The following is a 72,089-nucleotide window of genomic DNA, read 5'->3' as shown; positions in this document are numbered from 1 at the left end:
ACAGAGTGAGCTTCAAAAAGAATTGTTGCTATATTTACAACAATAAGAATCAACTGGTTGGAGAAGCCATGCTTGTTGATGGTGTTTACAAATTAAAAATAGAAAATAAACACAATTGTTTGTATGCAACGACTGGTACAAGTAGTGACATTAAAAGTGAACTATGGCACAGAAGAATGGGCCACCTAAACAGCAATGACTTAAATAAAATGAAAGAAGGTGCTGTTACGGGGATAGATTTCCAGGATAAGGCTGTCATTGATAAAAGTGTGTGTGTTGTGTGTTGTCAAGGGAAGCAATCTCGATTACCATTTAACCATGTGGGCACAAGGAGCAGTGAGGTACTCAATATCATTCATGCAGATGTGTGCGGACCCATGGAGATGGCTTCGATTGGTGGTTGCAGGTATTTTCTCATTTTTGTCGATGATTACACACGCATGTCCTTTGTTTATTTTTTGAAGGCCAAGAATCAGGTGTTTAAATATTTTAAAGAATTTAAGGCCTTAGTGGAAAATCAACAGAATAAAAAGATCAAGATTCTTAGAACCGATAATGGTTTAGAATTCTGTAACAATGAATTTGACAGTTACTTAGCTGCATCTGGTATAGTCCATCAAAAGACTAATATATATACCCCGGAACAAAATGCTATTAGTGAACGTATGAACCGAACATTAGTAGAAAGGGCTCGTTGCATGTTGTTTGATGCAGGATTAGATAAGAAGTTTTGGGCTGAGGCTATAAACACGGCAGTGTACCTCAGGAACAGGTCGTTAGCAAAAGGACTGCATGACAAAACGTCTTTTGAGCTCTGGACAAATTCAAAACCAGACTTAAGTCACATTCGGATATTTGGGAGTCAGGTCATGGTGCATGTCCCAAAGGAAAAGCGACTTAAGTGCGATACTAAGTCTAAACAACACATTCTTGTTGGTTATGCAGAAAACATTAAAGGGTATAGGATATATGACCCAGATAAATGGTGTGTGTCTGTAAGCAGGGATGTCATAATCCAAGAAAACATAAAGAGTAACATTGTTAAAGATGATAGGATATCTGTTCCAGTGGGGGAAATCTCTAAAACGCAACAAGTTAAGAGTGAAATTGATGAGTCTGTCGATATAGCTATTAATCCGGATCTGGAAGATAATACTAATCAGACTGTTACAAACTCTATATTGCAGAATGTTGATGAGATCACACCCACTGAAGTAACAAAGAGGATAAGGAGGGCACCAAAGCGCTATGGCTACTCAAACTTATGCATGTCATCAAATGATGAAAATCAAGGTGATCCAGTTAGCATCCAACAGGCTGTACAAGGTCCTGACAAAGAAAAATGGATTGCTGCTATGGAAGAAGAGCTTAAGGCATTTGAGGAGAATGATGCTTGGACAGCGGTGGATCAAGTACCTCCAAGCAAGACATTAGTGCAGTGTAAATGGGTATACAAAAGAAAGTTAGATAGTGATAACAGTGTACGTTATCGTGCTCGTTTAGTGGCAAAGGGTTTCACCCAAAAACCAGGACAAGATTATATTGAGACATTTTCACCTGTTGTGCGTCACTGTACCTTAAGATTGTTATTTGCACTTTCTGTACAATTAAATTTGAGAGTCACTCATTTAGATGTAAAAACAGCCTTTTTAAATGGTGTTTTAAAAGAAGAAATTTATATGGTCCATCCAAATGTTGGTTTAGATGATAAAAATAATGGTAAAATTGTTAAATTAAACAAAGCAGTGTATGGTTTAAAGCAGTCATCTAGATTATGGTACGAAAAAGTTGATAAATGTTTAACTGAATTGGGTTTTAATAGAAGTCACATTGAACCATGTGTATTTACAAAATTTTATGATGATGTTAAGATTATTATAGCACTGTATGTAGATGATTTCTTTGTGTATTCTAATAGTAAATTAGAAACAGATAATTTAACATCCATACTAAGTTCCAAGTTTAATATAAAAGATCTTGGGCAAGTTAAACAATGCTTGGGAATGAGAGTAAAGTTTGATAATAATAATAATTCTTGTACTTTAGATCAGGAACAATATATAGACCAGTTGTTAATTAAATACAACATGGTAAATTGTAAAGAGGCTAATACTCCTATGGAATCTAAACTAAATATTGACAAAAATGACTATGTGTATGATGGTAATGTACCTTATCAACAATTAATAGATAGCCTTATGTATTTGTCTGTTTTGACAAGGCCGGATATAGCCTTTAGCGTTAGTTTCTTAAGCCAATTTAATACCTGTCATACTAGCACTCACTGGAATTATGCTAAACGCATTCTCAGGTACCTAAAAAGAACTAAAAATTATTGTATAAAGTATGTAAAAGGAACATCTGAGTTGTCAGTTGTCATATACAGGCTATTGTTTTATCATGTCGGGTAGTGTTATATCATGGGAAAGCAGAAAGCAGAGGACTGTTGCTCTTTCCAGCATGGAAGCCGAATACATGTCAATGGCAGAGGCTTGTAAAGAGTTAATGTATTTGAGAATTTTGCTGTCAGAAGTTACTAATCAAGATGTACAACCTGTTACCTTATACAATGATAGTCAGAGTGCACAAAATTTTGTTGTTAATAATATTTTACATAGGAGAAGTAAGCATATTGATATTCGTTATAATTTTTTAAAAGAAGCTGTGAGTAATAATGTAATAGATATTAAATATATGCCTTCTGACCAAATGCCAGCTGATGTTCTAACAAAGGCACTTGGTGTGATAAAGCATTATCAATTTATTGGGGTTATGGGACTTGTTAAATTATAAAAGTTATGTTATCATGGTTTCATGTGATGTAGTGGGGGTGTTGAAATTGATTTTATAACATCAAATGAAACATGCAATGCCATCTGTTGAAAACAATATTAGATAGTAATTGGAACGAAGTGCATAATTCATTCAATGTTTGGTTCCTTATGTCATCATTCGGAACGAATGTATGTTTCCTTTTTAATTGGTTGGTTTTTATAAAAATATAGTTCACTGTTCGCCGCCATGCTAAAAGCAACGCGTTTTATTAGATATTAAGAGCGATTGTGTTAATTAGCAAAATGTTAGCGTGCCACTAGAAGACTTTATGACAAATCAACACCATTATTACAAAATCATTGATTTTTAGCTATAAAATGGTATAACATATCGAGCTCGTTTCAATGCAATTATGTATGCAACGTACTCTAACATTTATTTTGGAAATCACGCGACGGGGCGAATTACCGCTGATGAAAATTGAAAGAACGAGGAGACAAAATAACAATAACATTGACACTTTTTTCGGTTCCTTTTAATTTCTGTTGGAAGCAGTGAATGCAATGTCCTCGCATCTTCCGCTAAAGAGTACTCGGAGATCTGAACGATCATCATAACGCTTGCAATTAAGGAGACATTTGTTAGTGTAGGTGCGGAAATCGCTGCCACACACTGGGTCGTAGTTGAGCGGGCAGTTGCACGGAGTCCGGGGTTCTGCCATCACAACTGACAAGGCCAGAGAACCTGTAAGAGATGCTTGGTGTTCAGCTAAGTCTTAACTACGAGATGGATTTCACTAGTGGTAGGTCTCTTAGTCCGCCTGGGTAGGTACCACCGCAATGTCTATTTCTGCCGCCAAGCAGTAGTGTGTAGTCACTGTTGTGTTGACATTGTAGCCAGTGTATTTCCTGAACATAATAACACTGAACATCTCATGTCTCAGCCCTCAGGATGGCGAGCGCAGTGGTATTCCACATATATTATATATTAAATATGAATGAAACTTATATTATTATCGCAAAAAATGTCGCTAAGTCAATTAGCCTTTTAACTGTCGATGTATAATTAATTACATTATGTACACAAAGAAATAAAACTACAACTAATTAAAATGCCTTTAGAAAATGGTCACATTAAAATATCATGAAACATAAAAATAGTAACACTTACATATCAAAACAATAAACTTCATTTTAGTGCTGTTTGTGAATAATACTTTTTATGCTAGTGGCTATTTATACAATAAGTATATGCACTTATTAACCCTCATGTCGCCAGTTGACGTATAAAATTCCTTTATTATTATTTTTTGGGTTGGCATTTTTGCTTGACTTGACGATAAACTCGTCCCTTAAAAATAGACAAAATAAATATTCCATATGAAACTATTTTATCTCGCGCGCACTGTATCAAAGTGAACAATTCACATCACATACACTATATCGTAGTTTTTGTGTTCCACGTCAGCCGCGGATCTATTGTAAGGGCTTTTTGGGCTTCACAATTTTTACCGTTGTACTATAGAGAGGCTGGAGGAGGCTTATCAAATAGAGGAACTTCGCCTCCCGCCTTCCCTCTATATCCCGATCAGTGAAACAAATAAACTCCCTTTTTGCTCACATGAAAAAAAAAACTGGAATTGGCCAGGGCCCACCCGAATCTCGGTCTGCTCCTACACTTTTATGTATATTTGTTAGGTCCAGGGTGTTTTATGAACATCTCTTATTGTTTTTCATAGTCATGGTGTGTTTTTAATTTTAAAATAGAATTTTGTCCACGATTGTTATGCTTTTTTATCCGTTGCAGCGTGTCGACATCATAGGAAGAGCGAAAAGGGTTTCGTTTCTGTCCAGTTGTCCAATGAATATCAGCAAAAAAGTTATAGAGGGTGCTGTGCCTAGGAAATGTTTTTAGAATCCCTACTTGCCTTCGTCGCAGGCTTGCAGAAGTCGTTTAAATTACAATATAATGTAAAAAAAATAAACATTATACAATTTAAAAGACTATTGCATAATTAATTAATAATTGCTGCTATAAAATTGTTGATTTCCTCGCTGACAACTTTACGGCTGAATAAATAATACTAATTACTTTTGACATGAAAATAATATTTAATAATTCCATTATTATAATATTATATTATAGAATTCATTTGCTAATAAGTAAATGTTATATGAAAGCAAACTTTTTATACCTAACTATTTTGTATGTAATGCCTTTGTCTCTTTGTGTATGTAAATAATTAGAAAGAAAGAGAAACGATTTATTAGTTACAATCAAGTAATTATGTACAATAAGGTCGATTTTTGTAGAAATAATTATAACGTTACCAACTATTGTACCAAAAATCACACAATAAAGATATTTGATTTCGGTGTCCGAATATATTTCACGCAAAAACAGAATGATTGTTGTGTAATAAAAATAAATAAAGCAACAAAACCTCGTATTCCCGCGAACATATAAGGCAAAACTATTATTATTGGTATTTCCAATCTCCATATTAAGAATATTGTCTTTTATGGTGGGTATGACCTAAATAATGCTTTATCACACACCAACCCTCGATGCGGCCCACGCGCCTCCGTAGGGTACCTACTCGGTACACCTAAGAGGCTAAGCGCGATGTATTCCAGCGGGGCGCGGGGGTGAAACTCACGCCATCACATCACGCCACCGCTGCGCGAACGCGCACTCCCCTCCCGTGCACGTACCGCGCTCCCCGGCATGCCCGGCGGGCCGCCAGTCCGAGCCACGCTACGGTACGGGAAGAGATTGTTTCGGAAACGACTTGACATTTTAACTTTAAGCTGGCCAATTATTTTAATTCTTATTTGTATAGTGCTCCTTGTTTGTTCTACCGATTGACTTTTAAATAAATACATATATACATACATAACATCACGCATTTTATCCCCGAAGGGGTATGCAGAGGCGCAACTAACTTTTAAATAAATAGTTAAATAAAAAGTGACTTTGCTATTTATCTCCGCCGAAAGCTTATTATATGAAGTTTTTTCATACGGGCACGGTAAAGTGCCATTGCACCTGATGGTAAGTGGAGTGGGGTCCAATAGAACGTCGACTGACGAGAGATGATTACACAATTATGCCAGCCTGTTGGAATCGGAAATCACAGACTGATCTCGGAACGCGACACACTTACGTGGGCCACTATGGCAGGTTTTAACACCTTGTCGCTATAGTGAAAATAGTTATTAAATTTGTTGCTGTAGTGAAAATAGTTATTAAATTTGTGGGGAATAAGCAGATTTTTGTCGCCAATTTGGAGTTTCACTAGGGTTTTTGACATTGGCAAACCTTAGTTATACTCAAAGAGTTCATCATCATCTTCATTTCAGCCGGGAATCGTCCACTGCTGGACATAGGCATCCCCCATTGAGCGTCATGGGGACCGGTTCTGGGCCGCCCTCATCCGTCGGACTCCGGCGACCCTCACCATGTCGTCGGTCCATCTCGTGGGGGGCCTGCCTACGCTGTCTTCAAGTTCGTGGTGGCCACTCCAGAACTTTTCCGTTCCAACGGCCATCAGTTTTTCGAGCTATGTGTCCTGCCCACTGCCACCTGAGTTTCGCAACTCTAAGGGTTACACAAACAACTTTTTTTGTGGTATGCAAATTAAAAAATTCCCACGTCGAACATAAAAAATATTTATGAAGCAAATACAGAATAAGAGTAGTTATTGTACATTAATAAAACAACGGCTGAGAAAAAAGTTTATATTACATTGTTAGAATGATATAATGTCTGTTGTTTGTAATACATAATAACTCCACGCGACCTCTTTATAATGTTTAATCGAAAAGCATGCTTAAAAACTCAATTTAAAAAGTGTGTTTGTACGCTTATTCTTGAATTAGTTGACATTTATGAAGAGTTCACGAATTGATATCAGTGTGAAGAAAAAAGTCCACTTAAATACATTACATTTACGTGTAGTGTAAGGGTATTTGACAGATTTTCGTAAAGTACTTTAAAATGTTCTAGAGTCACTAAAGATACGCTTGACAATTGTTTTGTTTTTTTATATTTAGAGCTATTTTAATAGCCAAAAGACAGTTTTAATAAATACATTTTGTGTTTCCCGCTGAAACGCTAAGTCACGTGACAAATAAAAGGCGTGACGTCATGATGTAATAGTCTTAATGTAAACAATACGTGAGATTCGTTTATTATTCAAGAATATAAAAGGCCAATACAATAAAATACCTTATAAGTAGAACATCTGATGGTATTATTAACTACAATTCTCTTGGTTATGGTGGCAGGATTAGCGATGTATGTTTGGTTGAAAACTGCAACTTTCTAGATCATTTGGAACCTGGTGCGATTATACTAGTTGATAGAGGATTCAAGCATATTGAGTAACTGTTATTACAAAAGGGATGTAGTTTAGTGAGACCTCCAAGTGTATCAGCTAAGTCCAATTTAACCAAAGTTAACCTCTAACAACTAAGGAGATAGCAAGTTTACGGATACACATTGAAAGAGTAATCCGACGTCTAAAGGAGTTCTCAATGTTAAAACCGCATTCAGTTGTCAATACAAATTTAATTAAGTTTTTGGACGATTGCATTGTTATTGTTATTGCATGTGCTTAATTTACAAGGCTCCTCAATTAAAAACATTTGACGAATAAAAACAAAATTTAGAAGAAAATGTGTTATTTTCCTATATTAAGTTATAAAAATTAGTTTTTACAATACATTGTAAACATTATTCTTCCAAAACTTTACAACTTTAAATAAAATATCATTTACATTGATCTCATCATGCTCTATTGGAATTACATTGACTTTATTATTTTTTTCAAATTCCCTATCTGCCACACAAAATAAACCTTTTTTTTAAATTACTCACATACATTTGCAAAAGAACTTGGACTGCAAACTTTTCTGTGATTGTGCTGTTCCATATATAAGATATAAAACTTTTTGGGCTCGTTGGACATTTAATTTCAATAACTGTGTCACCCTTTGAAATACCGTCTGGCGATGCAGCTACCATTGGGAATTTTTGGCTGATAATTAGACCACATTCTGCAATCTTGCCATATTTTGTTTCCAACTCCTTTCTTACTACTTCTTCCAATGATTTTCCCCTTTTCATGGCTGGAGTATCTGGTACTTTAGCTCCCATTATTAAGGCAACCAAGGCTCCATCAGTTTGCATCGTGAAACATCAAATGCTTTTGATGCTGATTCTAGCATACCTGAAAAGAAAATTCAATTTTTTTAAAATGTTAAACTAGTGACTGCCCGGTGGCAACATATACATTTATATCCCACTAGGATGCTCTGTAGAATGGGTGCCCAACACATATGAATGTGAACATAAACATCAAAGACTAGTAAAGCTACAAGACTAATTTACATTTTGAGATTGCATCTCACATGGAAAGATATAATTCCAATATAATATTACTCTAAGACAGCATTTTCCAAGCTTTCTTAGCTGTGGACCACTAAATGAGCAAAGATGATCACCACCACCACCTCCTTAAATCAAATTAAAATGCCTCTTTTTAAGCACAACCTGAATCTTCATATAGCTTTAACATTGAAATCAGCTAACTCTAGATATGTCCACAGACCCCAAGTTGGGAATTTTGCTCTAGAACATTGATTTTAAATATCTTATAAGTTCAATCATTACAGTATCAAATCACATTTAAAAGGGCAACATCACATTTAAAATACAATCAAATACCTATAAATAAATAATACCTTAACTCATGCCATGCTTGAATTTTGTGTTGTGCTCGAGTCAGACTTTCCACAAAAATTATATTTTCTTGTGTAAAAACATCATTAATTTTGGCTAAAAATGTTTCAGAGTCACTTCCTTTCTTATGCTCGATGCTTAAATAATGCTCATGTAATAATAATAATCAGCTTGATGATTTAGGATTTGAGCAGTACATAAATTCCTTCTTTTGCTTTCGACCAAAAATTCCATTAAAACTACATCATCAAACTCTTCACATGTTGAAGAAGAATTTCCCTTCATTTTTCTAAGTGTTGTGTACTTCAAGGTGCTTCCTTCTTTTACTAACTTTGATTTTTTCCAATAACATTCAATTATTGATATACATGGTGGTTCCTCACTCCTCCGATGTGCCCACATAAGGAAAGCTACCGCGTGTTTACATCCTTCTTGTTAAGCAGGGCAGTTATGGCACTGGACACATAACTACGTCCTCTTTTTCTTCTACTACCAAGCTGACTGAATATGATGGACAACGGATTTTTTTCTTAGGGCATATTTTTCAATTTTCAGTGTCCAAAGTCGCGTCACGTCTTAATTGAACGTACCCAATGGCATCATCACCATACGACTTTCTTGAGCATCACAGATAGCCACAATAGAGAAACTTTTCTTTGAAAAGATTTTACACAAATAACAGGTACCTAATCAGAGTAAGGTTCCTCATAAATTATGATTTTATTGGTAACGCAATAATATATTATTTATATTTATAATATACAAAGTAAACATGTACCTATCATATGCATGATACAAAGGTTATAAGTACATAAATCAAACTGTAAAATTGTGAATTGAACAAAATATCAGTAAAGGATAGTTTTGTACTTACAATGAAGTTTTCACGTTCCTAAATTCTGCAGAACAAAAGTCCGGGTTTAAGGCAAAGAAATTTGTGATCATAAAAGAATCATTTTTTTGGTAAATTTGCACTGTCAGCTTTAATAAAACCAATTTCAATGTTTTTTTCGGTAAAGTGCACTTTGGACACGAAATAATCAAATAAATATTAATGAAACCTGAGAATGAAACGCCCCAAAATCTTTTTCAGAATGACAAGACCAATAGACAAGACATTATATATAATACTCTGAGTATAATACATCGTGACGTCACGTTCTCTAGTCTTGATCGCTTTTTTTTTATATATGGCTACAAGCCTCAGAATGCTTGTTCTTGTTCTGTGCCTCAGAACAAGCTACAAGCACTGTGTTGTTGAGCTACGCCAATCTTGGTCGCTTGAAACGTTTTTTGTAAATGATGCACAGATTCAAAAACTCTTATTTTTATTTAGGAAAAAAACATATTTAATAATTTTTATTTATAATTTAAGTCAAATATTTTTAAGTAACACCTTAAATTATATAATTTTTAATACCAAATTTATTTATTTCTTCAATATGTCAAATACCCTTATTATCATTGCCTGTTATTAAATAGAAATCTAAAGAGGTTTTGTCTCCTTTGTGTATATAATGATAAACAGAACGTCTCGTTCTTGAACTTGAATTAAAATATTTTTGGATGCAATAAAATAATTTCAATATATTTATTAATCGACGATGACCTTCAGATATCCTATATACATTTTTAATACCCTCTATGATTTGAAATTGAATAAAAGCGTGCCTATACAATTGCTTACAGGATAATAAATGTGTGTTATATGGAATTCTTCGTTCTTGGGCCGGAACTTCTATCTTTATTTATTCCTTTGCCGATGATGTACAGGCCTGGAGTACTTGAACAATACATTCTGCATACGTTAGGGATCCATACTGAATGATAAGGATTTGGTTTTGGGTAGGCCTCGTATCTTCTTACTCCTGGTATTAATGCGGCACTAAGTGTGAGGAAGCAACCTGAAAACGCCAAAGTGTATGATCCTGTAGAAGCGAAAAGACTTGGTTACATTTGTTTTGAAAAAATTGTCGGCTTCCTTCATTTTGATATTACTTTTCATAGGATTAAAATAGTACTTTCATGGTAACTTTGAAGATGATCAAATGACCTTGCCTTGGGTTAGTGAAGGAGTTAGGATTCTGTATGTGAGTTTCTCTAGTCAAAACAATAATTTTTATCTGCCGTTTAACAATAATATTTTGTTTGTCTTTCCATTTAGTTGGTATATAAAAAAGACAAACAAATATATGCCTTATATGCAGTCACTTAGCAAACGTCCTACTCAACACATCATTCAGTTATTACAAAAAATACTCACATAAAACCATTGTTCTCTTCATGTTAATGAATTCTGTAATTAAACATTTGATTCTTTATGATTTTATTTTACATCGTCAAGGTAACCCTGCTCTTAACCATGGTACATAGCAATTAAAATGTGACTTTAGTGACAGCAGCACGGACAATTAGCAAACGTACACTATACCCAATAAATTCAATCCATCATCTCCCAACAGGAGAGACGACTTCTTGAGGTCTATATCCTTTGACATCTCGACGGTTTTCAAAAGGGTGCGTACCTACCAGCGATTGCGCGAGAGCTAAACGGTGTAGGAGGGAAAATAAACTAATATTATCACTTAGTACTTACTTGCTCTGCTAAACGCATCTCTGATGGACAAAGGCTAATAATGTCACACCGTTTGACAGCTTCGCTACGCATCCTTGCACACATTTAGTGGTAACGTAGACTAGTATATGCAATGCATTTATTTTAACCGATCTCGGTACTCAAAGCTATGTCAGAGTCAGATCTTATAGTTGAGTGCTAATAATAATGTTTCAGAGTTTGTCGACTAGAATCACTGCATACAACATAAATTATTGTGTGTCATAAAGTCAAAACAACCAACCTATATTTTGGTATAAAAGATCACATAAAAATATGTAAATATAACAATGAAAATTCACGCGGAATTGATAGGTCAAGCACACCGCCCGCGTCGCCCACGGAGCGAGCGGGACATGTGGGAGGCCGCGGGTCGGGGAAGGGTGTGCTTGTAATTGGTGGCTGTAATATTGGGTATCAGTGAGCGACCAACATGCGCCGGAATTATATTAATACAAAAAGTAACCTTGAAGCTCAAAATTTTAATATGTTTTTGGGAAAAAATATAACATTTGTTTCAAATTTGTATAATGAATTGCGCTACTGATGTCAACAAACTGATTTCGCGTTTGTAAAATATTAAAAATAATGTATAAAAACTGTTAAAAGTGTTTGCCACTGCCGCCCACCGGCTTTCTCTACTACTGACGGGACTTGGTCTTACAGTCTTACTTATAAAATTGTTTTAGCATTAAGAGGTGGTTAAGAATTGCTTAAATAGCTGTCAAAAACATCACCGGTTCCTAGTTTAAACCTTGTTAATGAACAAGATGGCGGGTTTTGACTTACAGCTGATGGAGTAAACGTGTGTTTTAACAAAGTATAGCTTTGCAATTTTTTTATAAGCAAGACTGCTTGTCTATAATAGGGTTTATATTTCCCACAAAACTATTCAATTAAATATAACAGTTATTACCTGAGTAGTAAAGGGTTGTTTCAAACGCAATCACAAGCGTGTCTCATTGCAGCAGTTATTGTTTTAATTATATCAGTTTATGGAACAAACCATAACTAAACGATTTTACCGTTTAGAGTTCGGTAAAACTGTAACGTTTAGCATTGACTAACATATTATAGTCATGTAAAATGATAATTTAGAAGTGTTATATACACATTTATATCTATAGATATTATAAAACAAGTCCCCTTTTCTGTCCGTCTGTATGTTATCGATTTTCTCAAAATTTACTGAACGGAGTTTTAAGGTTATAAGCTACTTTTGATCCCGGAAAACATTACGCGGGCAAATCTGCGAGAAAAAGCAAGTATAAAATATAATTTGTGTTTCAAATTCATCATAATGTCATACATTAACGATAAATTGTGTTGGTAATTGTTTACTTATTTGTAACAACTTCATAAAATGCATGCAAATATTATCAATTCTGTTATTAGGCCAGCGCGGCAGACTAAGGCCTAGTCCCTCTCACCAGTAGAGAAGGCCTGTGCCAGCAGTGGGACAATGTATAACACAGGGTTGATGTTATTTATTATTATGACATATAAATATTTATCAGCTCTACAGTATAAATGTATTATATATGCAAAACGGAATCATAGATCTCTCTCCAAAATCTTGCACCTTTGCCACCAGGATCTTGACGAAGTTTGAGTTCATCATTGATGTCCACATACATCTTGTCCTTATTATTGTATTCCGGCCAGTTCAGCCCCGATATAGGGCTAGGTGTAGGGTTCCTGTACACACATAAGTGTAAATCTCTGAATTAATAAGTCATGAATATTTTCCTATATTAGTATTTAGTCGTCACACATGCAATAATCCATTAATATGAGCAACAGCAGACAAGAAATTGAATTCTAAAATATTATTTGTGTCATTGCGTGTATGACCCTGCAGGATAAGGTGTTAATAACAGAAAAAATCTCGTATCATTTAAAAAAAAATCAAGAGTTAACTGACTGACTCGGTGGCACAGTTGTACTATGGGACGACTGCAGTGGGTTCGATCCCTAAGACGAGGAAATTGATATTGGGTTTTTCTACTCAATATCAGCCATCAATTTTGAGCTTGAGCCTAATATGGTGATTGTCTCCTATCACATCATGGGAGTATAGATCATGGGAAAAAATACATACGGTGGATAATTGGTGCACCAGTTGCGCCTCTGCCTACCCTTTCAGGAATAAAAGCCGTGAGAGTGTGTGAATAAGCTTTAACTGAATTCAAAATCTGTACCATGCTAAAATTTTTGATTCACCACGAGGCGAGCTACTTGTTTGTCCAACTTACCCATATTTGATAAAGTTGCCGAATATATTAGTAGTCTTCTTTATCAATTCATATTCTCTACCTTTCTTATCAATGGTCATATTCAGTTTTTTAGCGTCAAATATATACAAGAGATCTTCTAGATGAGAGGCCCCGTGCAGCCCATACTTTGCTACACCCTTGGTGTAGTAATTTCTATCAGATACGCAAGAGAACGTGTAAAAATATCTTCGACGATTGTGAGGATTTTGCAATTTGTCGACAAATCTTCGTATATCAGATATAAAGTTAGCTTCGCTGGAATAAACGGCGAATTCCTTTATGACGTCCATGTTGATAGGTTTTCCATTAAAGTACTGCCTCTGAATAATTTCAATTAAATCTAAAACCGTATTTGGTTTCATAGCGACGAAGAGTTTCTTTAGAACAAACAGTTCGGGGTTATCGTCGTATAGCTTCAAATAATCTTCATTTAACAAGAAAATGCTCTCTTGATCAGTATGGCCAATAAAAATGTCTGCATCGTTGACTAAACCCGTATCAATTGCTTTAATGTACGTATTTAAATCTTTGGTACTTCTTAAAAAGCTATTATTCCCAAAATTTTCCAGTACTGGCGTAGATACGTGGACCTTGTAGATATCTTTTTTCCAAAGTTCTTCTATGTGGATAACCGGAGCGTACGTATCTATAAATTGTTCAGGAGGTACACTTTGCAGAAAACTCAGTAATTCACGTGGGTCAGTAGTTACAAAACCAAGTTTCTTCGCTAGTTTGAAAGCCCGTCTTCTCGGTTGGTATGGTGCCCCAAAATCACACATGGGCACACCACTCATCACGATAGCCCTTTGGTAAAGACCTTGAGACATGGGCGACATAAGATGCAAGCCAACAGACACTCCACCAGCGCTCTGGCCCATGATCGTTACTTTGTTTGGATCACCACCAAAGTACCCAATGTTTTCTTGAACCCATTTGAACGCTTCGACTTGGTCTTTCATTCCAGCATTGCCTGGAACATCTTCTGTGTCCAAAGACAGGAATCCAAGCAAACCTACTCTGTAATTAATTGTTACTACGACGATTTGCTCACATACGAGGAAGTCAGGCCCGTAGTCATCTACATTTCCTGACCCACAGCTGAAGCCACCACCGTGGATGAATATGACCACTGGCAGAGGTTCCTTGGGGTTCATGTTAGGTGAGTAGACGTTCAGAAACAAGCAGTCTTCGGTGCCAAGGTGTCTTTCTTCTGTCTCTATTGCTAGGAAATTGTATTGAGTACATACAGACCCATGTTTTGTGGCGTCCCTTGTACCGGTCCATGGTGTAGCAGGTTCAGGCGCCTGAAATTATACTCAGCTAAAGATACTATTTAAGTGTAAAAGGGCTGATGAAAATTATTTTAGAATTATATTTACAAAAAATAAGATAATATAATATGGCGGCATACGTTAATCGCAATGATAAAAAAGAAATAACAAGCTTGTATTTAAATGCTCTTAGAGGAATAAACCTTTATTTGATTTAATATTTAATTAAATTAATTGGTTTTATACAATGTAGAGATAAAAACTTGTCGCGAGATTTACTTTTGTCAAGGTCACGTTACATAATTATTGTAATATCTACACAACAAAATCTATAAAAATAATAGGGAACGTTTATTACTGAGTGTAACTATAATTAAGCGTATTATAACGTATTTCATTGTTAGTAATGTTTCTAAAATATATTTATATTAGAGGTGCGGTGCCGTGATCTACCTACTTGTGATACGGACATCCTTTGGGTACATCCATGTTTATACCGATTATTGGTAGGTGTGCACCTTACACCCTAAAACAATTATTATTCATACCTTAAACCTCAAGTTTCCTACAGGAGGTGTTGCGTACGGTATCCCCTTGAAGCTGTGATACCGACAATTTCCAGTAACGGCTTCCAATACCTCGCCTCTTAGCAACCCTTGTTTGATCCTTATTGTGGTACAGCAGACCGTAGCCAACAAACTGTAAATAAATTTGTTTCGTCTATACTGCCGTGCTAAGCGCAAAAGCGGTATGTCAGGGAAACCTTATTTCGAGATAATTGAAGTTTTGTAAATAGTTTTGTATGTAAAACTGAAATAGAGACACTCTTGTAAGTTTTTTTTAACATTTCCAAACAAGATACCCTTATTTAGATAAGTTCATTGGATGGGTATTTTTTAAGCTATCTGACGACATAAAAATCAAGATTTTGATTTTTTTGGATACCGCTTTTGAGCTTAGCACTGCAACATAGAACTAAGCGAGGTAAAAAATAATGCAGTCTTTTTTTATGTTTCATATAGTCAGTCGTATTGATACGTCATGTCGTCATCTTAGATTACCAACATTGCCAACATAGTATCTCGTCTTGTGTCATGACGTGCCTTCATATGGGGTACATATTTTGTTTTGTCCATAACAATATGGGAACTGTGAGTACCCACCCTTAGTAGGAGGCTTCTAGGCAGATCTATAATAATATAATAACATCAGCCCTGTATTACTATCCCACTGCTGGGCAGAGGCCTCTACTATTGAGAGAAATTAAGCCTTAGCATGCTATGCTGGGAAGTTCGATTGGCAGACTTCACAAACCCTCGTCACAAACGTTTTCGTCATGCAGATTTCTTCAGAATGTTTCGAATCGTTAAAGCAAGCGATACTTCCCCAAGTATACACATATAACTAGACAAGACTTTTCTTTTTCCTAGGGTTATAAACCGCTAGATATTCGTCTCGGTAGTCCCTTCCACTTGTAACTAGTTGTCGCCTAATTTTTATCTATTCATTTATGTCTATGCTATTATAATATCAAGCTGAAGAGTTTGTTTGTTGTAACGCGCTAATCTCAGGAACAACAGTTTCGAATTGAAAAATTATTTTAGTCTTGGAAAGCCCATTTGTGGAGGAAGGCAGGCTATATTACATCACGCTATGAACAATAGGAGCGCAGCATCAATATATAACTGTTCAAAATATCTTTTAACTTCTCTAAAATTATGTTATTGATATTATTTCGACAAACAATAGTTTAGTATTGTAGCGGTTCCAAGGTTGCCACCACTTTAGCGGCGTAAAGGTTAACGCCACTGTAGAGGAACAGATGGTTACGTTCCTCTATGGAAGGGGAAGATTTCCAGTCAGGCAGATGTTGCGCCTGACCGGCCGCGGCCCCTCCAACAGTTTCTATTCGGAGGTGGTATATATGCTGCACGTCGCGCAAATTGTGCAAGCGTGATTCAGGATCGATGTCGCCATCTATCGTGATTGCTGGGTGATATCACGACAGTTGTGTCACTGCATCGATCATTTTGCAGTTCCGGCGATGTTGACAAGATGGCGGTATATGCCCTAACTGTACCGCCACAGTATAACAATAATTATTTGTGCTCATATCACCGATACCAACAGGTTTTTTATTTTTAGAATAAAAAAAAAACTGGCAACAGGAAGGTAGTCGAGGTTACGAGCCTCTAATACTGTGGAATAAAATTGTATTTGAAACATCTTAGTGACTTCTCTAAAGTTTTTTTTAATATTTTTTTTAAGTAGCTTGATCGTTTTCTTTAAAGTTTTAACATAATATAGATATTATAGCTACATATTAAAGTGCAAATATTTAATATCCTCTACATTTATTTGGCCTCATAGTGGTTAGTGGGTCACTGAATAGGAATATTTATATTTTATCAATACCCACTTTAATGTCAGCGTTTTTTATTATTGTCATAAATTTGAAGGTCTGATGGTATGTATGTACACACACAACACAACAAACAACAAGAGTATAATTTTTTGTGTGTTCCGTCCCAGGATGTGATAGCGGGCGAGTCTATCACCATAGTGGGCACAAATTCCAGACTCTGGGCTGATATTAATTAAAAAGAACTCAATATTACGCCCAACCTGGGAATAGAACCCAGGACTGAACAGTGTCGTACCGCGCTGTCAAGGCGCTATCAAGGCTGTTATGGCATGGCGAAGCATCTAATAAAATAAGAATTTAGGTGTATTACACACCGTAAACACTTCCTTAATAAATAATTAATAAGAAAAAAAAAGTCAAAGTAAAAAAAACTAAATTTATTTTTAAAATTATAAAAGCCTGATGTTTGTACGTTATAGTCTTTATAAGAGCAACAGTAATCAAAACATTTTTTTTTGTCTGGATATGGTACACACACCACGAAATAACTACTGCATGGAAATTCCTTTTTCATTGATGTATTGCTAGATGTCTAGCTTAAAATATAATCTCCATTTTATCCCGAGATAGTATGAAGCGGGACTTTAATCCCGGAAAAAAAATTAGGAGTGTGGTACCGTGAGCAAAATCTAGTTATACATATGCACATATTATTGAATATTAAATATTGAATGAAACATTTTATATAAATCATTTTGACATTGCGTTAATAAAAGAAAGTATATACTCGCATACTTGGAAACAATGCTGTATAATAAGGTATTCTAACCTTGGATAAAAAAAATGTGTAAGTTTTGAACAAAATAAAAATAAACAAAAAGTAATTTTTATTTTCCTTGACCTAAGGCCACTATTACTACATGAAAAGAATTTGTTGGATGGGCGACATCGTACTTTCAGTCAGAAATACATTTACATATACCATATTCGGTCTAAAGTACAAAATAATAAAAAAATCAGAAAACTAAAACCGTGCTTTTTGCAGAAAACATTTGTTATTCGCGGATGATTTTTGACACAATGTCAGCACAGTAAATACAGCCATGTGGTTTTATTTAGTAACGCAATATAAATATGATCCGGTATAAATTTTTTTACTTACTTTAAAATCACTGCTCTTCTAACGTCCATAGTTAAGGTCACAATCAATACTGAGACGTAAGTACACAATTACTCGGAGTTCAAAGAACAAGTAATATGATTGCCTTCTTTATCTAGTTGCCGTTATTAATAGACTGTGGCAGAAGGGAAGGGGTATTTAATCTCATTGGCCACTAGCTTTTGCTTGCGGCTTCGACTGCGTTATAATATTATCACGCGATAATATTTATACCAGATATATATCTGGTATAAATATTTTCCCGCGCATAAAGTAGCCCGTAGCACCAGTGCCGGATTTATATTTTTTATGAGTGTAGGCCACTTTATTAAGTTTATCTATGTATGTAGGTTTCTAAAATACTTAATAATTTTCCATTTGTTTGTATTATAGAAGGCAATTAGTCAAATAAACGAATGATTAATTAAATCGAGTGAGCGTCCTCTGAAATCTGCTGCCCCTAATAGGCTGTCGCCCGTAGGCCGCGGCTTATACGGCCTATTTACAAACCCAGGACAGTGTAGCACTCAAGGGTAATTCTTCCTATTGGTGAAATAATTTCCAAATCCTTTGAGTAGTTCCTGTGATTAGAACGTTTAAACGGACTCTTATTTCAATGTTGATAGATCCACGGTCTCCATGGTCTCTAAGCAACACGAAAATATGAGGTAAACATTCTATTGGAGGCGAAAATCAACATCTGCGCAAACAATAGTAGGCTTTTACCTTAAAATAAAAAAGCTTGTTGTGTCCGGAGACTCCTTCGGGGTCATGTAAACATAATTCGGGTTTAGCATTTTCCATTTCCTCGTCACATTTCAACGTATCCGGTTACCCCTACTCTTGACAGCATGATGGAGTGGCAGTGGCCAGGTGGCAGCGGCATACTTTGTCAAAAAACCTAGTAACACCAGTCAACCTTTATATGATGAATGAGTCTCTGGACACAGCAAGCATTTGAAAGGGGATTAATAGCTTACTGCTAAGAGAGACAACACGTAGTTTTAGTAACATCATGAGGTCAAAAGTCTAATTAAATTGTAAATCCGACCTGACAGAACGTAAGAAATTATCAGTTTTTGGACCAAAATCAACCAAAATGGCTACTCCTCTTGCCACTTACATATATATTGTGCGAGTCGCTAAGCAAGGTTAGATCATGTATCCCAAGCCCCGAGCATTGTAACAGGAGAACTGCACAGCCCTAAAATTTTGAATCAATTTTAATTATAGAAAAGTTTTTGCATAACCAGCATACCAGACACAGTCAATCCCGAACAGGAGTTGGATACTTCTTTCATTTGTATTTGTATATCGCTCAGGAATAATGCAGCTTAGACTAATTATCGCGTGTAAACAAAAAAAAAAACTTCAGCTTTATATAACATGGATTTAATGAGAACATTTATTAAAGATTCAGGACAACGTACATTTTACTCTAACACTTCTTTAAAGTTAAAAGAGCAACTATTCTAAACCGACAAAGTAGCGTGAGATAAATGAAAAGTAATTATATGTCAAGATCGTGCAAAATGGCAATTCGACCTTTATGGCAACTTTCCTTGCCAACCTCTATGGAATACAGGTGATATTATGTTTCTACAATTTATCTAAACTTTAGTCTTCTTCTTTCTTGAATACTTTTCTTATGACCTTACTTGTACTCAAAATATAAGGTCAACTTAATTTTAATGTGTTTCAAACACATTAAAACGGAACTCCGACAGATTTGAAGATGTTCTCAAAGAATGACACAGAGTCACCAATTCTGTTTGATTCAATGGTCAGGGTATTGTTGGCTATGTTCACGTATTTTTTGCTTTGCGCGTCATATTCGGGCCATGTGATGTTCACCACAGGTTCGGGTGTTGGATTTCTGAAAAGATAAATGTTAAGGTTGAGTATATTGTATAACAAGGGTTATTGACATAGGTCAAGTTATAGATTGTGTTTATATCGTAAAGAGTCCGATAAGACGTATTTTATATCTTAATATACCTCTCGGCCTCACGTCTTGTTATTTCTGTTAAATTAATATTTGAATTAATTTGCCGAAGTATTAAACTCAGAGGCGTCAACGCCCTTCGCTCAGTTGACATATCTTGGATGATATGAACGGGTGTGAGCCTGTGGCGATATCAAGTAAAAATTTTAATCCTAAGAATTATAGCTGCTTTACTCCACCATGTGTCCACCTGGTGACCATGATACACACTCTTCGCGTCGATTCCATCATCTGCACGATGCTGTCGGATCGTGTACGAAATATATCCCAAACCTATAGTAGTCATTATTGTACGTATTACCGTACGTATTGATTACTTATTACCGTCATCATAATAAAGCCCTAGGACCTCTATGCCTGAGGTCTCGCATTAGAATTCCGGATCGGGCAATATGATATTGAGTTTTTCTGCTCAATATCAGCACTGTGCCACGAATTCGTGCCTGATATGGCGATAGGCTCATCCCCTATTATATCATGGGTGCACGTGTTGCGCCTCTACCTACCCCTGGTGGAATAAAATACTATTTATTAGATCTACATACCCGTATTTTATGAAGTTGGAAAAGACTGTTGAAGTCAGATTTACGTATCCATACTCGACACTATTGACATCAGACGTCAAATTACGAGCATGAGGTTCGAACAAATAGGATAGGTCATCATTGTGGCCTGCAGCATAAATTCCGTAGGGGACACCCTGGAGCCCGTAGTAGTTCCTGCTTGAGAAACTGGAGAACACGTATGAATATAAATGACTGGAACTGCGCGTCGGCAAGTAGCTAAAAAACCGTTGTACAGAAACAGCTATGTAAGAGTCGGTTGCGAAACTGACGAATGTCTTCATATTGTCTACGGATATTGACTCTTCTCCGAAATAACGTTCTGTAATCTGTTTAGAAACTTCCAAAGCTGTATCTGGAGTGCAGTTGTATAAAATCTTTTTAGGCACAATCATCTCTGGATAATTTGCTGTGACATTTATAATGGAATCTACGAAGTACGGCACTGCGGTGACGGCCTCCTCATCCGTAGTGCCAAACATGACATCGACCTCGTGAACATCGCCCTTCATGTATGCTTCTAGGGGGTCTACAGTAAGGAAGTGTTCGCCTTTAAAATCTATCTCTGTGACCGGTAGAAAATTGAAATACTTCAAAACATTAGTACTGCCCAAAGCGTCGGAACCTAGTATGGCTACATTTGCGTTCACCAAGCTCATGGCGGGCACACCTTGCAGGAACTCCAGGAGTTCGGTCGCGTTGTCGGTGTCTTTACCGAGTACAAAACCGAGCTTAAATGCTCTCATGCTCTGTTTGTACGGGATTGCGAATTCAGATGTCGGTGCCCCACTCAAACATATGGCTCTTTGGAACAGGCCCTTGCTCATTGGCGATATCATATGCAATGCTACCGATGTACTGCCGGCGCTCTGACCCATGATGGTGATGTTATTTGGGTTGCCACCAAAATATTTTATGTTATTGTTTACCCACTTCAAAGCCAATACTTGGTCTTTCAAACCCATGTTGCCTGGCACTATTTCGTTGTCAAGACAGAGAAAGCCGAGCGCATCGAGTCTATAATTTATTGTGACGGTTACTACCATTTTCTCTATGAAGAAGTCGGGACCGTAAGAGCTACTATCGCCTGAACCACTTTTGTATCCACCTCCGTGAATGAAAAATATCACTGGATAGGGCTCTACGGGATTGAGTTCTGGGGTGTAGACGTTTAGGCTTAAACAGTCTTCCGAGCCGTTGATGTACTGTCCAGAAAATATGTCAAACTGTGGACATACAGATCCGTGTTCAGTCGCGTTCTTCACCCCGCACCAAGGATCAACCGGTTGAGGTGGCTGTAAGAAAATATTAATTGTCGTCTGTTACTCCACTTCGTCATTAGAAAAATGTTTTTCGAGTTATGTTTGGTGAGTTGTTTACCACATTCTATACCATGGAATCTATAGGCTATACCTGTGGAAAGGCAGGTCTAGGTCTAGGTCGTGGGTAGTGTAAATATTTAGAATTATCAGACTTATCATCTAATGTTGTGATTCAAAATGATTAGTTGCTTCGCTAATAATTTATGAGTAGATCGATTAAGTAACTCTCAAGTCTAGCCATTGATTTACTTAAAGACAATATAAAACTCACTTACCATGAATCTAAGGCTACCAACTGGTGGTTTTGCATATGAAATGCCTTTGAAGCTTAAGTAGGATTTGTTAGAGGATACAGTTTGCAGTATTGCGCCTTCAAGCGTGCCATCACTCACAGTCACTTGTACCGCTTCACTGAAGCAGATGCTGTGGATACAACAATTTTATATGTTCATCTTTAAACGGACACAGCGGGCTGGAGATCAAGAGGTGCTGGGTTTAAATCTCAGGCAGGGCAACAGATTAGGTTTATTGAATTCGATTTGCCAGGGGCTAGATCCAATATAGGGGGTGCATGTGAGAGTTAACAAATGGTGTCATCTCGGTCAAAAATATTCAGTCAAATTTTATCAGCAAAAATTTGATAGACTGAAAGTAAGTGACCTTGTGTTGAAGACCTGATAAAGAAACTGTATTTCCTTATTTGTCCATATATTTGTAGTATTTTTCCACGGATTCGAGTTTATTTATACATAAAGCAGTTGATTATACAAACAGTTACGAAGGAGTTATGTTTAGAGCGGTCTAGTTAAAAATTATCGTATTAAACGCAAGTTCTATATAATGAGTTTAAATGAGCAATTTGTATGATATGAAGTCCAAGATGTTCGCGTTTTCACTTTCCTTAATCTAATGGTAGTACCAACTAAGTATGTGTCTTGTTTTTATTTATGAGACAGCAGACGAGGAAGTGGGTCATCGGATAAGTTTTTGCCATCAGCCGCATGTTGCACCAAAAAGATGATCACTTGCAAACACCTGAGGAATGCGGATAGACTACTAACTTTTATAGCGCCTTGTACAGTAATGGAATGTTGCGATGTATGTAAAATAGGCCCCAAAAATTTATTTCAAAATGTTAGAGTGAAACTGTGGACATATTTATCTGTAGCGTGGATGGACCGGCTTGGAAGTACCACCGTCTCACAGAAACGCACGTGTCTTATAGTGAACCTGCTGTAGTTTTGCAGTAGAAGTGACGGATCTTGATAACTGATCAATATTATAATATTTTAAAATATTATTAATTGGATGTGACTGATAATTCTACGACGCCAGTGAAGTTATGAAGTATAAAAATCATGTATAATAGTTAAAAATACCTAACGATTAAAACATACTGGTGGTAGGCCTCTCATATGTGAGAGTCCGCCTGGGTAGGTACCCACGCAATTTCTATTTCTGCCGCGAAGCGACAGTGTGTAGTCATAGTTGTGTTCCGGTTTGAAGGATATTGTAGCCAGTGTAACTACTGGACATAATGAGACTCAACATCTCACGTCTCATAAAATAAATAAAATAAAATAAAAATGCTTTATTCATCACGTAGGCGAACATAGTTGCACTTATGATAAGTCAAGGTACATGAGAATATTCAATTATTACTTAATTAGATTAGCTTATATAAACAAAGACAATAAAATAAATGAAAAATATACTTGGTAAACAAAGAAGCCAGCTCGGGCTGGCAGGGAAGAAGAAATAAAATTATAAAATTAATAAAATTAAAATTAATAAACAGGATGGCGAGCGCTGTGGAATACCAAATAATATTTTGTATTTCAAGGTGTTGGATGGTGTTTCTACTGTTTATGGGCGGCCGTATCGCTTACCATCAAGCGAACGGCAAGCTCGTCTCGTCATTCACAGCAATACAAAAAGAAAACATTGATGTTATTGTTCACAAACAATCAATTGCGATTATTTTTTTGTAAGGAACTTCCGAACACCACGTAAGTGGCTTTTTGTGGCATTTCGAACAGCGAATGAGGTTTTTGGAGGCTTAAACACCGCCATCTTGTCTATAATCCCTATTAATGGTTTTATCGCTGGGAATGTGTCCATAATACTTACAGTATTGTGGGTTTTTATGTGTAATAAAAATTAATTACATAGTGTAAAACCACCAAACAGTGCGCACTACCAAATAAGTACGCAACGCTTCGTTTTAATTTTTTTTAATTGTATTGATAACTGTTTGTGTAATGTCAGTGGCGAAATACATTTTTCAAGTGCAAAATTTTTTTCGGTCATGTAAGCACATTTTGTAACAAATAATCGATCACTAAATTTGATGTAATTTTTTTTTAAACATTTTAAGCATGTTTCGTAAGGGCTGTATCTGTCCCACTGTTGGGCTTGGGCCTCTTCTACTACTGAGAAGATTTAGAAGAGTCGCCATAGTCCACCACGCTGGCCTAGTACGGATTGCTAGACTTGACACATCCTCGAAATTCTTATAGAGAACTTCTCAGGTATGAAGGTTACCTCACGATGTTTTCCTGCACCGTTAAAGCAAGCGATAATTCACAAAGAATACACACATATTTTTTTAAAAAAGTCAGCGGTGTGTGCCCTTGGGATTTGAACTTGCGGACATTCGTAACAATTCGTAATTCGTACTGCCGAGACGAACTCGGTAGTACGTTTCACAAGCAACTAGGCTATCGCTGCTTAGTTAGTTAGTTAAGTATAAAATATTGAGAATATTTAAATAAAACGAACTCACCAGCACGCAACACTGTAAATGAGCGCTGTTTTCACTGACATTATCAAGGATTTTCAGTTGTATTGAATAATTTCCATGTTTTATCACTTATATACATGGTTTTCGGGGTTCCATAATAAAATATCATGAATGCGTATGTACATACATCATGATTGATATTAGCACTCTGTAATTAAGCACTATCTTATAAAACGCATGCTGAAGACATGCAGAGCAACGCTTTAACATCCAAAGACGTTTTTTAGTTACATTTTGATAAGAAACTAATTTGTTTCGTAAGGATCAATCAACTTTCATTTTGAATAATTGTTACTTTTTTATTTGTCTGGACTAAGAAATGCATTTTGCGGAAAACTAATTTCTGTCCTTCCTCCTAATTCTACGTGGATTTATCGCCATGTAATTCTGGAACGGCCCTATATAGGTATACTTATACCTGCGCCGCGAAACTACTTACAGCCTCTCAGAGTCGATCAATCGTATCTATTGATATTGAGGTTGATCGCCAGCGTTCAAGTTTGAGCACTTATGTCGGAAGACAGTTTTCTGTAAAGAAAAGCGATGTGATGTGACAGATGTTGTGTTTGGACTGAGATATTCGGAAACCAAATACTCCCAACTTTTCCTAGTCGTTGTTCTTTCCCTAATTCGATTCGTTGGCTTTGATAGGCGGTGGAGGTTGCCAAGTTGTGCCTGACATGCTTGTATGACGGCTAAAAACATTTCTTATATATTTTATGTTCTAAACTTTAAGGCCAGAGCCAATAAGAAATGTCTTTTTTAGCCGTTATCGTATGCGACTGTACCCGTGTATATTTATTACTTACCCACTTGCGCGCAAACATAATATTTGCGCATGCGCAGACATCAGATTTGGGTGTACCTCTATCCCAAATATATTATGATAATGTAAACTTGATGCAGAATTCTCAAACGGAAATTTTTAGTTGCGCTTGACAATTTATTGAGGCGGAATGCTGTTGACACAGTATACGCAACTTGTTCCAACACTAGCGCAGTCTGTATACATATTGATGCTAGTATAATACATTGGAAACAATTGGTGTTTAATAACTTATTCATTAGTGACTTACGGATTAAATATGCGTAAATTATTGACCGTAATATAAGATCATTCTTTTTTTGTAGGTCTGTATTTGGTTGCATCTTTAGGTGTATCTACGTCTACGAACCGAGGACGATTTTGTGTAGTGTGGACTGACTTACGAGTCTTGAACGAGCGGACGCCGCGCGTTCCGCTCATGCTCCGCTAATTGTCAGTTTTTAGACAGTTATGAAGGTACTGTTTACTACCAAAACTCATTTACGTTGGCTATAATGTCCTTCAAACCGGAACACACGAGCATGCGCATTACTGCTTGACGGTCAGTAGAAATAGACATTGCGGTGGTACCTAACTAGTCGGCCCCTCGTATGTGAGAAATCTACCACCATATATATTATTATAATGAGTGAATATTATATTATATGATCTACACCGTGATGTTATAGTCGTTTTGGAACCGAAAACTTTAAATTTTGCATCAATAATACAGTTTATAAAAATATTAATGTGATAAAATAAAAATAGTTTTTTATAAACATTAAAATTAATGGTTATGAATAATAATAGCGGCGATAGCCTAGTTGGGTGTGGAACGGACTGCCGAGACGAATGTCCGCAGGTTCAAATCCCAAGGGCACACACCTCTGACTTTTCTAAAAAATCATGTGTGTATCAGTGGCGAAGCGTCCATACAAGCCGATTCCCACCGGGTTACCTTTTGTAAATTAATTAAAAATAATAAAAGAAAAACATAACAATATAACTAGAATAAAAATAGTATATATTTAAACAACTCAACTCATATTTATTAAATTAAATCAATACTTCAATGATATCTATCATTCATATCAATTCGTTAAATCGCAACTCGCGCGCAGTGCTCGCGCCTTATAGTGTTCGAAGTGAACCCGGCCGCGCATAGCTTCCCTCGCGATATTGTTGTCTCTTTCACACGCAGCGCGGTGTCTTTGTCTAATCTTTTGGAAGTGACGTAAAAATACATGTGTGCGTGCGTGTCGGTGTACTTCAGGGTAAGCCGAGAATTTGTGGCTTCATGTTGAGCTATTGGCCCGAAATATTTTTAATAATTTAGAATGTATAATTAGTGTTTGTGCGTTATTAATTCTTGTTGGACTCTTTTAGGTACCTATATTCAAAATATATGATTATTTTGTAAATTTAGTGACTAGACATAATTCTTATGTTAGAAGGAAATTATTAAGGTTTAAGATATTTAACTGATTTTAATTTATTGTGAACAGCGTATTATATTATGTTAACTGTAGAAAAAATATTTAGCCGGGTTCCCTTTTGAAAATTTTCACCCTTCGCCACTGGTGTGTATTCTTTGTAAATTTATCGTTCGCTTTAACGGTGAAGGAAAACATTGTGAGGAAACCTGCATACCTCAGAAATTCTCTATAGGAATTTTCGAGGGTGTGTGAAGTCTACCAATCCACACTGGGCTAGCGTAGTGGACTAAGGCCTAATCCCTCTCAGAAGTAGAGTAGACTTGTGCCCAGCAGTGGGACAATATATAATACAGGGCTGATATTATATATTATAATAATAAATGAGAACTCGTGGTAATGCAACTAAATTTCACGTACTACTACGATCACTACGATCGGTGCCATTCATAACTATGAATGATTGTCGCGACGTTACTATCATTATCAAACTCGAACGAGTGAAAAATATTATCAAAAACTTTATTTTTAATTATCAACAGTACAATTAATTTACCATATTTTTTGGACCTACAAATTGTTCTTAGTAATTTTGGTTCCAAAACGACTATGAAATGACGGTCTATACCTACCTACTATGAGAATTGAAATTTTAACTATTTGCGTTTTTACTTAAGTACCTATAATATAAGAAAATATGTATTGCATGTTATCGAGGTAACGCCATTGTCTTAAACTATGGAACTTATCATCAAAACACCTTTGAATAAAGTCGGCCTGTGTAGATAATTTATGGCTTCGACATTTCATTGAGAATTCGCGGGCATGCAGTTTTCCTTACCATATTTCCTCCAGCGTTAAAATATGCGGTAAAATGTAAGCAAAGGTCGGAATACATGGATGCCTTTTGTATCCTTGAATAATTTGCATGCTTAGGTATAATATAACCTTGTCCAACTGCCTTACTAGTTTGAATGCGAATGTATTATTTTAATTTTATTCTTTTTGATCCTTACAGTATTATAAACGTGTATTTATGTGTTGGTTTGCACATGGCTCAATTGGGCATGCTTTGATGATGGTAGGATATATTTTATATTCGCCCGGATAGCGACCACCGTACACAAGGTGTTAAAACCACGTAAGTGTGTCGCGTTCCGTGATCAGCCTGTATATCCGGTTCCAACAGGCCGGCATAATTGTGTCGACTGCGGAGGGGTAAACATCTCTCGTCAGTCGACATTCTATTGGACTCCACTTACCATCAGGTGCAGTGGGGTCACTTTGTTGGCTGGTATAAAAAAAATTAAAATGCTCACTGCTGATCTCTATTCCGCAGCACAAAACTGCTGTTTTTAAAAGTAATTCTCGTTACGCTACTACCAGAATTTGGAACAACGTACTCGCCGTCAATTAGACAATTTGGTAGCCTTTTTATATTTAGGACATTCTCTCCACAGGTACCTTCTTGAATCCCAAGAAAACTGGCCGATGTAAGGGTTGACTTGTCCATATTATTATATTCGTTTTCGGCAGTATCTTATTTATATATTGGTATTTGTAATCTAAACGTATCATGTCTTATTTACTCTAGTATTATAAATTATCTTTGCGTATGCTCTTTGATAAAATGTTACATCCAAATTTTTACTTATGTTGCAAAAATTAGATAAAAAAAAATTCATGTTCGTAAAATTAGAAAAGACAAAAAAATATTGTACCTCTTTTATTTATGTTTAAGTATTACTGCGAATTTTAACTGAAAAAGACCTAAAATCATACGATATATAATTCAATTTGCACATGAAATGTAACATAGAACCTTGTAATATTGAGCCAGTGAAATATCTTCCTTCTTTATTTTATGGCTATGTTTCAATTTACATTAACAAACTCAAGGTGGTCTGAAGCCACCTGTATCTACAATTACAACATGCTAGCTACCTTTTGCTTTCAGTGTCGCCCGCATGATTTTTTTTATTTTTGCACAGGTATGTGCCATTATTGAACCCAAGTGTAGTAGAGACTACATGTGTCGACTGACGAGCAATGGTTACCCCTTGAAACGGTACATAATTATGCTGGCCTGTTAGACAATATTATATTAGTCTATAAATTTTGTAGTTTGAACGCCTATTCATTCTAAAGGTTTGGATTTCGAAATATTCTTCCTTATTCCTTGTATGCATCAGGAGCTGGAGACAAGATGCCTTTCTATAATCGTTAACGCTAATGTTATGCAGGGTTGAATTCTGAGATGGTGTAGCAAGATTAGCTACCCTTGTTCAATGTTCAAGCGGTAGATATACCGCTGTAGCTACAAAAGAACTTTCTTAGAAGACTGTCCATTACTTTTGAAGAAATTAAAGTTTGCATTCACAGTTTGGAAAAAAATTACATTCGGCAAAAAAATGGGCAATTCTTAATCAAAAAAATGCTGCCAATCGGTCCCGTTACTTTTAGAATTAAGACTCTATGGGACCATTAGAAGTTTGCGTACTTTTAAGCTCACGAATTAACTAAAAATCTTTTTTCTCAGATTTTGTAGGAAATGTGACTCCAATATCGACAAGATATGTCACTCCCATACATTTTGTTCTGTTTTTTCTTTGCGTTATATAAAGTTTACATTAAGTTAAGTTTACGATTATAGAAAGACATCTTGGTTCCGACCTCAGGAACTTCGGTGAAAACTTTTACCTTTATAGATGTAAGGGTTACGTTGGATGTTAAGGAACGAGATTTCATTTATTAAACTCAAGACACGATGCTATGTGAAATAATTATAAATAAACCCATTTTCGAATTTATACATACCAAAACAAAATTAAATATTAACGAGGAAATAAAAATATTGGTTTGTTTTTTAACACTTATGGTGTGCAAAATAGATATAAATAAATAAAATAAAACTTTTTCGACTTGTATACATTTAATAGTATTTCATTGCTTACGTTCCCATGCCATTTTGATAGCTCTTAGGATGGTATAACTCCATGGATTGATATGGACACAGCATACCCTAAAAGTCGATTCCTGCCAACTGGTAGATGGATTCGTAGAAGTCTACCGACTCTCCAGCAGGGTTGGAGCCGATGATCAGGGTGTCGTTGGCTATGTTCACGTATAGCTTATCTTTCCTCCTGTACTCAGGCCATTTTATGTTGAACGAAGAATCTGGCGTTGGATTCCTGAAACAGAGTTAATGGTTTATATCAAGTAGAAATGAAAACCTTTGTTTTGATGTTTTTTCTGTAATTTCGATAGGATTTACGATTATAAAACGCATTCATTACCCAGGATTGGAATTTGTGCTTGATGTTGTAATATGCTCGATCACATTGTGGAACGCAAATTAATTTGATAACGTATATACACTAAGTATACCCAGCAAGGCTCTTTATCACCTAAATTGTTTCACTTTTAAACTAGTTGTAAATCAGATGACTCAGGAATGCAATTCGGAACGTACTATCCTTTCACCACTGAATGGAATACACCAATGGAAAATTAGATCTAAAAAGGTCATAATCAGATGACTCTGGTATGCAACTGGGAACGTACTACTCTTTCACTATTAAATGGAATATACCAATAGAATTGAGATTTATTAATCAACAAAACAATACTAAAACTTACTCACCCATACTTAATAAAGTTGGTGAACAACGTTGTGGTCATATTTATCAACGCGTATTCAGTACTGCTGACGTCAACGGTCATATTGTAAGCGTATGGTTGGAACAAGTACATCAAATCATCCATATGACCAGCTTTGAAGACGTTGTACGCTGCACCTGACTTCCCATAATAGTTCCTGTTTGAATAACTAGAAAACTGATAGGCAAATTTACGGTATTTCTTAGAATCTGGTAAAAAGCTGAAGAGTCTTACAATGTCGACTATAAAGTAAGCATCACTAGTGTATTTAAGAACTCTCTTCATGTTAGATACAGAAATCGTCTCATTTGCAAAATAGTGTTCTTTAATTCGATTGGAAATATCCATCACCATGTCCATTGTACAATTGAGCAGAATCCTCTTTGGAGCAAGTAATTCAGGGTAACCATCCAACTGTCCTATTATAAAATTCTCTAGTGAAGGCGCCGCTAACACTGTCTCCAACTCTGTATATCCAAACATAATGTCTACGTCATGGACATCCCCATTTTTGTATGCTTCTAATGGATCTATGGAGAGGAAACTATCACCACCGCAGCCAGTCTCCACTACTGGCAAGAACTGGTAAGATAAAAGAATATTACCTCTAGCGATGCTTTCAGAACCAAGTATTAGAGCGTCGACATTGATTAACTTTTCAAAGGCAACTGATTGGAGGAATTCTAGAATTTCCGTAGTGTTCTCTGAGACCATGCCGAGCATTTTAGCTAGTTTTTTTGCTCGCATTTGTGGTTTGTAATTGATGTTGTAGTCATTAGTCGGGACTCCGCTCATCGAAACAGTTCTTTGGAAGAGACCCTTACTCATCGGTGATATGAGATGCAACCCAACAGCCGCAGCGCCAGCACTCTCACCCATTATTGTTACGCTTTTAGGATTACCACCAAAGTACTTGATATTTCTTTTAACCCATTGCAAAGCTAAGACTTGGTCTTTCAAACCCATATTGCCAGACACTGTGTCGTCGAGACAAAGGAAGCCGAGAGAGTCCAGTCTGTAGTTTATTGTGACGACTACCACGTCTTTCTCGATCAAGAAGTCAGGTCCAAAGCGACTTGTGTCACCAGAAAAGCTTTTGTAGCCTCCTCCATGTATAAAGAAGAGGACGGAGTAGGGAGTTGTTGTTGTGGGATTTGGAGTGTAGACGTTGATGAACAGGCAGTCTTCGGAGCCAGGGATGTATACTTGAGACAATATATCGAACTGGGGACAGACGGAGCCGTGCTCGGTTGCATTTCTCACCCCGGTCCAACGATCTGCTGGTTGTGGTGGCTATATTAAAAACAAAATGGTTATTATTTTAAACATACGTACTATCGCCTTGCTTTTTGTTGGTGGTCAAACCTCCGGTCTACTAATCGTCTTAAGGCCAGTCACCCACCGATGTCTTAGATTATGTTGTTCATAGAAGTTGGTAATAACTACTATAACTTGAATTGCGAATTTACGGGTGTCTTAATTAAAAAAATAGTAAGCCACAAAATAAAATAAACATTCTTACCATAAATCGTAGATTGCCGACAGGTGGTTTTGCATACGGTATACCTTGGAAACTGTAATAAGTTTTGTTCAAGGCCTGCGTTTGCCTCACCGAGCCCTGAAGCCTGCCCTCTCTAATCTTCACTTGTACCGCATTACTTTGAACTAGGCTAAAAAATACAATTAACCCATTTTAATATTTTCTAGAATTCGAGCCAATAATTCCAGATAACAACGTCATCAACTACGTTAGAATCTAGATGTAAGTAAAGAGAATGTATTCTGTTTAATAAAATTATTACTGGCACATACGAAATCCAGTCTTATAAAAAGAATGATTATTTTTATGAATAAATGTCAAGTGTAAATAGATAGATTTTAAAATGTTACAATTATACAAAGTTCCAACATTATATAGAGTAGATATTGGGAACATTGTCATACAAAAATTTTGCTCTTAGGTGACGGTTGCTCAATCTACCGCGAAATAGCAAAACATCAATGTTAAATACTTAATATTTTTTCCATAATATCATGATTTATATTTTCAATGAATATATTGTTTTTGTATTAATATCTAAGGACGCTGTGACATATTGTCACACGGATATTTCAAATAACACAACGACTTATTACCATTACCAATTGGTAATAAATTTGAAGCAAAAATTTTGCCTTGATGTCCGGTCTATTAGAAATTAAGTATATAGTTTTTAATGTCTTTGTAATTATACTTTGTATTGATTGGAAAATAAACTTCATTTGTCGTTTATTTGAGTCTAACTGGATTTTCATTGAAAAATCAATATAAATAACCATCTTATATTCATATTAATATCTAGATATTATGAAAACTTACCAAAGCAGGAAGACGTATACACAACTCCTCAACGTCATGATTACTATAACTTCTCTCACACAGCGAGGCTCGCTTCAAACACCTCATTTATATTGCAAATATTTTAGTAAACATTATTGAAATATTAATATTCATGTGTAAATATTTCCAAGGTTAGTGTAAAATGAAAATTTACTCTCAAAGTTATGTACCAAAAAACAATATTTTAAGTTTGTCTGTTCAACCGCTGAACCGATTTTGAAGGATTTTTCTGTGCGAATTCCTCTGTCATGGTTATATATTTTATTACAAACAAATGTGAAAAAATATACGTATTCTTTTAGTGAATCTCTTTTAGGGTTCCGTAACTTCTGCCTGGATTGGAAGCGTCTAGGTAATTCCACTATGGTATCCTCTGCCTGTTGTTATAGGCGACTAAAAGAGGCCATCGGGGAGATCGCGGGCGGCGGCAGGGGTCCGGCCACCGTTATAAACATTGTTAGTCTTGAGCACACTGTGGTGATCCCCGTGATGGACGGCAGCGTGGAAGGTTGGCTTCATGCTGCCGTTGACGCCGAGGGCGTCCTTTGGTGCGCGGGGGCTTCTGCGCCGTCCGCAGGGTTGTATATAATATAATGAGGGATTCGACCTGGCGACTGCCCGATGGTCCCATCTTTTCCAGACAGTTCAACGCTGGGTCGTAAGATACGGTGAATCTAACGTAACCGTTCAGTCGCCCCCACGAAGGCTAGGCGGTAGTAAGAAGGCAGTTTCTTTACGAAACCAAAAAAAATATGGATCCGTACCTCCAAAGGAACCGTCTGTTGTCGTCTGTATGTCTGTCTGACTGTCAAGATATTTTTTTTTCTCAGGAACACGTAGAGGTGGCTAGTTAAAATTTGTATCAAATACTTCCTCGGCTCACTTCGAACTGAGAAAAAATTCAAATTTGTAACTCAGCGCGATCAAAAATATGACCGTTTATGTCGCATATTTTGCGATTTACACAAGTGAATCAAAACCTATAGGGTATTTCCCGTTGATTTAGAATGATGTCCTTTTTCAAGCAATGTCAAGAGAAAATGTGAAAACTGTAAATATACCTAATTTGCTATTACAAACTTATTATTTGCGGTTAATGGAATAACAGTGTCCAGGTTACGAACGGCACAGTTGATTTTATATACTGTGGCGAACTTAAAAAGTCTACGTTGCTATTGAAAAAGATTACCTATATTTGTATTTATGAATAGAAGGAAATATAACCCCAGAACTATTGAAAAAAATCTCTCACAAATGAAATGATTTACTGTTTTAACGTATGTAAATTACGATTTTGTTTATCCAGGAAAGAAATCCTGTGTGGATCCGCGAACTAAATATAGTTATAAGGTATAACACGCATCTTTTGTTGAAATTGAGATCCGTTTATATCAATACAGCTGGCAGCTGGTGCTTGATCGAACGTAAGCGATTTCCTTTACTTTTAAAAATAAAAATATTTTTTTCTGATACTTTAATCATTTATACAAAACGAATCGACTAAAATAACGTAATTGAATTAATGAACTGCTAACGTGTGTGCTGCAATGTTATTGAAAAGAAGACGACACCTTCGCTTTGATTTTCCGTGGCATTATTGTACGGGATCTGGAATTGAGCAGGTCATGTAGCTTGAGTAGATGAAAGCTGGTGGACAAGACAAGAGGTACTATGGAAAGGAGCAGTACCGTAGCTTGGCATAGACGGGTCCTATATCTAAATTTGTTCGTCCGCTTAGTTTAATTTGGTATGCGCCAAGAGGGGCCCCAGAGCTCGAGGGCCCCGTATCACTGATACGGCTGATAGCGGTTGCTACTTCCTTGTAAGGGACCCACGGAAAAGAGAAGATGGGTCGACGACATCAGACACAGCTGGGGACGAATGGCATACGAAGGCGACCGACAGAAACCCATGGAAAAAATTTGAGGAGGTCTTAATCTTATAAGAGGGGTTTACATTTAAATCTAAATTAAATTAAGATAATTATCTTGACTTATTAAAAATTCAAGTTTAATAAAATGACTAATTACATTGGTAATAATTATTATCTACAGTTTTAAAAATATATGTTGATGTAACTAAAATATAAATGTAAAACTGCACTAACAACATCACTTCACACAACACTTCACAACATTTATAAATGATTAAACTGAAATGAATGTAATTGTAATGTATTTAATCTCAGTATAATACTGGTCAAAGAAAACGGTAACTTCCGGTCATTGAACTTCAAGTTGGACATGTAACATTTAAGAAATGTTTTCTTTTTAAAGCTAGAATTCTGGCGTTATTCTATTCATTTGAAATACTGACTTTAAGTTGACGGAGTGAAGTATTTAATTCATCAGCTGAAGTTTGACTCACGCCTGTTATAAGGGATTTGTTAAAGCAATTTAGAAAAGTTCATGAATGACGACTACGTTTTACTATCATTCTGTACATTTTCGTGACGTCATAATTGTTCTTTGTTGAACAACTAATAACCACATTAATTCTGTTATATTTCTGGTAGTAGGTACTTAATTGTTCAGTCAACTACATCTATATATTATAATAATATCAGCCCTGTACTATATACTGTCCCTCTGCTGGGCACGATCCTCCTCTACTACTGAGAGGGAATAGGCCTTAGTCCACTACGCTGGCCCAGTGTGGATTGGTAGACTTCACACACCCTCAAAAAATCCTATAGAGAATTTCTCAGGTATGCAGGTTTCCTCATGATGTTTTCCTTCATCGTTAAAGCAAGGGATAATCCACAAAGAATACATACATATTTTTTTTCGAAAAGTCAAAGGTGTGTGCCCTTGGGATTTGAACCTGCGGACATTCGTCTCGGCAGTCCGTTCCACAACCAACTACGCTATCGCCGCTTCTATATGTACATGTTATAAAACAACGTCCCCTTTCCTATCTGTCTGTTCAGTAGCGAAGGGTCCCTATAACCCGATTCCTGCCGGCTTCCCTTTAGTATAATATCAGGCCTGTATTATATACTTGCCCACTGCTGAGCACGGGCCTCCTCTACTACTGAGAGGGTTTAGGCCTTAGTCCACCACGCTGGCCTAGTGCGGATTGGTAGACTTCACACACCTTCGAAATTCCTATAGAGAACTTCTCAGATGTGCAGGTTTCCTCACGATGTTTTCCTTCACCGTTAAAGCGAACGATAAATTCACAAAGAATACACACATGATTTTTTAGAAAAGTCAGAGGTGTGTGTCCTTGGGATTTGAACCTGCGGACATTCGTCTCGGCAGTCCGTTCCACACCCAACCAGGCTATCGCCGCTTAGTATATTAGCTATATATATACTAAGCGCTTATTCCCTTTAGTAATTTATGTAAAATCTAATTATAATCATTGAAACGATTTGCTTACCGCATTTATGCATATTAGTATCTATATAATGTTGGTTTCCTTTTCGGAAAATTTCACCATCCGCCATAGTTTGTATGGTATCGATTTTATAAAAATTTGCTAAACGAATTTTTGTGTAATTTAGTATGGATATAGTTTAAGATCCTGGGAAGGTTATAGGTTACTTTTATCCCGGGGAAATATATAGCGGGGCTTTTATCTCGGAAAACTCCTTCACGTGGGCCAAACCCCTGGTAAAAGCTAGTACTGTAGATAACTAGGGATAATAGTCTCTAAGTACTTTTCATAAATGCCAAAACACATTAAGGTTATGTTCAGCGTTTTGCACAGTCGACTTGAAAATCCTCGCTTCAATAAATAAAACTACAAATATCAATATACGTATGATGGTTTTTATTAGTATATTGTACTCCAATACCGAAAAGCTCACGATATTTTTACAAACAAAAATATATACAAAAACAAATAAACAAATTAGGTTCCTTTAAATATTGGAAGCATATTCGGCCCACAAGAATATTCATTTCATACATCGAGTTCTTTCCCTAAGGGATAGAAAAGAGATACACGAGCATGGCATTGCGTTAACAATACAGCGTCTCGGGGTTTTGACTTCGAACTTTTGTTGCAGTGAATTATCCAAACCCGTTCAGCAGTTTCTGCGTTAAGTTCTAACGAAAAAAAAAACAACTAATTTTGGTATTTATAAGAATGTTTTCTTGTAGCTACATTTGAGGCGACAAACATGGAACTAACACTTGAATACGTCAAAAGGAAATTATTAGATGCAGAGCTTAAACATAAAAATATAACTAAACCAGGTCGAGTACAGCGGCGGCGATAGCCTAGTTGGGTGTGGAACGGACTGCCAAGACGAATGTCCCCAGGTTCAAATCCGAAGGGCACACCTCTGAATTTTCTAAAAAAAATCATGTGTGTATTCTTTGAGAATTTATCTTTCGCTTTAACGGTGAAGGAAAACATCGTGAGGAAACCTGCACATCTGAGAAGGAATTCGGCGGTAGGTGTAAATAAGTGTAGACGTATTTTAAAATCATCTGTTAATTTTATTCAATAAAACCGAGTTTTTTAGTACATTTTTAACTTTTATAGTATAATTTCACGTATTGTATAGTGTATTAACACAGTACATAGTTATTTCAAACTGCTTGTGTAACTATTTTAAACACCACCTGCCAGTCAAGAACTTGCACATTAAAACAACCGCAAAATTCACTATGGCTCAACTAGCTAGTATTGTGAACACCCAAAACAAGCTGGAAGAATGCTTCACACAGAGGATGGCGGAGCTTGAGGCCAAGCTGCAGTCTGGTGGCCCCGGCAAAGACACAGTGGCGCGGGTCGCTGAAGAGTTCCGGACATTTAGAGAGATCATGTTTGAGATGTTGCGGCTGCTGAGGAGTCAAATCAACGAATGCTCCCAAATGATTGATGTTATTGAGACCCGTCATCGGAGAAAAGCTCTTGTTTTTCTTGGGGTTAACGAATCAGCCGGCGAGAACTGTACAGCTGCTGTCCTTGACACAATAAACAACACCATGGGGCTCAAGGATATCACGGCCTCTTCTTTATCTGCCTGCCATAGGATCGGGACGCGCACTCAGGAGCATCAGCGACCAATCCTGGTCTGGTTCTCCCAATTTGGCCATCGTGCAGCAGTGTGGAGGGCCAAATCAAAACTCAAAGGGTCTCCAATAACTGCGAAAGAGTTCCTAACTAAGCCTCGACAGTTGGTATTCGCTCTTGCTCGGCAACACTTCGGGATAAGGGCAGTTTGGACGCAGGATGGCACAGTGTTCTTGAAAACACCAGATGGTGATCGAGTCAAGTTCACCCCATCGACGAGTTGAATCCAATAATCGCCAAGTTCCCTAAAGCGCTTAACACCTTTTCATCAGCGGCTAATCGCAGCGGGGGTCCTGCATTGACTTCGGACTCAACCAAGTCGCGTAAGAAGTGAATTGATGCGTTTATGATTGATATAATACTAGTTCCAATACAACCACAGTAGTCTTCACTTTTTATATTATAGTCTCTAAATTTTGTTATTTTCTGTTCTGTTCGCGTTCACTCTTAATTCTATACTACGTTTCTCTTTAATTGGGTTAAAACTACCCATTGTTTATTTTGTAATTATTGTTTAATGTGCTGTCAGCTGTCAGTAGCCAATTGACATTAAGTTTTATTGTGTTGCCTGCCCTGACAGTCGTTCAGAAACTTTTTTTTTCTCCTTATGCTATTTGGACACTGTAAATTTGTACACATTTTTTGTTATGTTTTTTTTTTGTTTTATCCTGTGGTTGTCTTTTATGGTTGTATTTATTGTTTTTTTTTTTTTTTTCTCTTTTTGGTGTGCGGTTTGGCTGGCGGGTGGTGCAGAGAAAGTGCTGTTGCACCTGTATTCATACTGATACTGTATTTGTATTTTATATATTTATATTATATTTATAATTAATATTGTTATGTTGTCGGATGACTCTTATTATTCCGCTGATGAATTTGCTGTGTCGTCAAGTGAAAATAGTTTTTGCTCAGTAGCTGATGGGCTGGGTGACTTGGTGCGCAAGGAATTTAATCTTTCAACCGTCCACAACTTTAATGTATGTCACATCAATGCGCAAAGTGTACCAAGTCACTACAGCGATCTGATTGAAACTTTTCAGATGTTAATGTACACGCTATCCTGATTTCTGAGAGTTGGCTCAAACCTCATTTTCCTTCTGCTTTGTACCCGATTCCTGGCTTCATTCTGATAAGGAATGATCGAGTCGACAGGAGAGGGGTGGTGTCGCCATTTATCTCCGCAGTGACTTTAGGTATAAAATTGCTGCCTCTTCTTCTTCGTCTCTTTATTCTGCATCTGCGGAATATCTCTTCCTCGAGGTTTGGGTCAAGGGAGTGAAATCCTTACTTGGTGTTATCTACTGTCCTCCATCTCTTGACTACTTCTCCAGTCTGGAATCAGTTCTGGAATCTTTAGGGTCAGAGTACGCACATCACATCATCATGGGCGATTTAAATACGGATCTCCTCGCCTCCCAATCTTCCCGGTCCCGTAAACTCCTAACCATCCTTGAATCTGTCAGCCTACATGTCTTACCCTTGCAAGCTACTCATCACAACGCTGACGGCCATGACACTTGGCTTGATATTATCCTTACCTCTACTCCTTCCCTCATTTCCTCTCATGGTCAATATCCTGCCCCTGGCTTCTCTCATCATGACCTCATTTTTATCTGTTACACCCTTAAACCTCCTAAGTTCCCACCTAAGGTATTGAACTTGCGTTGTTTTAGTCGGATAGACATGAATAAGCTTGATAGGGACGCTGCAATCCTAAATTGGGCTGAACTGTCAACTGCTACTTCACTAGAGGAAAAAGTTGGCATCTTTAATGCCAAAATCACTTCACTCTATGACAGGCATGCTCCCGTTAAGAAAATTAAAGTAAAGCGTCCTCCTGCGCCATGGATGACACAAGGGGTCCGTATGGCGATGAGGCGAAGGGATCGAACTTTCCGTCAGTACAGAAGAGACCGTTCAGAAGCGAACTGGTGCCTCTTCAAAACTGCAAGGAATCGGTGTAACCAGATGGTGCGTAACGCTAAACGCCGTCACATTCTCAGCAATATATCTTCGTCTTCTCCTGCCAGTATCTGGAGGTTCCTTAGAACTTTAGGTATTGGTAAAGATAAAAATCAAGAACTTTGTGGGGCGACTATTGGTTTGGATGATATTAATTGTCATTTTTCAACTATCGCCTTGATTGATCACCAAACCAAGCGTCGCACCATAGATTTCTTAGCTGGGCTCCCCAGGCCTAAAATAGACCCCTTCCAATTTTCTTCAGTGCCGCCTGCAGAGGTCAAAAAGATTATCCTTTCGATTAAATCTAACGCGACTGGCTGTGACAATATCAGTCGCCGTATGTTAGTTCCTATTCTTGACCACCTTCTCCCAGTCATTTCAAACATTATTAATGACTCCCTCAACACTGGCTTCTTTCCGTCTCTATGACGAAAAGCCATTGTTATTCCCCTCCCCAAAATTCCTATTCCCTCACTCGCTAAGGATTTCCGTCCCATATCCATTCTCCCTTTCCTTTCCAAAGTGCTGGAGGCCTGTGCTCATAAGCAACTGTCTCGGTATGTACACTTCAACAACCTATTATGCCCATTGCAGTCTGGCTTTAGGCCAGGCCACAGCACTGTTACCGCGCTCCTGAAAGTGACTGACGATATCAGAGCGGGCATGGAGGATGCCAAAGTCACTGTTCTGGTTTTGATTGACTTTTCAAATGCCTTCAATACCGTCAGTCATGACATCCTTCTTGCAGTCTTCTCCCACTTTTGATCTCTCCCTCGGCACTGGACTGGTTCTCATCTTACCTCCAGGGGCGTCAGCAGTCAGTACGTATTGGCGATTCCTCGTCAAGTTGGTGCGATATTGACTCTGGAGTCCCTCAAGGCGGCATACTTTCCCCATTATTGTTCTCCATGTTTATTAATCTCATCACTCAAAACCTTCAGTGTGCGTACCATCTATACGCCGATGACTTGCAGATATATTCTCAGGCTGGAGTTGATTGTGTATCTGCAGCTGTAAATAGGGTAAACAGGGACCTTGCATATATTAAAGGCTGGTCTGATAGTTTCGGTCTACCGGTTAATCCAACGAAATGTCAGGCCATTATTGTAGGTAGCCCGAGAATGATCAGTAGGTTGGCTTCAATAAGTATTCCATCTGTCATATTTAATGACACTATCATACCTTGGTCGTCTACTGTTCGAGACCTAGGCTTACACATCGACTCCACCCTGAGCTGGAGGCCCCAGGTAACCTCTGTCTGTCAAAGAGTCACCGGTACTCTTCGCACTCTATATCGCCTTAAAACTTCCTCACGCCAAAGACTAAGACTATGCTGGTGCAAACCTTAATCCTTCCCATAATCGATTATGGTGATGTGTGCTATTTTGACCTGAATGCAGATCTACTTAACAAACTGGACCGACTTCTTAATAACTGCATTCGACTCGTATTTAACCTTCGTAAATATGACCACATTTCCTCGCATCGTTTGCAATTAAAATGGCTACCTATTCGCCAGCGCCGCTCATTGCGTGCACTTACTACCCTATTCTCTCTTCTTATGTCCCCTACCCCTCCTACTTATTTATCTTCAAACTTTCAATATCTTTGTGACAGTCATAACAGAAACCTTCGCTCTTCTAATAATCTTCTTCTCAAATGTCCCCTCATAGTTCTGACTTCACTCATTCTTCTTTCACTATTCAGTCTATTCTTATGTGGAATTCACTCCCCCTCGAAATCAGGGCGTCCACTACGCGACTAGCGTTCAAAATGAGGGTCCGGCAATTACTCTCGAGTAAAGCGGAAGAGTCACCACCTTAGTTCTTTATATATTACATGTATATATATATATATATTATTATACATATATATTATAATATTTATCTTATGTATTTATTTATTGATGTGTATATACGTACATTTATTAATTATTATTTGATTCCTGATTATTTTGTTTTTGTTCTTATTTTCCTCTTATGCACCTACCTTGATTATCTCTGCACCACCTTAAGGTTGACTGGTAGAGAATGCCTATGGCATTAAGTCCGCCTGTATACTTTTGTATATAAAGTGCTAAATAAATAAATAAATAAGTTCTCTATAGGAATTTCGAAGGTGTGTATAGTCTATCAATCCGCACTAGGCCAGCGTGGTGGACTAAGGCCTAATCCCTGTCAGTAGTACAGGAGGCCCGTGCTCAGCAGTGGGCAAGTATATAATATAGGGCTGATATTATTATTATATTATTATTAAAGGTCGAGTACAAGATGAATGTTCGTTCACCGGGGAATTTAGAAAGTGTTTTACATGTGGAGATCTCAAATATTTTATGAAGAGCTGTCCTAAAGGAGTAAAAAGACAAGGTAGAGGAAACTTCAAGGCAGAAGTCAAAGAAAACCATTTCAAGTTGCAAGTGTAGCCACAAGGTAGCTGCCCTTACTGCCCTGTCTTAAAACATGCCGGTGAGCGTTCTCCCCTACGTCGACTTGTTAATAACTACAACAAGCACTTTTCAGATATTGATGTGTTTGCACTAACTGAATGTCAATTTAAAAGGAAGATTGTTGAAGTCCTCTACAAAGAGTGACTTGTTTAAGTACTGCTGTTGTGTCCAATAACAGTAATGTCTCTTTTTGATTTTGTCACAACTAATGTATAGACTCTTGATGAGTATTAATGTTAATATTATTGTTAAGCGTATTATATTATAACGCCAAGTAGGATTATAGAAGATGTATGCTCCTAGCGTAGTCCCATAATAATACTACGTATATAATCCGTGGAAAATGGTGTGGATTGTGCATTTACCAAACGTTATGTTAAATACTGTTTACCTAACTTGTAATGTACAATTGTTTATTTTCCCTAATAAATAAAAAAAAAAAAAAAAAAAACATCTACCTTTATTTTGATTTAACCGCATATACTCCGGGAAATGAATACGAACGGAGCCGCGAGCAATACTGAGTGTCAAATAAACCTCCCAATTACCTTTTGTGACATTTCCCATCAAATGCCAGTCTCCTTACAAGGCCGGCTTAATAGGACTGTTTTGTGTTATGCCAGGTGTGCGTATTATCTCGTAAAACAGGCCCTTGGATGGATCTCGATTTTCCTGTTTCCCCTTTGTGATTTCGTGTATGTTAAATTGACTTTTAATGACGTTTTATAAGGCGCGTTTTGAAATGCTTTTGATGTTTAGGTGATGTCCTAATTGAGTTTTTAGTACTTCTGCAAGTACGCTGTAGAATGGTCGATGGCTGTAGACAATACTGTAGACATTTATGTCTAGGAGTTAGGCAGTATGTCCGTAGCTATATAAGTAACATTTAATTTTAATATATATTTTATATTTTTGTGTATATATTAATCTGTCATAAGTGTAACTAAGTTCATGTATGTAACTAATAAAGTACTTTTTTTTAATTGTTACACCCGTATCCCCTTCTTTTCCACGCTCTATTGCCTTTGAACTGGTAACAGACATTATTCCCCAGTTACTGAGTTTTCCTGTTACACAATGATAATTTATCATTAGATTCAATTGCATGTTTACCAACCTTCTTCACATAAAATATACCTTAATATTCACTATACATTCCCGAGGAACTAGGTTTCATTAAAATTCGACCCACTTTAGTACTTAGCAGAATTATATTATTACCAACTGTGCCAAGGAATGTGCCCGTATGGAATTAGATTTGAATGAATTATCCTATATCATGTTTATTGGTTTTTTATTGTCTATGTTGGCTGGATTGTCGCTTAATGTAATAGAAATCTTGCATTGAAACCCTTTCGCTAGTTTTTACGTAATAATAATTTGGTCTCGAATATTTTATTGTATGCGGAATAAACTTTGCTAAGAACTTTGTTCCAACTCTTTTTCCTGCAATTAATGATGTGCAGTGGTATTTTCCGGGATAAAAGGTTCCTATTCCACGTTAATATGAGATGATCTGTGTGTCTTTCATCTAAAGTATTGATTCCCAAAGAAATCCAGGTGGACCTCCAGGGATCCATGGGAGATTCAACGGGGGTCTACGTAGGTGTGTCCAAAATATGGGGCTCCACGAAAATTATCTGGTTTTGATAGTAAAGAGCTAAATGTTGGCTTGACTTCATCTATCAGTGTAGGCAAAAGTGTTAGGAAACTCCGTGACTGTGTGTAAAAATTTGAAAATTCTAGGGAATATGGTAGAAATTAAGCTGCAGGGGGTCTTCTGGAACCATAAATTTTTGATAGTGGTCTATGAGAAAATACGTTTGGAAATCTCTTATCTAAAGCATAAACAAATGTCCAAAAAAATCGCAAAGCTTAACATTTAGGCTATCGAAAGGATTACGTCGCACCTGGGTTCAATGAGCATTTGACATAAAGTTACAATAAAAATAAAAGCGCCGGCAAAGTTTGTGATAATCCACAATCTCCTCTGCCGTTCCATTAAAACGGTTTCTAATTGCTTAGAGCGTCCATGCTGGATTTTAATCCAGTATGGCGCAGAGTAAGAACTTGCCGCAGGACGGTTATAAGGGACAGGTGTTTAAAAAAATGAAAAAGGTATTTTAAACCCTATTTTGATACAGTTATGTTGACTCAAAGATATTAAAATTTCTTATTAGAATCTTTTAAAAAAGTACACGTGAGATGTGCAGGATTTTAAATTATCCCCACATAGCCTAAGCCTGGTGTCTTTTTGGCGAGGGAGCGGTTGATTTGTCCATCCAGTCCAGTCCATCTGGGTAGGTACAGCGGCTTTGTCTATTTCTCCATCAAGCAGCCGCGTAAACACCGTGATGAAGGCCAATATAGCCAGTTTTATTAATTATATTATGAGACTTAATATCTAATCATTTCAGGAAGAGGGCAGTGTTGTGCCTTCCTTTAGTTTGTAACTCTCTTTATAGCCTTAGTTTGCAAAAAAATAATAGGCCCAACTGAGGGCTTATCCTCAGGAGTGACAGCAGTTACCATGAATGACAGCAACGCCTAGCAGTGCCAAGGGACCGCCATGTCTAACTTTTATAATCCAGTTTCTTATGTTGCTACATGGTCAGATTGCCTTTCTCTTCTTCCTGTCCATTTACAGACTTCATTCATGGATCTTCATTTATACATACGCTACGTATAACAAGGAGTAAGGTTGATTAGATTTATACTAGCCCGCTATCCGCCCTATTCTCGCGCCATCGGCTGACCGTCACCGGTTTTAGCATAGTAATAGGAATATCCTGTATAACGTTAGTTATAACGAGGTTTTGGCCGGATCGACGCGGCACTAATTAATGTACTCGGTGGGGGTCAACGGGCCCCATCGCTTTTTATTGTTCCATATCTGTCGTTGGATTTAACTGCTGGTCATTTTATTCTAGGCTAGTTATTATATTGAGCTTGGTGCGTGACCATTTACATCGGCCTAGTCGGGGGAATATAGTACTTACTATACAGAGGTCAAGTAACGATGGTTATCCGTTGGATTCAGTACCAGTTTTTATTTTATAATTTTTTTAATGTAGCCTATCGGTTGGTTAGTATTGCCTAATGTGGTCGTCGGATGAACTATTATTGAATAACGAATCGTGTTGCCAGTCTAGAATGAAATTCACTCTTTTATTTAAGGTCTGAATTGCAAAGGCCTGGAAACATCACTATTTCTTTATGCGAGGTAAAGATTTAAAAGAAAGCCAACAGAAGTTGACTTCTACACGTAATTATACCGTGCAATTAATCAATGCAAGATTATTGCTGCAGTTACATGTGTTAAATCTATTAAAATATTTCAGCTACAGTAAAAACATTTGCATGTTCTTACTCAATAAATTGCTTCAGGAGTTTGCCAGTCTTTGCATTACAGATGTTAATGAAACGATATACTTGTAGAACACACATTATTTTTAGACACCTGATGGACGGGGCCCATACTCCTGGCTTGTACTGTTACTATTCTTTAGGAAAAAGTCCGCGAGCAAGAGAGTAAATACTAAAAAGATATAAACCGTATTATATAAGGGTCCGTAAAAGTGACACCATTGTACCTGATGATGAGCGGAGCGGTTGATTATCCCTTGTCAATTGCCAGAATTATGACGGCATATCATAGGTATAATTTGACCAGGGAAATAAAAAAGCTTGCTTTGGGCGCGCCATTGTTGTTAACGGTGTCAGTACACAGTAGTACAGTTATTCGGTATTGTTCCGCAACATGACGAGGTTTTTTATTTACCTGGTCAGGCTATAGGTATCAGCATTGACGTAATATAAAGATAACTTAATCATAATAAGTCCACTTCTATAAATAGCCGGACTCGAAGCGTACGTTTTCAGGTTAGTAATCAATTTAATTAAATTCTCTTCATACAGTGATCAAAGATGTTTCTTATCTGAAAATTGAGAGTGGTCCGCTAGGGCGGTCCGTATCAAGTTTAAGGATGCATTTGATAATTAGAATGGGATATAGAAGAGATATTTCTTATTTTAAGTAGATTTTTATGTCTGATTGTCGGATAATTTGAGGAAGTATTTCTTTCATATAAGTCTTACTGCCGAATTGTGTCAAGTCTTAGTCAATTGGTGATAATAAAATGGCATTTCGCTATTTCAAGTCTATATGTGACACAAATTATAGCACTGTATGATATAATATCAAGAAATATATAGATATTTATGATAAACATACATCTTATTTAAGTCTAGAATACTATATTTTATACAACTACAATGTTCCATTTGCTATTGTGGTAGGATATATTTTATATCCGTTCCAACCGCGACACACTTACGTGGGTCACTATGGCGGGTTTTAACAGCTTGTGTACGGTGGTCGGTATCTGGGAGGATATAAAATATGTCCTACAAACAGCAATAATAGTAATGCATAATTCAAGTCCAGCTAATTCTTTTTTTTTTTCTTTTCAGACAAAGGCCTACATACTGGTGAGTGAAAATTCCTGAAACGAAAGTTATTTATGTAAATTCGGTGCTTAGGAACGAACTTTTTTAATTTAACCCTCCTTTGGCTTTCACTTGGAGATTAGCCGTCGATAATGAGTCTGGAATCGAATGTACGACCTTTTTACACTTGGCTTCTTACGTATACGATATTACAAATTTTTTATGGAAGTCCGGTTAAGCCGTGATGCTCTTCCATTTTCTTACGTGCTATATTACTTACTCTATGTTCTATATGTGATAATATTGATTGAATTGAACATAACAATGTCATAATTTCAGAGACGATACATTTGTTTTAGTCATATTGCAGACACAGTCGGCTTCGGGTGTTTTTAAATAACATTGAAATTATGAAATGATAAATAAAAAAAATTGTGACATATTTTGCTTCCATCAGAGATTGTTTAGCAACATAATTTGGAGCATATTTAAGTATAACACTATAAAATATTAGAATTATTGGGAGACTAGCTAGTTAGTTCTCTTTAATCAAATGAAGTGATTTACATTTATGTGCGGATTAAATGAAATAAATATCTATACTAATATATAAAGTTGAAGAGTTTATTTATTTGAACGCGCTAATCTTATGAATGATTAAACCGATTATGATTTTTTTTTCACTAATAGTAAGCTACATGACTCCTGAATGTCAGACTACTATTATCCAAGGAATTTTCCCAGAAGCTAATGCGAGTGGAACCGCGAGCTGAAGCTATTAAAAATAGTATAAAACGCTGAAATATTTCCTCTTTTATGCTCCAATAGTAATTTATTATACCAAAACAAGAGTAAATAAGTAACGTTGCCGGACAATAAAACAAGTGGATCTAGGCGCTCGTCTAGACTTATGGATTGTCTTTTTATAGCACTATCCACTTAGAAAAGATTGTCTGAGAGTTCTTACGTCAAAGGGAATCGACGCCGCTCCATCTACCCGAAGAAATAAATCACACGTTTGTTTCGTCGTGCCGTTTATAAAGGTGAATGCGGCTGAGTGTTTTAATTCCTTTGCCTTTTAAAAGCCTATAAATCGAAGAATAAATACTTACTTTATTCTTCTTTGTTGTGGATTATTTTTAAATAAAATTTGCTACTCATTTTCATAATTGAAACATTTTTTTCAATTTCGTTGAATAGGTTACAATACTACAAATTTAGCACGCGAAATTAATCAAAATAAATTGTATTAATTGTAACTTTGCAGACCCGTGTAATCAACGTTGTTGACAGATTGATAAATTAATTATTTATTTCCAGAAACTTAATTTGCTTTTCAATAGCGACGTCTAAAAACCCGGGACCTTACGTAATTCATTAATTAGGAACACGTACCCTAATCAGACGGCAATGGACGCGCCACCAAGGCTCGGTGACGCGCGGTCAATGGCGGCCACCAGATACGTGACCAGCATTAACCACCGCGCTACCATTTATGATAAAACAAAGACTCATAAAGCAACAATGTTCCTATAAATTGAACGGGTTGCATCCAACCAGCATCATTCAGTGAACAATCATCAAAGATGAAATTCGTGGTTATTTGTGTCGTGATCGCAGTGGCTTCAGCTGAGCTGCCTCGCTTCAGACCGGCGAGGTTCAGGTCCCAGCGCCAGGAGTTAGCGCCGACCACCACAGAGTCTCCCACGGAGGCAACAACCACCACGGATGCAGCACCTTACCCGCCTTCGGGATGGAAGCCAGCAGGCGCACCTTTCACTCTACCCAATGAAATCCCAGATCAGACTTACGGACCACCGCAAGAGGCTCAAAGTGGGCCATACCCGCCTTCTGGTTGGAAGCCCGACGGTCCGGCATTCGATTTACCCCAAAAGCAGTCCCCACCTGCGACCAGCTATGGCGTCCCTGACAATACTTACGGAGTTCCGACTACAGACGCTCCTACAACCGAAAACCCTCAAGCTGAGAAGTTGGAAGGCCCAATAGAGATCGCAAAGAGCGTGGGGACTTACTTCGTGCTGCTGCCGAACGGACAGCTGCAAAAGGTGGAGTTCTCGACGGAGAATGACATCCAGAACATGAGGTATACCGCTAGACTGCAGTACAGGGAGAGGGCACCGCTGCTTTTGTTCAGACCCTGAATGTTATAATTTAATTGTATTACGTGTTTAACCAAAGAATATAATGATTAAAAAAAAGTCTATTTTATTGATTTACAAGCTATAGTGCAATTTGTATCTATCGATATTATTAGTAGGCTAAAGATTTATAGATATATCCAATAGGAAGTGAATAAAACATCAGTCGAAGTATGGAATTGCCTATTTCAAGAAACGGAAAACCCATGAGTCATCCATCTTGTCTAGACGCTGTTTTATGACATAATATATATCATAACAAATTTTTGATTCACATCAAACTTTATGGCTTTTCTTTATTATCATTATATGCACTTATCTTCATGACATATAGTATTCAGTATAGATATACAGCTTTTAGGTCTTAAGTTTAAGTATAAATTTGCAGTAAAGTGTACAAGCTCTCTTGTGTTTAAATTTAAAGGGCAGCAAGAAGTGTTATAGGAAAGGAATTTGTAGTTGAAAAAATAAAGTGGATAAAACGCAGGTCTAATAATTATAATCAGTACATTCTAACAATAACATTGTTAAAATACTTCCACGAAAGGGTTTAGTCAATTTCGAAAATATTTCTAATTTCTGTAGATTTTCTTGATATTGTTTCTTTAATAACATCTCGGTTATTGGTATACGTGCTTTTATAATATTCGTAAATAAGTTAGCCTGAGTAATCTCTGAAGATTCAATTTTGATAATCGATCAATCTATCGATTAAATTTAATTTACTATATCGATATCAATGCAAGTCACAGTCGCATAACATTCTGGGTGACATAATCTTTGCTCGCAAGATCGCCTTGCAATACATAAAGCCTCGCTAGTCCCTAGGATCCTACGCTGTAGATAATATTATTAAATCCACAGAAACTGACCCACTCGTTTGATAATAAGGCAAACATCACGAGCAATTAGTTTCTATAAAAACAAGAAGCAAGTGGTCATTCTCTTCTTGGCACACTAGTCCGTCCATCACAGTAAAAGCGAGCTTTAGAATAAATCAAGCATCATTAGTGAACGTCAGAATGTGAGTATTGCGTTTATTATGGAGGCCGCGTTTAATTGCTTCCTTTCCATTCATCCGTTGGAGGTTTTGTGTTACAATTTCAGAATAGTGTCGCTCCTTTGACATGATGAAAAAGTGAATGTTTTAAAGTCTTTTACGTAAATGCTTTAGTTAGGTCAAACATAATACGTTGGCTATGTTAAATATAGAATGTTTCAAACAGGTCGGCATTATTTTGTCGACTGGCGAGAAGAATCATCTCTCGTCAGTCGACACTCTATCTGGACTTGTGTTGTGCTGTGCCGGTATGAAAGGAATTTTAAAGCTTTGGATTATGTAGGTTATGACTTCAATTTTCCCAAGGGTATCTATTAGTAAGGAACAATATAAAACGCGCGTGTCCTGTATCACGGTGGTGTATGTAGAGGAGGGGGTGACAGGGTATATCCGTGTAACAAAATTGATTTTTATGCGGACGGTGCTGCGAGCAAAACCTTTTCCTAAATATCACTACGAGCGTCTACGATTAAATGTAATGAAAATTTTAAAATATATTCCAGTGAAAGCCTATACAACATCTATATAAAAAACGTAAGCCTGTTTTATATCTAAGTTTTTATAAAGTTTTTCAAATGTTTAATACTGAATATATAGGTAGTGGTATACACAAAAGCAGCTGTAGGTGTGATTTAGACAAATGGATTGATACAGGAGTCCCGAGTTCAATTTTCTTTCAGTGATATACCGTTTGCTGCAATATCAGTAGAAAAATTGTGAAGATTACTTGCGTGTTGATGATGTCCAAGCTTTATTGTATTGTAGTTTAAAGAAAATGGTAGCTAGAGTAATTGCCGGGTATTATGAGAATTGCTATTATTCCGGGTAAGTTTCACGTCGGCAGAACTATGAATAAAAGTATAAGAAAATATAGTTAAAATGAATTTAGCTTTGTCTTACTATTTCTTATAAATAATATAATTAATACGAATATTTGGGAAAATGTTTGAATGTTTGCATAAATGGATTTGGATGAAATTCGACACACGGGTAGATCATGTCGTGGATTAATATTTATCCCGGTAGTTTGATCCCGTGGGATATATTTGAGTTTTTTACGCTTGAGTCGTGATGGATCGCTACAGCTATTTACGTTTTTTTGCAGGGGGAAATACTTCTCACGAAGCCACAATACATAGTTAGTTCATAAAAATCATTTCTAACCCGAACTTGATTCGCATACGATAAATATTACTACATTTTAGTTTCAGTTATTTGTTCAGCGCGTCAAGAATTTATAAAAATATTTTTTGTTTACAGCGCAGGAATTTTTTAATAGTTATTTGCGCCGTATTTTTTGTTACTCAAAAATATCGTGCAGTTAAAAATGTCGAAAAACGACGGCAGAAGTAATACTTTGTTTACAACTCTGAGCAGTAGTAATATTAGAATTAAAACTTCTGAGATATAACATTGCTATTTATTAAACCGACAACCGTGAGAAGTGCGAACTTCTTGATGTCAGCTTGTCTTTTGGATTTTGAGTTTGGAGACGACCTGAAAAGATAACATTGTATAGCTTCACGCTTTTTTGTGAAGAGATCGGCAGAGAAGCAGCTGCTTCTAAAGATTTTTTAAGTATTTTCTCTCGGTCTTACACTATGTTATGATAATAAAGAAAACGTCATTTGCGTCTATGGATACTATGAATATTACTAATTCATGTATTATATGTAAATTCCGTTATTATATGTAAAATTATGATACGAAATATTATAAGGTATTTGCTGATATCCTGATACTGAGCAGAAAAACCCAATATCAGCTCGACCTAGTATTCGAATCCCAGACCATAGATGTCGCACTGCACTTGCAATATGCCATCGAGGTAGTCGATTCAATAATAATAAATTGTCTCTAAACTTATTCAGTGACAGTTATTACTCACGATAGAATGCAAGTCCTTCATAGTAATTGTCCTTGACAATCCAAAAGTTGACAAGCCACGGCACTATGCCCCTCACGCTGATGTATGCTATCACCACCGGGATCCAGGAGGTGTCTTCATCATCACTATGGATGGGGAGAGGGGCGATCCTTGTGATGGAGTGGATGTAATGCTTGGGGGTGTTGATGAATCTGAGAATGGCAGCTGTGGACATAATGTTTCTAATTACTTATGGAAGGTTGTAAGTCTCTCGCACGTGGGATCGTCTGGGTAAATACCCCCGCAATGTCTATTTCTACCGTCGACCTACAATGCCTGCACTGTTCTTTTCCAACTCAAAAGATATTGTAGCCAATGTAATAACGGGGCATTATGAGACTAAACAACTTAGGTATCTGGATGACGAGGTCAGTGGAGAACGCGCAGTACTTTGTAATTCTAAGTTCTGTATGGTGTTGCTACTACTTATGGACGATCGTATCACTTACCATCAGGAAAGCGAAATGCTAGTTTTGTTAGTCATCTGTCATAAAAGAAAAAATCCCCTGGCCTCTCCGAAATAAAACACATTGCCTTCCTTAAACCATATTAATTTCCTTTAATTTGTGTGAGTTTCAGGTTACAAAAAAATGAATTTTTCGGAATTGCGAGATGCCTAATATGGCCATTTATTCATTTGTCCCACAATAGGCTTATATTATTGGGCGGGTAGAGCGAGGATTTTTTAAATAATCTAGTTGCTGCTCTGAATACTGTATCGGGGAATAAACTGTATGCTTATGATATATCTTTTGTCAGGCATGTTCAAATGATATTTAAATATACTGTTATGGCAACACGCAAGTTATTGTTCAGTTTTTTAGTCCATTATATGTTCCAAACTATTTCATTTTCACAAGTATTGATGATATGCATTAATTTTTTTTTGCATGGAATATAAATGTTCAAACCATTCAACATGTTTAACTTCATTCTTTATCTACATGAAGCCCTCTCAGTGAGACCTAGATACCTAGATTCTCTAGTATTAAACTGTGCAAATGGTTCAAAGCGATCTGTTTCCTGAGGCATCCATTACCGCAGGTGGTTTGAAATTCTTTAAAAGCTGCAAACAGCTTGAAAATGCGTGTTTCCACGTTGAATGAAGAGATGTCGTGTTGGTATTTTTGATTTCGACTTCAGGAATTCCTGTTTAGTTCTCTTCGTTTACAAAGACGTGCAAATTGTAATCATTGTTAGAATTGTTATGTACTACATTGCAATTACGAGACTAGGCGGGTTTTTTTAAATCTGCGAGCCTCAATCTAGGTAAGTATCAAGTATTGAATATTTTTGTGTGCAAATACTGTTGTTACAGTTTGAAGGACACTGTTGCTAGTGTAATTAATGAGGATTATTAGAATTATCTACCGTTTCAGTATGAATACTACAATTCAGTGCCGTGTAGGGATTGGTAATTAAAATCTCAAATGCTGTTGCTAGTATTAACGGGCAACTGTGGTGCACTAGGCGAGCGATTTGCTGGTCCAGTCATTCAACTAAAAGTAAAATTTGGAGTCGCGGAGTTTATGAACAGTGAAGGCAGCGTTAGTTTCCGATCCATTATATAATAAGGCAAGATCATGGAGACATATATGACAGAAGTTATAATAAAAAACCCCACGTTCAAGTGACTTGAAAAAACAATTGTATGGACAGAATATAAAATAAAAAATAAATCAATTTACAATCTACGGATCGAACGCAGGATTCTATAGATATCACAAACGAAATATACTACACCAAATAGATGACTAGCAAACATTATGTCAATTATGCAGAGTGTGTGTTTTACGTTTCATTACCAGAAATCATGGTGAATTCCAGAAACAGCAATCTCATTTGCAATGTTGCTGAATGCGTACCCACGGTTTCGCATTACAAATCGCAGTACATTGGAATCTGTTTGGTTTTCAAAGCCCTCCTCTATGAACAGATGTTTTTGAATGCATATAATATGTATTTCTATTGTTAAGAAAGGTGTGGAAGAGGCGTAATTTTTCTTATTATAAAGAATTATAAAAAGGTATTTTTATTGTACGGGTATCAGACTATGTTTTACATTATTACTGAGGAAAAGTATCTGGTATAGCTGGTTAGATATAAACATACGAACTTGACGGAGTTAAATACTATAACCATACACAAAACATAAAATCTTCTATCATCCAATATAGTTGAACATCGTTATATTAAATAATTTGATGTTGTAGCAGTAGAACAAAATTTATGTGTGCATTTAAAAATGATTCTTACTCGCTTCAATGTTGAAGGCAGATAATATATTACATACAATCAAATTCCGTTTTTATTTTGAAAGTATCTGAAACCCTGTCTTTTCTTTATTTTCTTCTGTATTTAACTATTTGCAGCGCATCTGCGATATAAAAGAATTTTGAGACCCACCTTCACTGTTAGCATATCTAGCATCTATCAGGAACAAAACAGCATAAACCACATCCATAATCAATAGGGCCAGGCCTGTCAATGTGAACGGAAGGAGTGTTGCGTAGAAACCACAAGGGCGCGATCCTTGGGTCATATTCACCACTCCTAGTATAATCCAGATAAGATGGAATGCGAGCCATATGCGGATTTTGCTGGAGAGGGTGAGAAAAATTTGTGTTGTATCGAAAAGCAGAAGATTTTAAGAGATTTTTATACACACTGCACTCTGATTTATGTTTTAATAAGTGATGACTAATAACATCGGGCATGAACAGTCACATTATGAAATTACTTGTGGGTGCATTACCAATATTTATTAAGGAGAAGTGAAGTTCAGGAAGGGCGTCTCAAGTAATAATACTGCCGACGTCATGCACCACATCCAATTTGTCACTTGGTTTAAATTTTCAGCAAGTATGCCTTACCATTGCTCGAACCTTTCGAGGATTGACAAGTTATTTTACCTTCTAAAACTAGACGCCACCTCATTTCTGACAGGCCAGATGACGTTGGTGTACATTTTACTGTCAATGTTGAAGGTGTAGTTGTAAAAGTGGAGTCTCCCGCACGCCTCAGGGTCGTAGAGATATAGCAACTTCATAAGCGTCACTTCATGCAGTTCGTTGGGAATCGGAGACAGCTTGCAGTCCAAAATCAACCAGCTAATGGTAATGCTGAAGAGGGCTAATAAAAGACGCGAAGATGAAATATAATTTTTTTAAGAATTTAAAAAATCTACCAATTGTTTTTTATAAAATATACTCACGCGACGAACTAACCTTTCGCCTGATCCTCAGAGCTAGATTGTAACTGACGATAAATTAGCAGTAGATATTGCACTACACTGCGGTCGTCTGAGAAGACAGTTGTTTTATAATTCTAAGTAGGTACACTAGATACAAAATCTTACAAAACGTAACACGCAGTACTTAAAGGCTACAAATTATAGTCGGAAATAGACATATCTAATCCATACTGACAAGTTCCGTGATTCCAATTCAGACAGGTTGTCGGAAATCAGACAATAAAATAGGTTTAGAAAATATACATTTCCGTACACACTTACTTTGAAGAAGGATTGCAAAAACACTCCAAAGACCTAATGAGCTCATTTTATCCGAAATAAATCACGTCGAATAAATTGACTAGGCATTACCGTAGTAAACTGCCAAAGATCGAGAGTCGAGTGGGCCGTGAACCAATTTGACGTTCGGGGTTGACCCGCCGCCGCTCTGATTACGGTCCAAGTCCCAAATTAATGACCAGTCTTCGGAACGAGGTGTTAATGAAAAATTTAATGGCGCCCTCCGTAAATTAAGTGAAATTGAAATTCTCAAAGGCCATTTAGTAATAGATATTTCGATAAATTATTTATGGGCTTGTTCTTCAGGGAATAAAGCTGAGTGGCTTGAACTTTACTGAATTTGTAAGAGTGTATATATAAATTGGACATTATTGAAGTAACTGATAAGTGATACAATTTATTTTGGCCCACAAAACGGAGATTGAAAATTTATTCCATTAAAGTTGGGACAACATGTCTCGCCGTTTATAACAGACAGAAATAGTTCACGCAACTAAGAGAAGTAAAGCTAGATTTTATTCATATTTATTTTACTAGCAAAAATTATAATTCACATACTTAATAAAATACTCTATGGACAAAATCCTTTCTAATATCCTTTTTAATATACGGTGTGCTTTCCCCAGAACGAAAATAAAGAATGTTCTTATCATCGGGAGGATAACTCTTAGGTTCTGGTATCGGTGGGTTGCTATCAAACTTGGTTCTCTTCCCGACTTCCTTCTTCTTAATCTTCTTCCGGATAAAATAGATGATTTTACAGATGTAAATGTTCAGACCCAAGAGGAAAATTCCTCTCATCCAGCAAATGCTTGCGCCGATTGGGAGCCATCCAGCGAAGTCGTCGTAAGCGGCGAGTCGGAGTTGCACACTCCAGCCGCTGTACCTCAAGACCATGCCTTTCGTGAGACTCTGCTTGATATGGGAGACGTAGACGATAGCCATGGATAAGTCAAAGATGATCACGAAGACAGAGGCGTAAAAGAACACCGCAAGGCTTATTTTTGTAAAGCGGATTTTTGTCGAGTTGTTAGTGAAAAAATGAAAAACGAAGGTAATCATCATCCATATAATATGGAGAGACAGGCTCATTTCTATATAGCTGTGGACAAAGATATCTAGATGAATCAAAGACCCCTTTTTTATTGCATTTTTTATTAAGGCAAGGTATAACAAATGTACTGGATTTGATCTGATAGTAAAGTGTAATTCAAATACCATAATAGTGAATTATACATAAGGGGCTTGTACAACGTCTCTTCATCTAAAACTAATTAACTAATTATTTTCCAACACCTCAGGGTTGTTAAATCTAGCGGTAACAAGCATTTTTAAAAAATCACGTCTATTTACATCTTTTAAGGCTGCTCTTATAAATATTGTTATTTTCAAATCTGTTTTTTATCAATCCCTTGCGAATAATCCATTATTTACGGAACACCTTTTATATGTGTTACAAATATATTAAATTCTACGGCTGAATACAACCTATGTTATTCATGGTGACATGATGTAAAATGTAATAACGTAAAATACCAACATCCTCGTCTTCGCTGATAGCCTAGTAGACACGGTGACTAAAGCCGGTTTCCACTGAATAGGGTAGATTTTCAATCCCCTGGTATTATTGCTGAACTTGAGATTGCCGACAGTCTTCGCGACCTGAACCTTGTACCCACAGGCTTGCGAGTCGAAAAGATACATGATGCGGGCCAACTTGTCGAAGTCCATGGTCGCGTAGTCCGGAGACCACATGCAGTTCAGGATTGAAGCTGATCCTATGTATACTAGTATACCTGCAAATAGAATTTGATGGTGTATAAGAATTCTTAGGGAATTTCGTAAAAATGTGAAGAATGTGCCTTAGGGAATATTGGAACTCCAGAGCGCAATGCAATACAGGATTTGAATTCGGCAATTTCTAGATTTGGAATAAAATAAAATTCGCAACATACATTGTACATAAACAGCTTTTGCGATCCATCCGCATTTCTTCTTGTCTTTAGTGACCCAAGAAATAGTAGTTTTACTTATTATACTTTTTCTAATCATTTTGACATATTAGGTGCAATGTCAATAATTTCCGTAGTATTTTATATTTTAATGCTCTTTGGTCAATAACCTTTCCTGAAAATCTTTCAACCTCAGCTTTCAACAGTTTATTGTTGGCTTTTACCGTAGTAATTCTGAAAAACAGTATACTACAGAAATAAAACTATTTTGCGGAGTTTATCGCGGTTCTTTTTGTGGTCACGTGGTGGATGGACCGTCCCGTGACCGCGAAGGCTGCAAAGTCTTCGAAACGTCGGGAAAAACTTATAATACAAAAAAAAAAAAATCCGTAAAATAGTTTTAGTCTAACATTCGCGTAAACATAATATGAAGTGAGTGGATTCCTGTCCTCATAAGATCAATAAAAAATATACCTTCCGATCTGATAACACCTAGACGTGAAACCAAAATTAGTGAGGATCTCACAAGCAATTATCCAGGTGCGACGGACATGCGGCTTCTTGTTTCTCTGAAAGCTCATCGCCATCTTCGTTAAGGAGGCTGTGTTAATTATTTTGTAATAAAGTTTAATTTATTCATCCGAGAATTTGTAAATGGGCTTGTGACCTGAACAGGTTAGGGAGTAAAAGCACTAGAAATTTATAAATAATTGCAAATAAATTAGTTTCTTAATTCTTATATTTAGTTCTTTACTATCTTTATATAATACTTTCAGATAAACAAGATTAACTTTTCTCAGTTGATCAGACCACGTAAAATTTTCGGAAAAATAAAACGCAATAGAAATTTGTATCGATATTACTTTCAATGTAACTTTATATCATTAAAAGAAGTTTTAGAATACTTCTAAGAACCATAGATAACGCTTACAAATAAAATAAAAAAAAAACCTCTGTCGGTTTGTTTAAGTACCCGTAAACTGATTTTACACGCGCATTAAAGCCATGCGTCGGCGGTGCGTTTACACGCTGGGAATGCCTTAATATAGCATTGCTCTCTAGGGACATATCTTGTCTGTCCCGGCATATCATGATTACACGCTGGATCTGCATAATCTGTAATTTACAGCAATGCCAGTTAGCTCCAGGCGAGAAATCATGTCGCTAATTGTTAATCATATCACTGTGTAATGATATATTATGTTATAGTTTCAGCCGCCTGGAAATAAACGTGATAAAATTAGTAGGATGAATTATTGTAGTCTAGGAAAACATGTACCTTATGTCATTATGACGAATTAGAAAATTCATATCGATCTTTTGCTCTGATGTGTGAAAGTAGAATAATTCAATGACACTTCCTAACTTTTTATATTGGAACATGCCATGCGGCCGGCCGATCTTTCGTATTCTACTAGATTTTGTGGGGTTAAGGTGTATGCTATCATTGTGTGTTTGGACATTATGTTTTCCAGTTTAATTGCTATGCCCGGGCATCGGGAGAATCTTCTATAATGTGATATTTTCTATACAATTATTATAAAAAAACAGGTTTTGAAAGCTATCAATAGCTAAGGAGCCACTATTCCGGGACATTTTATATTCCGTGAAGAAACTTCAACACGAGAAGGCGCGGGCAAGAGCTATTCTAAATATATATTTCAAAAGACAATGTTTGCGAGAAAGCAGGTAACTTTTAGAACTACTGATGTTTCTTTTTGTACAACTACGAAGCCACTTAAACTCTGTGTGATTGATAATGCTTTTTGTTCAGGAAAGTAAATAATATTATTATATTGATGGTTAATTATATTATTATCCTAGCGCCCTCGGCATATTTAATTATATTTGAACACAACTAATTAATTTTACATTGGGTTATGAATAATAAAATGCTTGTAATGAACCACCGTGGTCTATAATAATATATAGAGCTGAAGAATTTTTGTTTGTTTGAATGCGTTAATCTCAGGAACTACTTACTTAACCGATAAAAAAAAATTAGGAGGCCACATTACTCCTGAGTATTTTCTTCTTTTTCTTCGATACCCTTTTTCAACCTTCTTTGTGTATGCCTCCTTTAACATTTTTCATTCACTGCGGCAATGAGCTCTTTTTATTCAGTTCGATCCGGGGACTTTCTTCATGTATTCTTTCCAGCGCATTTGTGGTCTTCCTCGGGGGGATTTTTTCCCCATGGCTCCCATTCAAGTAGATGTTTATACCAAGAGGTGACCATTTTAGGTGTGCCACTCATTTCGTTATATCTGTGACTTTGGTTTTTTCTCTTAGCTTGAATGCTATAGGCTATTTATTATCCCGAATAACTTATTCACGCATGCGGAGCCACGAGCTAAAACTAAGATAACCAAAGCTGTAAGATATTGATTCTTGTTTCGAGTTTATAAATTCGATTTTAGATAACTTTGATGTTTACAAATAATTTTGGCATCTGAATTATGAAGTTTCGGATTTGTGTCGAAAACAATTCGGTACACTAACTGGCTTTTGCCCGATTTTATTCAGAAGGAACTTTTGTACGCGTTCCAGAATTACGGTTAAATAAAATTGGCATTGTTTTAAGTTATCCTAATTGAATGGGAACGGGACTTGTACAAAAAGTTTACGCTGTGGACACCGAGGTGGAAATCTGTTAATAACAGTTGAGACTTTACGCTCTTTCGAAATTGTTTGGAGATCTCTTCGGTTATTTATCCTTATGGTATTTTTTCTTTACTGTGTATTTACTGGCTTAAAGGGCGAAGGGAAGCATACAGAGGAAATTTTAAACATAACAATTAAGTTGTTTACTTCGTAAGGTTTGAAAGGCGTGTCTTATGAACTGTGTAGACTCTAGACATTTCTCCTTCACTAATCTATAGCTGTTTAGATGTTTGAAATAGAATAATTATATTAAGTTCCTCTCCAGCTCCCCCCAGCAAACGGCCTTGAGAATTTGCTCCTACATTTGCAGCACACGAGTTACGGGGGGAATAAATAATTTCTTTAATGGGTTAATGAATAATTTCTTTAAAAATATATTTAACGTCTTTTTGTCAATTTTATACTATACTTATTAAATTGTCTATCTAATAGTGTTGGTTACAAAATATTAAACTTGGTAGTCGAAATAAATATGCCGACGTGTTTTATTGGCTATGGTTTGACCCTTTAACATGGCGAGCTATTATAATGTATTTTTACTACTTAACGATTGCCTTGCTGGCGCAGTTAAATTACGGTACGACTGCAGTGCTGAAGTCTCGGGTTCGATTCCCGGGTCGGGCAAAGTGATATTAGGTTTTTCGGCTTGTATCAGCTTGTAGTTTGGTATTTGTGTCCTATTTGAAGATAGGGTCGCCCTTTATCACTTTATAGGACGGGAATACACACGGCGCAAAGTGTCATGTCATCAATGGTCTACTAGTTCCGCCTTTATCTACCACTTCGGGGGATAAAAGGCATAACTGTGTGTAAAAATATGAACTTAGCTTTCACCTTTGTCGCACATATGTACTAACAGTCTTACTTATAAAAAAATCGCAAAGCTATGCTTACCTAGTTAAAACACAAATTCACTCGATCAGCTGTAAGTCAAAACCCGCCATCTTGTCTCTAAATAAGGTTTAAATTAGGAACCGGTGATGTTTTTGACTGCTATTTAAGCAATTCTTAATCACCTCTTAAAGCTAAAACAAGTTTATAAGTAAGTAAATGTATCCCCGATAATTATATTTTAGGTAATAAGCATTAAGTTGTCAGTCACGGCTCCCTCCCAGCTTAGAACCCGCATGCTATGTGAACTAAGCCTTAGGCTGCATGTCGACTATGCCTAAACCAATTAGAGAGAAGAAACAAAGGGGGGCTTAAGCTAGCCCGATCCCATAAGCCAATTTCTCGCTATTGAAAGAGGTTGTATTATGTCCCCTGGGTCGTAAAATTTGGATGCAATTTAGACAGCCTGTTGGTAGAGGGTAGGGAGTCGGTTGTGAGGCCGCAGGTTCGATGCTACCGCCGGGAACATTACTTGTAGCATCGCCTATTTTAATGGAATGAGCGATTGGTAGTTTTTCTTAGTGATTACAAAACAAGATTCGCATCTCGTGGGATAAAGACTGATGACCTATCAGAAAAATCATATCAAGTTTGTCATGATTTTGGGGATGGCGTAAAGAGTAGTATTTCGTTAATTCTACTGGTACTGCTAGTAATCAACAATAAACAATATCCGAATAAAAAACAGACGTTTAAACCGGGTGGTAGATACCGTAAAACTTAACATTTTATTAGTATTAAACCTCGTAATTATAGAACGTGCCTTCTACGGAAGACATAAAACTGTTATCGTTAATTATCGTCCTTGGATTCTGAACCTAAACGCCACCTCATTAAGATTGAAATCGAGAGTCAAATAAATTGGATTCTACGAACGTTTCTAAAAATATAAACAAATATCCACATTTAAATATTTAATGTTGTTAAAAATTTAATTCTGCTGTTTTATTTAACACATCTGCATTTACTAATAATACTAACATAGGGCTGTATTCATAGATACATACATACCTGAAGTGAGGAGGGATGTTGGGCTTGTCAAATTAATATTTAAAGTGTGGCGCGGGTGGGTACACCTGCCGGAGGTGCTCTCCGCGCTACAGCTGTGCGTGCCGAGCGGCCGCGTCAGCACTCGGCGCCACCTACCACTGTTCCGCCTTCAAACACCAAGAACAAATATTCTAAGGTTTGAGCCTGCGTCACGGGCCATACGATTGCTTAACACTTTATCTCAGAACTTGGATGTATTTATATGTAACCTGTCAGAATTCGCTGAAATGGCTCATAAATGTATTGTAATAAATTGTTAAAATTAAATCAGTATAACATCGCATTAGTTTCAACTGTTATGGTATAATAATATATATATAAATAAATAAAGTAAATAAAATAAAAAAATAAATTTTATATTGCCCGCAAGGGCGTCGTCAAGGGGGAGAGGCAGCGAGGTGCAGCTGCTCCCCTAGATGTTCTAAAACTCGAATGAATTCATCAATTCCATTCCTAATATTTCGTACGCTTAATTACGCTCTGCTCTAAATTATTGTCAAAGCGGGAGTGGGGAAGGCACATGTGCTCACGACTTTACCCTACAATTCATACTTTTTCATTCTCCATATTAACTTGACCCCCAAACTGGGCCATTGACTGGCGACGCTCTTGTCTGCCCGGATAGCGACCACCGTACACAAGTGTAAAACCCGCCATACTGACCCAGGTAAGTGTGTCGCGTTCCGGGATCAGCCTGTATATATCCGGTTTAAACAGGCCGACATAATGGTGTGGGCTGTCGGGTAATCATCGCTCGTCAGTCGACATTCTATTGAGACCCACTCTACTAACTATAAGGTGTAGTGAGGTCACTTTACCGGTCCTTATACAAAAAAAAAGATCATAATTTAAGATGATATCCAAGATAATTTTCTTAATAAGGTCCATGCTGTGGTTCAACTTTAATAGATATGTATATGGACGCTTGAAAGGCAATAATATCTAAGCGACAATCAGTAAATTTTTGAGTAGAGTGATTTAAAATTTCGATTTTGATATGAAAATTTATAATAATTAAACTTTTTATTTTATAAAGACATAGCCTAATGATGTTAAAATTGTCCTAGAACTACAAAACCTGGATCAAATGCCGCAGAAAAATATGGCGATTTTAATATTTATAGGATACATTTTCGGCATATTTATCGCTTAGATATGATTGCCTTTCTAAGCGTCGATATATATTTGATAGGTTGGTAGGTGTTTATTTATATTAAGTACCTAATTCTCCTATAGAAATACAATGATCTATAGCTGCGAAGGTATATTGTGTTCATGTGTACAGAGCGCTCTAGAATGTAAACGGTATAATTACAATTCTGCGGTCTAATATCTAATATCGCAAATGTCATGTTGTGCTTTGTAATTTGAAGCTGGGTGAAGTTGTTACTGTAGGGTAGACGTAGCGTTTCGCATTAAACGTGTTAATTATTCGATTTGAAATGAATTTGGTGATAGGATATATTTTGTATCCGCTCGGATAGCGACCACTGTACACAAGGCGTTAAAACCCGCTATAGTAGTATGCGCCACGCCATAGTCATTCTTTTATTCCTCTAATAGTATTGATTGAAAATCTGATATTGATATAAATTTAAATGTTGTTTTTTTATTTATTTCTTTATATATGCAATATAGTCAGGAAAGAAATATAGTCTAATAACTAATAATAAATTAGTATTGAAATAAAACTATTTTGTGGGTTTTATCTTTGCAACCTTCGTGGTCACGGAGCAGACTGAGTGAGTCAGTCAGAGAGAATCCGTCCGTGACTACGAAGGCTGCAAAGTCTTCGAAAAGTCGGGAGATAAATATAATAAATAAACGCGATAACATCCACTAAATAGTTTTATTTTAATGTCTTACATTCGCGTAAAAGTAAGAAATCATTAAATTAGTATTTTATCCCAGACATATATTTCGGGTGCAGTCTTCGTTACTAATGTTATTAAATAATTCTTTCTTAAAATACTGTCCACATTTTATTGTCACAATACGTGGAGAATTAAGGAATTGAAGACTAAAATCTTGAATGGTGTCCACACCACGTGCTACATCTCTTAATTAAACTTCAGGATTTACACAAGTCTAGGCACGTAACTTTATTTAGGTTACATTCGTGAAGATATTGCAAGATGTCTTGACGAAATTAAAGAGAGGCTTTAAGAATTGGTTTAGTCTTCCCTCGGGTGTTGTTTTTAGCAAATTTTCCGCTTGGGAGTAATGCGGGTCTCTCTAGTGGCTCATTTGGACTTTAAAACGTTTTGTGGCATCCTGATAAAGCTTATGAAATTATCTATAATTCAGAAGGTTTTAATTTGATGAGACTTTGTCTACGTTGCCATAGTTTTTCGTCTCAAAAAGTTGATATCCAGGCTTATACATGTTATTTAGGCTTTCACGGAAAACCACTTATTTTTGTATGAAATTTACTACACGGTAACCTCAAATCTCGTGAAAGGACATGCGCTTTTTTATCACAAACCTATTTCGAGAACGCTTAAAAAATGTACCTACTGATCTCTATTTTATTTCGATTGCTTTTATTAGATATTAAACTTTCTATTATAATATAAACTGTGAACAAAAACCCGTAGGTAGATTAGTAAAGCATATAGCTACGCACGTACTGTCTAGTATAGATATTCAGAATTCCCACTTGATCCAGTAAGGGTCCGCTGTATTTGCTCTACTGTTCAAACGCTGTGCAAACTCATTAAAATGTTACATACATTGTTCATCAGATACATGCACATTATGTATATCGTCGTATTGTCCAACATGGTATGTTAACATAACGGTCTCAAAACCTCAGTTGTTGTTAGCAATAATTGTACACAATTATTGCTTAAAAAGTAACTCCGTCGGAACATGTACTGGCGAGGCAACTTTTGCATTGAACTTCAGTTATGTAAATGTTAATTATTGCTAGAAATAATTGCGTACGTTTATTTCTAGCAATAATTGATCTGCCTAAATTTTTTATACAATTTTCATGCAAGGCAATGAGAATTTTTCAGTAAATAACAATGTTTTTTTTTAAATCGATGTCAGACAGATAAAAATATTTGGCTCCCGAACCCTAAAATCGGAAACCGATGTAAACATTTATTGCCCTATATTTCTCTCCATGTATCATAGAGGTCGTATCCCCCGAACGTTTATGGCGATGTAAACGACATTAATTTAGATTGATTATATTTCATTTCCGTACTGGAATTTTTAATGGAATCTTTAATAGATGTTTCATTTGCTGGTGGTAGGTATTTAATATCCACACGGATAGCGACCACCGTACACAAGGAGTTAAAACCCGCCATAGCGGCTCACGTAAGTATGTCGCGTTCTGGGATCAGCCTGTGTATATTCGGTTCCAATAGGCCGGCATAATTATGTCGATTGTCGAGGGGTAATCATCTCTCGTCAGTCGATATTCTATTGGATCCTACTCCACCTACCATCAGGTGCAGTGGGGTGACTTTACCGTTGACATATAAAAAAAAATAGGTCGTGTAGATCCGTTTGGGTGCACAGTATTTTGTTAATCGGGTTAAAAAAAAAAAAAAATTCACGAATTGATTCATCCAAAGCCCAGACGAGCTTCTATTAAAGCAAGGTGATATGATTACGTACCAAATATCCCCAAGAATCGAATCGATATCAAACGTTTCATAATCCAATAAACATTTTACACGAAGCCCGGTATCTAAAGCCAAGATAAATAAGGATATTTGATATCAACTTACTTGGTTTTAGGTTTTCGCCGATTTATGGGCGCATACATCACCTTATCAAATCAACTGTGATGGATTTTAAGAGGTCACAACGATTTGTTTAACCTGTTGACCTCTATCTGGGTTAATTACGGTTAATCCGGGGAAATTATTTACTGTTGGTAGGTAACTTATACGTGAGAGTCTGCTTAAGTAGGTACCACCGCAACGTCTATTTCTACCGCCAAGGAGCAGTGTGTAGTCACTGTTGTGTTCCAGTTTGAAGGACATTGTAGCAAGTGTAACTACTGGACATAATAATACTTAAAATTATGCCTTAGGATGGCGAGCACAGTGGAATACCAAACAATGCTTTGTAAATCAAGGTATTGGATAGTGTTCCTACTGTTTATGGGCGTTCGTATCGCTTACCATCAGGCGAACGGCAAGCTTGTCTCCTCAGGCAATGCAATAAAAAAATAAATTGTAATATTGTGATATAAATGTCTCAGAAGTTTTGTTATGACGATCTATCGGAAATAAGGCTCTATGAGATCTATGGATCTATGAGATGAGCGTTGCTAGCTTGGTGAGTGCTGCTGCAGTCCATGGACTGTTGACCACCCAAAACTGCCTGTTAACCGAGTGATTTTTTGGTTGATACCTAAAATCGAAAGTTAATTTTTTCCATACGCAAAAACATAATGCATATATCTGAGATTAGTATTAACATTCGATACGTAATGGGGTTTACTCCATTCCATTATGGCATCAAAAAGCGAGCGACATAAGCGTGTCTAATGGATTCGCATACTATGCAAATAAATTAAAAATAGAAAAGTTTTTTTAATCCGATTACCTAAACCATAATAAAAATCCATTAGTAAAAACCAGATTGATTTGCCTGAACCTTACGTCCATTTGGCTTCGTAACTCTAACGAATTGTGTAAACATATACAAGCTTTAACAGAAACAGACAAAAAGAAACTTGTGAAATTAGTTTGCCATTGTTAAGAATTTACTTTAAAATGTTAACAATTCGTTTCGTTACGAAAAGGTTGAGTGACACTTTAAATTTATAAAATTGTATGACTACAAGTAACTGACATTGTAATTTTTGCAAGAGCATGCGCTTTGTGGCTTTTATTTTGCATCTTGTGCAACGTTTCTTCTGTGAACGTCGGTAAATAAGGCGAGCATTATATATGTGTGTGTTACACATATGTATATGTGCGTCTATCGCTGTGCTGTTTGTTAATTAAGGCGGTGGCCTCAGGAAAACGCCGCATAACAGTATTTTTTGAAGCTATCTATTCGAGATTGTTTTATATATTATACAGAAAATAATTGTAAATTCTATGTATAAAATATATTGTTTTCACTTTGGATGTTTCAAATTATTTACAATGTGTATGTGTTTTATTGACAACTCGTACAATGAAAATGCTACTATTATTTTCGATGTCGTCAATGTCCTAAGGTATCTTTTTTAATTTGCATTTAACACTGTGAGATAGACAATTTATTAAGGAATATTTTGATTGTGTAACATTTTCAATAATTTCTATAAAAAAAATAAGAGGTAGCTATTATTTTTTTTTATAGAAATTATTCGCAATTCTATGCATTGTATAGAACGAACCCTTAAAGGCTGTTCGGGGAGGGCCTCGTGACACAAACAAATAAACAAATTTGGATTAAGGGCACACAGATAGTTGAGCTTGTATTGGATTGTCATACAGGTTATATCTCGAAAATATTACAGTGGGATTTCTGATCCTACTTCCAAGATTCAAGAGCAGAGAAATCTCGTGTATAATAATTTTAGTTTAAAATTAAACTTTATTCTTATATTGTATAGAGAACAATGGGTTTCTATAAAACATTTATGTATAAATTCAAAGGACTCAATAACTTTAAAGGATTGCCATTGAAATATTTAATAGAATTATTATAATTAAAATTATAAATGATATTTGTAAAAGAGATGAAATGAGTGAAATATTTTTAGAGGAAGAAAAGATTTGAAACTAGATTTACGTTATTAGACTAATTACGGTTTTAATTATACTTTTAATGGAATGAAATAATTTATTTTAATCTGTTGAATGTTAAATACTATTTAGATTCCGTAAATTTTTTACTCTGCCACCAGTTCGGAAAGGCTTTTAAGTCTAGTCTATACTTATAATAAATCTGTAGAGAGGTCAATTCTGTACATGAAATATATTTCCAAAATAACTATCAGGGGGTGATAAGGGATCGATACTGATGCCAAAAATGCAATTAGTAAAATTTTTGTCTGTCTGTCTGTCTGTCTGTCTGTCTGTCTGTCTGTCTGTATAACCGTTATAGAAACAAAAACTACTCGACGGATTTCAACGAAACTTGGTACAATTATTTGTCATACTCCTGTGCTGGTTATAGTATACTTTTCATCACGCTACAATTAATAGGAGCAGAGCACTGAAGGGAAATGTTGGGAAAACGGGAGAAGTTACTCCATTTTTTAAGCTTCCGTCGCGTGTGCAACCTTAATGGTTAAAGCTACATAGAAATCATGTATGACGGAAATGTTCTCCTTAAAATTATGTAAAATATATCCCACGACAGCATATGTCTATCTTTTATGGTTGACTCACAATGACACGTGTAACTCCCGATAGCTTAGCAGTTCGAAGCTTTCTCATTATATTTGTTTACTAATCTTAGGAACTATCGGTCCAAACTGAAAAATTCTTTTGCGTTGGATAGCCCTTTATTTGTGGATTGCTATAGGCTATATATCATCACGCTATACCCAATAGGAGCGGAGCAGCAATGGCTAATCTCTGGAACTACCGGTCCAAACTGAAAAAATCTTTTGCGTTGGATAGCCCTTTATTCGTGGAGTGCTCTAAGTTATATATCATCACGCTATGACCAATAGGAGCGGAGCAGTAATGGCTAATCTTAGGAACTACCAGTTTGAACTGAAAAATTCGTTTTGTGTTGGATAGCCCTTTATTTGTGGGGTGCTATATGCTGTATATCATCACGCTATGACCAATAGGAGCGGAGCAGTAATGAAATATGTTACAAATACGGGGACAATTTATTAGTTTTGAGAGCTTCCGTTGCGTGCGCTGCGTAAACGGTTAAAGTTATGCAACAATGATGTATGTCGGGATTATTCCTCTTAAAAAGTTCTAAAAAAATATATTATAAAACAAAGTCCCCCGCTGCATCCGATTGCCTGAACGTCTTAAACTCAAAAACTACCCAACGTATTAAGATAAAATTTGGTATGGAGACAGTTTGAGACCCTGGGAAGAACATAGGCTCCCGGGAAACTACTACTTTTATAATGGAAAACTTTAGCCTGAAAAACTTTATAACGCGGGCGGAGCCGCGAGCAAAAGCTAGTTTATAATAAAACTGTCTCAAAGAATATCTCTTTTTAAATAGTTTAATTGGTTTATATTTAAATATGTTATGTATATTATGTATACATTAATATGTAATAGTTGCGACTCTGTCCACCCTCTCTGTGATAAAGGGGTGAGCTTATGTAGGTAATGTTATAACAAACATTCAACCTTTTACATCGCTTAGCATAAAAGGGTTTAAATCACGAAATAATACAAGAAATAAAGTTGAAGCACAGGATTTACTGTCGGAATAAATTACATAAATATATTTGGCATTACCGGAGCCCGGGATTGCGTGACAAGGCCCCGAATTTGTGAAACACGGATCCCTTTAACACATTCATCCCGATTTAAATTGCATTTCGTACACTATCCGTTTAAAAAATAGCTGAACGTAAGCGGCGGACGGTTGGTATTGGGGCACTGCTGTATACACGTAGATGGGGGCACGATCTTCGTCTTTGTATTCGAGCCGGGCGGTGTAAGCCATGTTCCTTACGTCATTCTCGGTTTGGAACTGGACTCGCTGAAGCTGTGAGCCGGGTAAGAGGACGTAGTACGAGCCCTGGGCGCTCACCACTTCAGCATCCTTCTTCGGCTCCTCTTGCAACTTCTCCTTGATACCTTCCACTTTGAGGTCTTCTTCGTCATCTTTGGGGTCCTCTTTCTCCGGCACACCGTATTCAGCCTCAGGCGCTTTCTCGGGAAGACCGTATTCGTTTTGAGGAGCCAAGTAAGTCTCGGCGGGAGCACCGTAGCTGTTGTCTGGGATGCCGTAGGATGTGGACGGAGGCGAGACTTCCTGGCGAGATGGGAGGTTGAATTCCTTGGCAGGTCTGAAGCCAGCTGCAGGGTAGGGCGCAGCTCCATTATCAGGGGCGACTTCTTGTCTCTGGAACTTGTAGTTCTGCCTGTACCGAGGAGGCTCGGCGACCACGACAGCGGCGATCAGGAGTACGAGAGCGAACTGCATGTTGATGCTTCGACTGGTTGAAGACGAATGATGCTGCTAGAAAAAAAATCATACGTTTATATATCTGAGGGATGCGTCAGTTTCCGCGCTTTTCTCCTCAATAATCTATATTCTGTGTGGAAGTCGACATTGGCCGCGGGCGGGTCGCGTTGCGTAACAACGATTAGCTTCTGCATTGTTATAGGCACAAGACCTGCATACTAATGCGGGCTTACGAAAACGAAAATTTCAATATTCATGAATTCGTGTATATTCCTGCCAGTAATTAGTGACTGGCTTAATTGCTCGATTAGGGACGTGGATTGGCATCTGGCAACAGGTGTAATCAGTGGTGCCAGTGATGGCGTTATGCATAATGTGTTGCGGCCTTCGTCTATTATGGCATGGTTGGGCCAGCGGCGGCACGCGCGGCTCTTGACCGAATTTGACAGTGATTCATTTGTTTTGCGGGGAGTGTTTACTATCTAACAAAATTATTTTAATGGAAGATACCTAGCAGAAGATTTATAATTTCAAGACCATCTTACGTTCAATAAAAGAAGGACAAAGGACTTCTTTCTCTGTTTCTATTATTAGGATTCATAATTGAAGGGATCTTCAACAAAATTAACTTTACTACCCCTTATTTATTTTAAATCAATGAAGAACTACAAAAAGTCGTTATAAAACATTTTAAAATTTTAGTCTTAATTTAAAAATTTCCTCGTAATATGATAATTTGATTAATAATAAAAGTTGATACAGGAATGAATATTTTAATTGGAATCCATTGGTGTCCATCATTAAATGGATATTGAACGTTCGTACAACGTTTAGCATTACAGTAATGTGTTGCTGACCCTTCTGTTTTAATTACACGACCCTGGCACGTAATGGTTGTGTTCCCTACACGTTTGAAAACTGGTATTTTTAGTCGTAATTACTATAGATTTTTATTGTGGCTTTCTTGGAAATGGCCCACGCCTTCTTATAGCTAAAGTAAATGTTTTTACCAGGCCTCCGTCAAATTTATGTCAGGTTTTCTCTACCATGTTTCATATCTACGAAATTCTTATAACTTTCAGGTTTTCTATCGATGTTTTCTTTTACTAAAGCAAGTGATAATTACCAATTACATTTGTTTAAAGACACTTAGTTACTTAATACGAGATTTTCATCTCGGCAATTCGATCTATTCCCCGGTAAACGTAGCAGTAAGTGGTAACTACAAATCCTTCCATGTCATTGTAGAGTTAGCTACCAAGTCGAATAAAATCATCGACTTGTGTACTACATCCGCGTGGGCTTGGCGTATTTCTTTAAAAAACATAATATGTTTTTTTTTTCTTTCAAAATTGTTACGTTGGTTTTACCGATTGACCGACTTATGTCTACCGGACCGAAGTTTCATCCCTCTAAATATGTTAAAATTATGTTTAAGCTTCCCTCTGGGTAAAGATAATAAGTTTTGACACGTGTCGATGGTTGGTTTATCGATAATATTGTTGAAAGGGTCGTAATGTGTGGCGTAGCTGTCGATAGTTTAATAATTAAAGATAATCGATTGCTTAAATTGGATTCAGTGCGCGCGTCAGTCTATGCTATGGTTTGACAATTCATGTTGGATATGGGATAAGTACGTTTTTATAAAGTCATATAATTTTGTTCATGGCTCCGCCCGTGTGAAGAGGAAGGAAGAGTGAAGAGTTTTTTT

The 72,089-nt window shown here is 36.7% G+C and overlaps 7 protein-coding genes across 8 annotated transcripts; 1 reads left to right on the top strand and 6 right to left on the bottom strand.

Annotated features, from left to right (window-relative positions):
- Positions 1-11,599: 11,599 nt before the first annotated feature.
- LOC115440607 (juvenile hormone esterase-like) lies at positions 11,600-18,324 on the bottom strand. The gene is made up of 4 exons (XM_037440300.1): positions 18,209-18,324; positions 15,230-15,380; positions 13,390-14,714; positions 11,600-12,832 (listed from the first exon to the last, which is right to left on the bottom strand). The coding sequence occupies exons 1-4, from the start codon at positions 18,235-18,237 to the stop codon at positions 12,670-12,672; spliced, it is 1,668 nt and encodes a 555-aa protein (XP_037296197.1). The 5' UTR covers positions 18,238-18,324; the 3' UTR covers positions 11,600-12,669.
- A 1,251-nt stretch (positions 18,325-19,575) lies between these two features.
- LOC115440600 (venom carboxylesterase-6-like) lies at positions 19,576-25,032 on the bottom strand. Its single transcript, XM_030164979.2, has 4 exons — positions 24,881-25,032; positions 22,371-22,518; positions 20,756-22,068; positions 19,576-20,081 (listed from the first exon to the last, which is right to left on the bottom strand). The coding sequence occupies exons 1-4, from the start codon at positions 24,919-24,921 to the stop codon at positions 19,913-19,915; spliced, it is 1,671 nt and encodes a 556-aa protein (XP_030020839.2). The 5' UTR covers positions 24,922-25,032; the 3' UTR covers positions 19,576-19,912.
- A 5,023-nt stretch (positions 25,033-30,055) lies between these two features.
- On the bottom strand, positions 30,056-33,236 carry LOC115441430 (juvenile hormone esterase). The gene is made up of 4 exons (XM_030166217.2): positions 33,156-33,236; positions 32,319-32,466; positions 30,780-32,089; positions 30,056-30,327 (listed from the first exon to the last, which is right to left on the bottom strand). Exons 1-4 carry the CDS (start codon positions 33,191-33,193, stop codon positions 30,159-30,161), a joined length of 1,665 nt encoding a protein of 554 aa, XP_030022077.2. The 5' UTR covers positions 33,194-33,236; the 3' UTR covers positions 30,056-30,158.
- A 15,376-nt stretch (positions 33,237-48,612) lies between these two features.
- Positions 48,613-49,402, top strand: LOC115440657 (proline-rich receptor-like protein kinase PERK13). Its single transcript, XM_030165055.2, has one exon. It carries the CDS (start codon positions 48,651-48,653, stop codon positions 49,224-49,226), a length of 576 nt encoding a protein of 191 aa, XP_030020915.2. The 5' UTR covers positions 48,613-48,650; the 3' UTR covers positions 49,227-49,402.
- A 2,287-nt stretch (positions 49,403-51,689) lies between these two features.
- On the bottom strand, positions 51,690-55,846 carry LOC115440633. 2 transcript variants are annotated; one of them, XM_030165026.2, is made up of 6 exons: positions 55,725-55,846; positions 55,438-55,512; positions 55,123-55,342; positions 54,617-54,810; positions 52,172-52,375; positions 51,690-51,780 (listed from the first exon to the last, which is right to left on the bottom strand). In XM_030165026.2, exons 1-6 carry the CDS (start codon positions 55,768-55,770, stop codon positions 51,707-51,709), a joined length of 813 nt encoding a protein of 270 aa, XP_030020886.2. In that variant the 5' UTR covers positions 55,771-55,846; the 3' UTR covers positions 51,690-51,706. The 2 variants fall into 2 exon arrangements, with proteins under 2 accessions (XP_030020886.2, XP_030020894.2); XM_030165034.2 differs by lacking the exon at positions 55,438-55,512.
- A 454-nt stretch (positions 55,847-56,300) lies between these two features.
- LOC115441439 lies at positions 56,301-57,819 on the bottom strand. The gene is made up of 3 exons (XM_030166230.2): positions 57,698-57,819; positions 57,283-57,538; positions 56,301-56,844 (listed from the first exon to the last, which is right to left on the bottom strand). Exons 1-3 carry the CDS (start codon positions 57,792-57,794, stop codon positions 56,301-56,303), a joined length of 897 nt encoding a protein of 298 aa, XP_030022090.2. The 5' UTR covers positions 57,795-57,819.
- Positions 57,820-69,643: 11,824 nt separating this feature from the next.
- Positions 69,644-70,442, bottom strand: LOC115440646. The gene has a single exon (XM_030165045.2). The coding sequence runs from the start codon at positions 70,394-70,396 to the stop codon at positions 69,764-69,766; it is 633 nt and encodes a 210-aa protein (XP_030020905.2). The 5' UTR covers positions 70,397-70,442; the 3' UTR covers positions 69,644-69,763.
- Positions 70,443-72,089: the final 1,647 nt, after the last annotated feature.

The sequence above is a fragment of the Manduca sexta genome, chromosome 19 (assembly GCF_014839805.1).
Source record: "Manduca sexta isolate Smith_Timp_Sample1 chromosome 19, JHU_Msex_v1.0, whole genome shotgun sequence".
In the NCBI taxonomy this organism is placed as follows: Eukaryota; Metazoa; Arthropoda; class Insecta; order Lepidoptera; family Sphingidae; genus Manduca; species Manduca sexta.
This window is presented reverse-complemented; position numbering and strand designations above follow the sequence as displayed.

Coding starts and splice junctions, on each gene's coding strand:
- LOC115440607 (XM_037440300.1), bottom strand. CDS start 18,237: ATGGACGTTAGAAGAGCAGTGATTTTAAA. Junction 15,381..18,208: donor AGAAGAGCAGTGATTTTAAA/GTAAGTAAAAAA, acceptor ATTTATTTACAG/TTTGTTGGCTACGGTCTGCT. Junction 12,833..13,389: donor GGCAACTTTATCAAATATGG/GTAAGTTGGACA, acceptor ATGTGTGTACAG/GAACCCTACACCTAGCCCTA.
- LOC115440600 (XM_030164979.2), bottom strand. CDS start 24,921: ATGTCAGTGAAAACAGCGCTCATTTACAGTGTTGCGTGCTG. Junction 22,069..22,370: donor TTGGTAGCCTTAGATTCATG/GTAAGTGAGTTT, acceptor ATTTTCTTACAG/CCACCTCAACCGGTTGATCC. Junction 20,082..20,755: donor TCCAACTTCATAAAATACGG/GTATGTAGATCT, acceptor TTATCTTTTCAG/AAATCCAACACCCGAACCTG.
- LOC115441430 (XM_030166217.2), bottom strand. CDS start 33,193: ATGACGTTGAGGAGTTGTGTATACGTCTTCCTGCTTTG. Junction 32,090..32,318: donor TCGGCAATCTACGATTTATG/GTAAGAATGTTT, acceptor TTTTTAATATAG/CCACCACAACCAGCAGATCG. Junction 30,328..30,779: donor ACCAACTTTATTAAGTATGG/GTGAGTAAGTTT, acceptor ACTCTGTTTCAG/GAATCCAACGCCAGATTCTT.
- LOC115440657 (XM_030165055.2), top strand. CDS start 48,651: ATGAAATTCGTGGTTATTTGTGTCGTGATCGCAGTGGCTTCAGCTGAG.
- LOC115440633 (XM_030165026.2), bottom strand. CDS start 55,770: ATGAGCTCATTAGGTCTTTGGAGTGTTTTTGCAATCCTTCTTCAAA. Junction 54,811..55,122: donor GTGGCGTCTAGTTTTAGAAG/GTAAAATAACTT, acceptor CACCCTCTCCAG/CAAAATCCGCATATGGCTCG. Junction 52,376..54,616: donor TAGATATGCTAACAGTGAAG/GTGGGTCTCAAA, acceptor TTATGTCCACAG/CTGCCATTCTCAGATTCATC.
- LOC115441439 (XM_030166230.2), bottom strand. CDS start 57,794: ATGATTAGAAAAAGTATAATAAGTAAAACTACTATTTCTTGGGTCACT. Junction 57,539..57,697: donor AAAAGCTGTTTATGTACAAT/GTATGTTGCGAA, acceptor TTCTATTTGCAG/GTATACTAGTATACATAGGA. Junction 56,845..57,282: donor CTATCAGCGAAGACGAGGAT/GTTGGTATTTTA, acceptor CTTTGTCCACAG/CTATATAGAAATGAGCCTGT.
- LOC115440646 (XM_030165045.2), bottom strand. CDS start 70,396: ATGCAGTTCGCTCTCGTACTCCTGATCGCCGCTGTCGTGGTCGCCGAG.